Source organism: Trichogramma pretiosum, unplaced genomic scaffold, assembly GCF_000599845.2.
Source record: "Trichogramma pretiosum strain Unisexual culture from Peru unplaced genomic scaffold, Tpre_2.0 scaffold136, whole genome shotgun sequence".
NCBI classification, from domain to species: domain Eukaryota; kingdom Metazoa; phylum Arthropoda; class Insecta; order Hymenoptera; family Trichogrammatidae; genus Trichogramma; species Trichogramma pretiosum.
Window position 1 is genome coordinate 2,816 of NW_019640816.1, and position 60,948 is coordinate 63,763.

General features: G+C 34.3%; 7 protein-coding genes across 17 annotated transcripts; 4 read left to right on the forward strand and 3 right to left on the reverse strand.

Annotated features, from left to right (window-relative positions):
- Positions 1 to 1,627: 1,627 nt before the first annotated feature.
- LOC106660564 lies at positions 1,628 to 2,764 on the forward strand. The gene is made up of 2 exons (XM_014383585.2): positions 1,628 to 1,642; positions 1,724 to 2,764. Exon 2 carries the CDS (start codon positions 1,790 to 1,792, stop codon positions 2,633 to 2,635), a length of 846 nt encoding a protein of 281 aa, XP_014239071.1. The 5' UTR covers positions 1,628 to 1,642; positions 1,724 to 1,789; the 3' UTR covers positions 2,636 to 2,764.
- A 9,952-nt stretch (positions 2,765 to 12,716) lies between these two features.
- LOC106655706 (mitochondrial E3 ubiquitin protein ligase 1-like) lies at positions 12,717 to 14,584 on the forward strand. 3 transcript variants are annotated; one of them, XM_014376347.2, is made up of 6 exons: positions 12,717 to 12,921; positions 13,077 to 13,246; positions 13,333 to 13,538; positions 13,601 to 13,785; positions 13,882 to 14,086; positions 14,174 to 14,501. In XM_014376347.2, exons 2-6 carry the CDS (start codon positions 13,142 to 13,144, stop codon positions 14,499 to 14,501), a joined length of 1,029 nt encoding a protein of 342 aa, XP_014231833.1. In that variant the 5' UTR covers positions 12,717 to 12,921; positions 13,077 to 13,141. The 3 variants fall into 3 exon arrangements, with proteins under 3 accessions (XP_014231833.1, XP_014231754.1, XP_023318174.1); XM_014376268.2 differs by having other exon boundaries at positions 12,718 to 12,994; XM_023462406.1 differs by lacking the exon at positions 12,717 to 12,921 and having other exon boundaries at positions 13,142 to 13,246; positions 14,174 to 14,584.
- A 53-nt stretch (positions 14,585 to 14,637) lies between these two features.
- LOC106655627 lies at positions 14,638 to 17,422 on the reverse strand. The gene is made up of 4 exons (XM_014376153.2): positions 17,131 to 17,422; positions 16,504 to 17,043; positions 16,233 to 16,437; positions 14,638 to 16,169 (listed from the first exon to the last, which is right to left on the reverse strand). Exons 1-4 carry the CDS (start codon positions 17,179 to 17,181, stop codon positions 14,668 to 14,670), a joined length of 2,298 nt encoding a protein of 765 aa, XP_014231639.1. The 5' UTR covers positions 17,182 to 17,422; the 3' UTR covers positions 14,638 to 14,667.
- Positions 17,423 to 18,372: 950 nt separating this feature from the next.
- On the forward strand, positions 18,373 to 20,206 carry LOC106660591 (F-box only protein 39-like). The gene is made up of 7 exons (XM_014383652.2): positions 18,373 to 18,669; positions 18,768 to 19,003; positions 19,092 to 19,256; positions 19,317 to 19,543; positions 19,607 to 19,765; positions 19,838 to 20,002; positions 20,079 to 20,206. The coding sequence occupies exons 1-7, from the start codon at positions 18,478 to 18,480 to the stop codon at positions 20,204 to 20,206; spliced, it is 1,272 nt and encodes a 423-aa protein (XP_014239138.1). The 5' UTR covers positions 18,373 to 18,477.
- A 2,712-nt stretch (positions 20,207 to 22,918) lies between these two features.
- LOC106650331 lies at positions 22,919 to 42,446 on the forward strand. 2 transcript variants are annotated; one of them, XM_014368264.2, is made up of 17 exons: positions 22,919 to 23,285; positions 29,042 to 29,168; positions 33,787 to 33,843; positions 33,922 to 33,982; positions 34,235 to 34,366; positions 34,454 to 34,562; positions 35,110 to 35,353; positions 36,238 to 36,729; positions 38,048 to 38,197; positions 38,271 to 38,317; positions 38,395 to 38,577; positions 38,913 to 39,045; positions 39,124 to 39,191; positions 39,314 to 39,697; positions 39,787 to 40,008; positions 40,159 to 40,577; positions 40,654 to 42,446. In XM_014368264.2, the coding sequence occupies exons 2-17, from the start codon at positions 29,054 to 29,056 to the stop codon at positions 40,913 to 40,915; spliced, it is 3,078 nt and encodes a 1,025-aa protein (XP_014223750.1). In that variant the 5' UTR covers positions 22,919 to 23,285; positions 29,042 to 29,053; the 3' UTR covers positions 40,916 to 42,446. The 2 variants fall into 2 exon arrangements, with proteins under 2 accessions (XP_014223750.1, XP_014223757.1); XM_014368271.2 differs by having other exon boundaries at positions 38,913 to 39,039.
- A 676-nt stretch (positions 42,447 to 43,122) lies between these two features.
- On the reverse strand, positions 43,123 to 46,888 carry LOC106659452 (DNA endonuclease RBBP8-like). Its single transcript, XM_014382028.2, has 6 exons — positions 46,625 to 46,888; positions 45,977 to 46,067; positions 43,835 to 45,130; positions 43,651 to 43,762; positions 43,474 to 43,576; positions 43,123 to 43,383 (listed from the first exon to the last, which is right to left on the reverse strand). Exons 1-6 carry the CDS (start codon positions 46,779 to 46,781, stop codon positions 43,331 to 43,333), a joined length of 1,812 nt encoding a protein of 603 aa, XP_014237514.1. The 5' UTR covers positions 46,782 to 46,888; the 3' UTR covers positions 43,123 to 43,330.
- Positions 46,889 to 48,231: 1,343 nt separating this feature from the next.
- On the reverse strand, positions 48,232 to 59,142 carry LOC106650009 (cyclin-dependent kinase 12). 8 transcript variants are annotated; one of them, XM_014367805.2, is made up of 13 exons: positions 58,335 to 58,502; positions 55,275 to 56,688; positions 54,692 to 55,196; positions 54,240 to 54,621; positions 53,039 to 54,163; positions 52,536 to 52,957; positions 52,243 to 52,439; positions 51,957 to 52,161; positions 51,581 to 51,849; positions 51,306 to 51,479; positions 49,009 to 49,303; positions 48,752 to 48,872; positions 48,234 to 48,679 (listed from the first exon to the last, which is right to left on the reverse strand). In XM_014367805.2, the coding sequence occupies exons 2-13, from the start codon at positions 56,678 to 56,680 to the stop codon at positions 48,423 to 48,425; spliced, it is 5,358 nt and encodes a 1,785-aa protein (XP_014223291.1). In that variant the 5' UTR covers positions 56,681 to 56,688; positions 58,335 to 58,502; the 3' UTR covers positions 48,234 to 48,422. The 8 variants fall into 8 exon arrangements, 6 of the variants coding, with proteins under 6 accessions (XP_014223310.1, XP_014223291.1, XP_014223283.1 ...); XM_014367797.2 differs by lacking the exon at positions 58,335 to 58,502 and adding an exon at positions 57,558 to 58,272 and having other exon boundaries at positions 53,039 to 53,950; XM_014367788.2 differs by having other exon boundaries at positions 48,235 to 48,679; positions 58,344 to 59,142.
- Between the last annotated feature and the right edge of the window lie 1,806 nt (positions 59,143 to 60,948).

Genomic DNA, 60,948 nt, shown 5'->3' on the forward strand with positions numbered 1-60,948 from the left:
ATGTCAATGTTGCTGCGAGTCTGTCCTTGACTTTAAATCGCGAAATTTTCCTTGGCTACGTAATGTGCTACAGCTAGACTACAGCCAGGAGAAAAAAAAGTTCTAATCGACGTCTACCTTTTTATTTATCGAACGCGTCGAGTTTGACATTGGTAGTTCATTGAACTTGGATTTTTCCCCTTTCGGGCCACAAGCATAGACTGTCTTGCGTTATACATTATTAACTCTATGCACGTATAGCAATGTTCGCGCGGGAATCGGATATTTCTGCATTTTATAACTTGCGTGCCGAGGCTGTGAAATTCGAAGCTCATATCCTACACTTTTCTCTTTCTCTCTTTCTCTCTCTCCTGTACCCTCCACGTGTGCACGCATGCGGTGAGTGGAAATTTTTTTTTATTATCGAGCGTGAGTAGAAAACTCGCAGAGCAAGAGAAAAATGAATAACGCCGTAAATATAGCGTCCGTAGTAGCAACAGTCAGAATCAGAATGTATATAGATATCAAGGGAAAACAACTTTGTGCGCGAGATTTCGAAATTTATTGATGATTTATCGACGCAGCGTGTCTCGATTTTTTTCTTCGTTGCGTCGCCACGGGGCTAGGGGATTTTTTACGTGACTCTATGCAACGGCCCGAGACGAGATGCGCCTGCACCTCTCTATGCGGGGCTAAAGAAAAAAGCCACGCACAATTTCAATTTTCACGAATCGGACTGCAGCAACCAGAATCACGAGCTCATTTTCTCGTCGAATTGCTAAAAAAAGCCCATTGGATTTTTTTCTCATCAAGTCGGTCGCACAACTATATGGTTTATCCTAGAGAATTGTTACGTGAGCCTGCGCCAGGATGAGTAAGCGGATAGTCGCAATTAGATTCAATTGGATTATTATACGAATCGACGAGCGGCAGCAGAGCCACCGACAGCTGCGAATGTCGCGATTCTATTTCTATCGCGGATCGAAAGTATACCGTACGTTACGTGCTGTAGCACGTGCATATCCCGAACGGACGTGTGTAATGACACGAAGGCAGTCATCGAGGGCCGTCGTTATTTAAATCGAGCATTTTTGCCATACTGACCAACAACATTTTTACTATCTCGAAATATTATTGTCGATGCACACGCGGCCTCCGCGTTCTGACTGGCTAATAGAGCTTCCGTGCTTGTTCACATGGACCCTTATACAAAAATGCCATCGAGCTTCATCGTCACTTTTCTCTAAACTAATGTTGCTTTTCTTCATTAAATCGTTTCGTTTTTATAGTTTGCTCAGATGAGTTTTAATTTCATTATTATAGGTTAGTTTGAATAATTAAATCAATGTATTACTTCTATCTGAAGCTTGAGAGGAAGATCAAAGTTGGTGTGAAATAAAAGTTTTCACCAGATAACCAGAATACTCCAAATTTCTACTTGAGTTATTCAAGACTGTGCACCCTTTTTTCTTTTTGAATTATCATTGACACATATTACGTTCTTGATCAATATTTATTGACTATGTATAATAACAACAGTTGGTAATGGAGGAGATAGAATGTGAAATTCAATAGAAAAATTATCATGTAGTATTTAAATAAGTTACGGTAGGAAACAATCACCCATTGGACGAAATAAGTACAATTAATAATGGGTCATCTGGTATATTCACTTTTTTGAAAATGAGCAATTATTTCATATAAATTCGTAATTTATAGATATTATAATTGTCACAGAAATTAGCCGTGTGTGTTTACAAACTTTTGAGCAAGCCACAGTTACAATCACGAACTGCCAACGTGTGTCATCATGAGCCCTCAGAAAGATTACAATCAGACATTTCGAAGCAGCAAACGAATCAATTTTTCGTTCAACGAGACAAATCGAGGTAAATCCAAAAAAAAAATCAGCACATCGTCGACCTTTGTGGATTCCCGTGAAGAGGCGGTTCCAAGCAAAGAGCAAGCTTTGATTTTGCACTGTGTCGACGGCCTGTCATTTACCGATTACGTCACTGCCATAGGAGAGATGGTGGCACCTGCAAACGTTTTATTTTCCTCGCGAATCTCGAACAATCGGGTCTGCGTGTACCTGAGCAAGCCCGAACTGGTGGATGAAATTGTCGATAACCAAAAGTGTATTAGTATAGGCAAATCGATGGTTCCCATAGAAGCACTGGTCAAGAGAAAGCAACCAATTTTGATATCCAATGTAGCTCCTACAATTCCAAATTACGTCCTGGAAGCCTTGTTGGATAAACTCGGAACAAAGATTTGCGCTCCCATAAGCATCCTGCGAGCTCCCGTCGTCAATAAGGAATATTCGCACGTGCTGAGCTCCACGCGGAAGACTTACATCGATCGGAGGGATGCTAAAAAATTGCCTAGAAGTGTCAAGTTAGAATACGAGAATACGATTTACTACATCTACCCTAGCACCGTCGGTTTGGATGAAAGTTCTGTTGAGCAGACCGATCGTCTGTACAACATAGAATCTACCATAAATAACAATAATAACCATTTCGTATCCTACCACGACCAAAGAAACGAATCGAAAATAATAAGCGGTTCCATCGGAATGAAAAACGATGATACTTCGAGTCTGAGAGGTGGAGCGAAAAAATTTCTATCCGCTGGATTTTGTTCGTGTCTGTGAGCTTTTTTTTTGGTCTCTAACTCTGATTTTCCACTAGTTTTCATGTGCGAGTTATTAAGTTTTTGTTTACTTTTTTGTTGATTGTATGTTAATCTTGATCAATAAAGTTTTTTTTTTTGAAAAATTATACCGAGGAAAAATGAAATCTCTTTTTATGTGTTGACGATTTGTCTATTTGATCTGAAAAAAGTATAGATGCGGGTGAGCTCTCGGTGTCGATCCGAAATAAGCCGATGTTGACGAAGGGGAAGAATGGAAAGAGGTCACCATCGCTTAAATACATACTCACACATGCGGTTACATACACGCATACATATCTGTATTCATCGTCCTTTCATAGCCGCAAAGTTATCAGGGTCAAATTAGTTTATCGGCGTTTGCGATTATACCGCACTATACATGATGTTGAAGAGAAAAGTATGCAGAGAAAAATGTAGCTCGTTCGAACGCTTGCGAGCTTTATAAGTACAAGCCAAGACGAAGTGTTCAAAGAGGCTAAAGTAGCGGTAAACGAAGTTTATATCCTCCCACAAGTGGCAAAAAATACTCTACGTTCTTTTCCACTGTCAAGCTTTTGCTATTACATTTCGCATCAATTTTTCTTATCAATAATTTATTTGAACGATGGATCATAATTACGAGAGAAAATTTGCTCGGAAAATAATTTTCACTTAGACCTAAGTAAGTTAAGTATCGTACCGCAAGGCAACGACGAAATTATTATTTCCTTTTAGATAAAATCGAAGGAATTGAAAAGTATGCAACTTGTAATAGAGATATAATTTTTTTCCACTGGCTCGTTTAATCCATAAAACGTATTTCAACGAGCAGCTAACCTTCCTAGCGGCATCTCTATATATTGTACATGTGAAAATGTAATTATATCAAGCGACAAATCGTTCGTCAAAGGCATATAAACAAAATTAATGAAATCGTTAAATGGCCTTATATATTCGGCTGTGCTTCCCAGCCAGCCGAGGAAATTCCAAACGAACGCGAAGGGTATTATTTACAACCACACTGCGAGCCTAGATAAATCATTCGAAATACATCATTTTTTTGCGGAGCCGCGGCCTGGCATTTATTAGGGGCACTAGGGGTTTCTCTCCTGGGCGAGCTCGGTAAGAGCCGTAGCGATTCGCAAATTGCGCGTCACGCGTATTACACAAAAAAAAAATTACGAGGGTAAAATATTACACGCGCGCAGGGCAGGTGGAATTGCCGAGTAAAAGAGATTTTTTCTCGACGTCGCAAAGCTCGTCAGTTGCTCGCTCTCAACGCTTGAGCTCTATCAATCGTGCGTCTAAGCTAGAGCTTGCGATATCGAACCAGTATCAAACTATTAAAAATAGGCCAATTACATGGCCACGAGACAAGTTTTACGCATCAGTAATTATGCTGTGCCGCTTATACTGCACCAACGTTGTGTATAACGAGCCATGATATAAGCTGTCACAAGAAAGCCATCGTGAAACGAGGCGCGCAATATGTGAGCTGTTATAATGGCTTAGGTGAGAGAGATAGAGAGAGAGAGAGTAATATTATCGTATCTTAGATGGCTCGGTTCAGCGCAGCAAAGAACATTAGAGTAAGACGTTAATGCTACGTGGTTCTCAAATTAACGTTTTACGACGTTTTACGAAGAAGCCAGTATAACATTGATCATCGGTGGTATGAAAATGATCCTGGGAGAAAGCAGCTCAACACAAACCACTACTGAGCGAAATGTCTATTCTCTCGTTTTGATTTTACGAATTGATGAAAGCCTGGAAACACTGTGTGATATTGATAGCTGACGCGCTAACTGATATTTTGACTGAAAATCGTACGCTCGTTGCGCGTTGTTTTTCTATTCAGGCTCGCGAATACGCGCAGGCACGAACTACTGCAGCTCTTTACCCATGCGCCATAACGCGAGCTTTAACGAGCAAATTTTTTTTTACAACCCGATCATAAAAACTCATTTATGCCACAACAAAAACGACGACGATGAAGATGATGACGTTGGTACAGTGGATGTGCCGCTGCCTCGCTTACTGCTGTGATCGTGCCAAAGTTCTTAACCTATATAGATGCATCATACATGTTTAACATTACTCATTTATGAAATTTTTAGTAGTATAAGCAAGAAAAGTAAGAAAAATCGTTTGCAGGATGGAAAGTAACTAGAGAATTCAGAACCGATAAAACAAGCAGAAAAGCTTTCGTCGGTCAACGGAATCGCTTACCCGAGCTTACGAGCAAATCGTTTAATGTAAGCAATTATTAATAATACAACTACTGGCTGAAGATATTGCTGTAGAATTTTGAATTTTCAGCAGCCGAATGCGTAATTTTATCAAGTATCTTGTCGAGTTATTCGACCGAACATTTCTGCGCTGGTTGCGTTCGCCACACGAAATTGCTACTGTGCATGACCATCATCTATACAAAAAAGATCGAGAAAGGACAAATTGTCGCAAAGAATAAGAGCTGAATGGATAACTGTGCTGTATCCGACAGAAATGTCCATGTATCTATATTTCCGAGACGATTAAATTAAGAAGAAGCTTTTTTATTTTATTTTTATGCTCGAAATGTAACTTTTGCCTCGTCTACACTTTTTCTTGATTTATTCGAAGCGAAAGCTTGCAAATAAATGCACTGCAAGTTGATTGGCCCTTGAGCCGGGACATTTTTTCTTTTGTTCGGTTCGATCGAATGGCCACGAGCAAAGTCAAAAAACAGCGAGGTAAAGAAATGTGAAAAAAACTCGAAAAGTCTCTTTCTCTTTCTCTGTCGTTTTGCTCAAGTTGAGCGTGGCGAATTTTCGGTGCAGAACTTGGGTACGACATTGTCGGGGAACAGGCGCCAACGACAGTCGTGCAAGCCACGAATCATAAATATACACGCGTACTGCTGCTCACACATACATTTGGCCTGGCTACACATGTACACGGGCCAAGAGAGTCGCAGAGACTAGCGGCACGGTGGTGTACGCTGCACTGGCTGCAGACTGTACGTACGGCGCAGGAAAACTTAACTTCCAAAAGTACGGAAACAAAGTTACGGTTCGGCGCTCGGCAAGTGCATATATCCTCATCACCACAACTCGCATTTCGAAAAGTAAAAAAGAGCTAACGGCTGCACTGTGTGCTGCTGCACATACAATACACCGTACACGTGGAGCGCGCCTAGTATCGCGAGCTTGCAGGCGCAGCCGATGTCAACGCGATGCGCTGCTGCTGCTGCTGCTGCTCGTGTGAAACTGCGACTTACGCACCTTGTCCCTTCCACTATACCCAAGCTACTATATACAATACATACGGTCGAGTCTCTGCTAAATAGGCCCAACAAGTTATTTTGGTAAATTTTCAGAAGCCTAGTTAGTAGTTATTTTGTTAAAACGAAAAAAGGTTGCACCTAATAAGCTACAGGTGACTTTAAAAAAGGATTCAACACCTTTTCACGAAAATTGTTTTAATTTGCAACAAAAAAGTTGTTAAAACAAAGTGTCAGTACTTTGAGTCATTGTTACTATGCATGGGAACCTGAAACTTAAAATCCAGCTCCACCTCGATACAAATTTTAATGAAATATAAGGATGCTGGTGAAGTAAAAAAAATTTGTTCATTTCTGAAAAGTAATGTTTTGAATCAATCCATTTTTCGAAGAATTTACCATATATAAGAGCCACATGAATCTCGTCTCAGCTAGAACAAAAAACAAAAATAAACGATGCTGATGGCTTGGGTACACTAATGAAGAGGGATACTTATTCTCGAAGGCGGCCACGAAAAAAGCTCCGTCTCTGGCATCCTAGCGTATAATATACCTGCATGTTGAGAAGCAAACTCCAAGTATATGTACATGTGTGAACTTCTGGACTCGCTTCGCGCACAACTCTTCACCATATATATACATACCTATACAAACTAAAGTTTCTATTAATAAAATACGTTTTTACGATTATTTCCCCTTTACGAGCACCCATTCCTCGGACGTGCAGACTGATAAGAAAGTGAGCATTTCTCTCCTCTACTTTATACAGATAGAACGTCTAGCTTCCCTGACTTTCTGTTACCGATCGGATGAAAAAAGGGGTACATAAATGTACCTTGCAGTGCAGCAATAGCAGTAGTACGGTATTGCGGGAAAGCGCTCAGCTACTTTCCGTCTCCCTCACCTCTGCCTCCTTCTCGCGCTAACGCCCATAAAGCTCTACGCGCTACCCGTGGAATAAATAGAAACGCTATGCTGTTTTTCTCAGGGAATTTTTATGGGCTATACGCGCGCGCACCAGGCAGCAGAGCGCCAAGCTTTTTTTCGTAGAGAAAATTTGCTTTTTAACGCTTTTCACGGGTTTTATAGCCTGAATTCAAGTTTACGCTGCATCGCACTTTTTCTTCGGTGCTGCATGGACAGAATTAGAAAATTAACCCGAGCGAAAGTAATATTCCGGAATCGGCTCGTCGCTTACGCGATGCTTTTCCCATCTTGATTATCGCCAACTTCGGTTCGATTAGTACTTTCAAAATGCATCTTCTTTCGTAATGAAAAATAGTGCTTGTTGTCTCAATAGAATTATAACAATTTTAATTAATTTCTTCATTCCATTAAAAACAAGAACTCAAGAAAAAATCGTTTGAATTTTGTATAAAATTCATTATACCAATAACAAAAGTGAATTTTACTCACAAGAAGAGCCTTTCAACTCCGGGTCACCCAATGTTCTGAAAATTTTTGTGTCCCCCTATAGTTCGTTTGACCCAACGAGCTCTTTAACAACATTTTTAAGCATAATGAAGTTTTTAGTATTATTAAATGTTAATAAATACCATATAACAGTGTGTCATGGTATCAGGTTAACACAGTCAAGTCCAACTGACTCAAAAGTTTTGAATACTTGTTCAAAAAATAAACACTCTAGCCTAATTGGTTTACTGTGCAAGTCTATAAGAGCGAACCAATTTAAGCTAGAATTAACGTACTTTACTATGAATATTTATGCAAAAGATGGAATAAAAATGGTATTATTATGAAACTCACTGTTTTTTCTTTTTCACCCATTTCCGACACTCTTTTGAAATGCTTTCCATATGTGTTGAGTGTCTGATTATCTCATCAATGATGCTGCATCAAAGATTTTTTTTCCATCTTTGGCATTAATCTTCATAGTAAAATTCGTTAATTTTAGCTCGAGTTCGCTCTAAGGGGGGAGATAGAAGGCCAATTTTAAGTATTTTTTGCGATTTTTTAATAGAAAAAATGAAACAAGACGATTGAAAATAACAGTTCATTTTATTCATGTTTTTAACAATCTCTGTGAATTTTTCCGAGTCAATATCTCTTTAAATGGCGGAGTAATGAGCTTTTATTCACAGCATCTCAACGATAGAGGTGCATCTGGTGGGCCTTTTGGAGGCCGCAAATCTTATCAGAAACCAGTAGATAAGTTTTTTTATTGTTTACATGTTTACCTTCTCAATGAACTACTGCTATGAACCGCTAAGATCATGAAAAAGTTAAAAATTGAGGAAATGGGGACCATTTGAAAAAAAAATGATATTTTACGATTTTTTCGACTCTGTGACTGCACGAAAAAATATCTATTATCATTTTTTCATTTTCGTGGTTCATATTCAATGTTATTTCGTAACCAATCAGAAAAACTTTGGTTTTTGAAAATAGTTTGATTTTAAGCTGATTTATATGTACGCGAGTAAGGGTCGTGGGCTCGCGTGCTTCAGGGTTCTAAAAACAAAAAAAAAATGCGCAAACACGGAAAATTTTTATAGTGTTTTTGTTTATATGCATTTTTGTGACTTTGAATTTGACCTTAAACATAACGTTAAAGTTACAGCGAGCTAAACATCAATTTTTCAAAGGGGAACCCAACTTTTTATTGCAGATTTGATAAGAATATGCCTTTTGTTTTTTTTTCAAGGTCATTTGAAGGGTGTCATAGATACAAATAAAATGCTTATTCAACTAAAATCAAGTTAGAATAAGGGATTTATTTTTAATTCTAGCAACCTTAAAATGATTTTGAAAACAAGGAAAGACATATTCATTTAGAGTTTTGAAAAATGCATTTAAAAGAGTAAATAAATTTAATTTAAACTTGCCTATAAGCCATTAATATATAATTTTACAACACGTCGTTATTTTTTTATAAAAGTTTTAAAGAAACTAATCAGGAAAATAAAGATATACATATTTGGTTTTGTGTTCGTTCTTTCTGTTCAAATGCAGTTTGTCACTTGCATCGTGATTTGACAAACTTGAAAACACGAAATTGACATTGAGGTGACATCGATTTGTTCATAATTTAAAATACTCGACATGTACTCGATACGTGCGGACTTGGCACATGTGAATAGAAAAAGAATCGCGGATGCAGTAGAAAAGGGTGAAATTAGTTTTCAGTTCCCTCTCATGTAGAATCGATTTTTCTAGTTAGTGCACGACATGCGTCATAGTTTGTTAAAATAAGTAATACCCAGTGATGCGTGGCTCTTTACTAAAAAATAGTAGGAAACCTCGTGCTCGTCTTTTTTATCACGAAGTCGAAGTTAAACTCAAATTCAAAAGTACAAAGACAAAATCAAATCAGCGGACAGTTGGTAAGAGTACATAAATTGCATTCACCGAGTACAATATAATGAGTACTAAATACAGGCGAACCTCGTTTTACGCGGTAGATGCGTGCAGCAAAAATGCCGCGAAAAAAACCGCGTAAAAAATACATTATCCTTATGGAGATCAGGGGGATGCATATAAGAAAAATCGAGAAAATTATGAAAAACTGTCTCTGTGACATTATTTATGGTTTTTTTAAAGAAAAAATCAGTGACTCGTGATTGTTTAGCACTCTGTATTATAAAATAATTCAAGATTTAGTTCGAAAAATATGAAAGTATAGGTTTATAGAGTGTTCAAACCGCGTACAAGTGAGGGAAAGCCCGCGTAAATCGGAGGGTGGTGTCATTTGTCGAACCACATATAAGTGAAACCGTATAAAAAAAATCGCGTAAAACGAGGTTTTCTTGTACGTACGAAAGCGCAGCAGGACCTACATTAAGATTGCCTTGGCACAAATGGATCCATCTGTGGCCCGACGCTTGTACTTTCAGTGGGCGCTCAAGAAAAGCCGCCCGGTTGCAGCATAAGCAGAAAGATTTCCTCGAGTATAAGAAGAAAAGTGAAGTGAGCTGAATAATGTGTCAGGTGAAATGAAAGCTAGGAAAAGAATTTTTTACAGCTGCGAGCACGTATAGAGACGTCTTGGTTTTTAGCTCCCTCTATCTCTCACTCTCACTAAAAGTACGTAGTTTTACATGTATTTCTTATGCAACTAGTTGCGCGTCGCTCGATTTGAAATTTCAAGCTCTCGACGCGTGCAGCGTACGCTGAGCGATCAAATTCTAACAGAGCTTGCCACCGACTGATTTATTGCGTGGGCGCGAATTTAACTCGCGTCGAGGTAGTGGTGCCCATAAATACTCACGCGTTTTACCGTGTATGAGCAAGTGTTAGTAATGCCGCATACGAGTGCAAGGCGACCCGCTGTATTCGGTAGGGCTTTAAGTTGCGATCTTGGTCGGCCCGGATCGCGAGAAAGCTTTTCTTCAAGGCTCGAAACTTTTTTCATTTCGTCGGCGAGTTTTTTACCCGACGCAACTTGGCTCGTTCGTACGTGAACTCGGCTCATTCGGTCGGTCAGTCAGGAGCACAACGCTCCCTGCATTCGAACGATCGACCGCGACGCTTTCTTTACTCGTGGCTTTTGCATCTAAATTAGGTGACGCTTCATACTTGCCGAGGAATCGATTGACACTTCTGGGCCTCGTTACGCAACTCACGATGGGTCTGTCGTCGCCGAATCTCTTTCTCCATACTCGAGAACAGTCGTTGCACTTTTAGAGGGCAGATATTGCGGATTTGAGAGCAAGACGCTCGATAGGCGGCTCGAGTGTCGTTCTCGATAAAAGAATAACGACTTGGCGGCCGACTATATAGAGGATCCGCAGCTGCCTGCCACGAAAGACGTTGCGACACTTCGTTAAAAACTTGGACAAGCCGTCGAGCGTCGAGACGCGTCCACAGAACAGCGGGCCGCGTCTAATCGAATTACGTTATCGGCAACGGTCGCGCATAGCTGCGGCTCACCCTTATACATCTATCAACGTCTTATAAATATTAAACAAAGACGTGTCGCAGCTCGATGAGAGACGTACATAATATTTGATGCTTTGATCAAGTGCCAGGCGAGGCGTCTGTTCGGAAAGCTCAGCTGTAAGCTGCAGTGCCGCGCGCTGCAACACGCACTGCGCTCATTGTAGCAATCTCATTTGCATCGTATCTTGAAATCGATGCTTACATAATTACAGCGATTGCAACGGGAAGCAGTTTTTCTATGGTCGAGTTGGCCGATCGACTCCGTACGCTTTCCAGCTGCCTCAACTCGATCGAGCGACTTGCACACGACGCCTGATACACGATCGATCGGCAGAACATATTTTGACGGCTTTTCTTTTTAAATTGCGTGCCTCGGTCGCGAGCTCAATCCCCGACACTGAACGGCTAGTATGTGTCGAGACATTACCCGCATAATCAAACGAATCAACAAACTGCTTTTCTCGAAAAACGACACCCGCATCATAAGCTTCGGCGCGTCGCTATAGCTGCTCTCTTCGCTTGTTAATTAAAGGGCGTAATGCACGTACGTGTACCTCGCGATGCTCAAGTTTCACCGTTGCAAATTTAATTACTTAATGACAGATTAAATGTTTAAGTACGACAGACGTCTGAACGTTACGAAAAATCATTATATTAGGCGCCTTTGATTCCTCATTCACTCAAATGTAGCATGCGGAAATTCAAACAGAACAAATGACAAGTTCTCAGTTGTATTGTTTGCCAAAACCCCGCACTCGACTCATTTTAATTCTTTTAGAGAGATGCTTCAATATTTTTTTCTAAAAAATGTCACATCAAATTTACTAAAATCTCTAGCACTAGTAACCAACCTACGTAACATATTGTTTGAATAAACAGTCATTAAGGGGACACATTCACCATAAATCCTTTTTATTTCATTAAAAAAAAAAAAAATAGACCTATAATAAAAATTGTGATTGGTCAACTTGGAGGCTTCTTACTAAACCTTTAAACAAAATTGTTAACCTCTACATTCTGGAAAAGTGTCTCTAAATTTGCACGAGGTCCCTTTGACTAAGAAAACGTCAAATTAAATTGTATGTCTATGTATCGTAACATTCAAGTCGAACCAATAACCTGTTCAAGTTCCTGGAGAGCTCTATTTGTTTGTCGCAACAATGCCTATGGTCGCTACCTCTACCAAAACTTAAGCTAGAACTAAGTTAGCAAAAAGTAAGTTAGAACCATAATATTCGCATAAAACTAATATATTTTAAAATTTTGTTTCACTTCATTTGAATATTCTCACAATTCACACAGAGCCTTTTGATGGTGCTATCACTTTGTCACCTTAATAATGAAATTTTGACGCAATAAAATTTTCTTTTACCTTTATAAATATAATAATTTCAGAAAATTCATAGCTTCCTTTGAAAAGTATTAAAACCTCTTTTATTGGATCAATTATTAATTTTGATCTGGTCGAAAATTGACGATAAAATTTTTCATCCAGTTGTCGACCATTTGCAATAATCTTTGATAATTACCGGATTTTTTATCAAGTGTATGTATTTATTCAAAAGATTAATTTACGCTATCAAACATTTTTTGTTATTTTATCCGTAATTTGTATAAGTGAGCAAAGCGAGAATTTCTCTTAATTGCTTGGGGGCTATCGGGTACTATATTCATCCTATGTATTTCAGTACTCAAGAATGTCACCATTAATTCATTTTTTAAACTTTCCTTCCAACAGTTTTATAGTTATAATTGATTTTTCTTACTTTTATTTCTTGAACGTTTATTTTTTACCGTCGTGTCATTGAAATTTCAATAATAAAAATAACTGGCATCGTCATTCAAGGATAGTTTTCTGCATTGCCGACACGCTGCGAATTGCCGACATCGGTAACAATTTTTAGAACATTTAGCGAATTCTAGCGAAAGCTTTTCAGACTAAAGCTCAAAAATCAAAGTCGCTTATGAATTTGCAGTTGTGCCACAACAAAACTGACAGTATAGATATCTTTCATTCAATATCGAAATTGAACACAACACCCGTCGAGGCATAATCGTACCCGCATAATCAACAGATGCACCTAATAATATACATTTAAAACGGCGACTTCATCTGTTCACCCCCTGTAAGAAGCAGTTGCATATCTGGCATAGGCTGCCTGTCGCCTGTGTTGAGACTTTAGTTGTCAAAATTCTCAAGTAAATTACTAAGCTTTGTGAAAAAAAATTGAAACATGAAGAGTCTAAAATCAAGATGAGAGTAATTACTTTGCATTTTCAGACATTTCAATATGAAAATTAAACTCAAAGTAGCATAAGTAGTCTAACCTCGCAATTGTTATCAACATGGATTATTTGGGTGAATTCATTGCCTTGGGCATTGATAGTATAATATTTGGTATTTGTATGAAGCAATACTTTTACTGTAAAAATTCGATCAGCGCTGTAAAGGTGAGCTGACATTTTTTGAACATGCAAAAACTTAATCAACAATATTCAAATTTTCACTAAACACACATATAATTTTTTTTTCAAAGGGTGCTGAATTTTATGAAGTGGGTGATAATTTAAAAGAATTAGTCGAAAATAGTCCAGAAAACAAAATTGATTATGTAGCAATAAGAGGAGCGGTAAAGCCTCTTGGTGAACCACTTCGTAGCATCAACAACAAAGATATCTCTGGTGTCATTCAAAAACTCAGCGTTAAAGAACATGTTGTTGTTAGAACTACATCAGGCTATTGGTAGGTTTTAAACATTTTTTTGGAAATTGCTGTGAAGTATAAAGTTAACATTCAATTTCAAGGTCTGATCAAGAGCATACAATGCAAGAAATTTATAACACTGTACCATTCATACTTCAAAAAGGACGTGATCAAGTTGAAGTAGTAGATGCAATGGCTGCTGATATCTTAGACCTCGAAACTATTTCTGATTTTTTTGAACCATCTGCCCCTACTTTTGTAGATTATTTATGGGGATTTTTTACTGGTATATGAATTATTTTTCTAATCTACTAAGTAAATTAATTGAGTAGATTTAATAATTAAAATTATGAATACGTATTGAAAAATTACTGTCATGTAGGGCATAGACAACGAGGTTTACAATCAACAGAAGAAATGTTGAGAGAAGGATCAATTATTACTGGAATAGGTGAATTATCACAATCATCTTCGAAACCAGATTCATTAGTTTTACAACCTCCAATGAATGGAACACCATATTACCTAACAACTATGTCTATTAGTTCTTTACTCAGAAAATTAGATGATAGAAGAAAAATTTATAGGTATTTTATTCAAATAAATAATTAAATAAAAATAAATGTATCATCAATGAAAATTAAATTTTAAATTAACGAAAAATTCATTTTCAGATGGTTATGTTTTATGTTTGGTGCTATTGGGTTGTTCATTGGTGGTATGGTGTTGAGACGTTACTTAAAAGATAAAGAAGAACAAAGGTTGGCTAATGAATTGAAAAAATCACTAGAAGAATCACGAAAAGAAAGGAGACAAAGAGTACGAGATAAAGATCTTCGTGATGATCAAATATGCGTCGTTTGTCGCACAAATCCTCGTGAAATAATCTTATTACCTTGTGGGCATGTCTGTCTATGTGAAGACTGTTCTATTGATATAACTACAGACTGCCCATTATGTAGATCTAGTATCACTCATAAAAATGCTGCATACATAGCTTGAAAAAGTCATAGCTAACATTTTGATTTTATAAAAATTATAAAATATTTTTGTGATAAATGAGGAAAATTGATAAATAATTTGGAAAAGCCTAAAATTGTTTAAATACAACATGTATACACAATTTAATACAATCCAACCAATTAGCATTTATATTTACATAAAAACATCAAAAGTCCAATTTATTACTATTTTTATGAATCATTTCAGGTAACACTATTGATGGACCTTTCCTTGTAGGATTTGCTCTTACAATTAAAGATTCATTTTCTGATAATTTTGTATTTTGAAAACTTTCACGCAGATTTTCATTTACAAGTGAACTTGAATTTACACTTTTTATTGTTTCTGTATTATTTGACAAGCAAATAACATCTTTCTCATTCAAGGATATAAATGGTTCATGAGTTTCGTCAGATGGAGACATTGAATGAGATTCCTTAATTTGTGTAATAAATGCTAAAATATCTTGATTATTTCCAGAATAAAATACCTGATCTTCAGGTCCATCATGAATCAAGCACAGCATTATTTCATTCTCATCAATTGGATTTGGTTTTTTTATTTGATCCTTATGTGGAGTATTCATAGTTAGGTTCTTATTTGATGTAACCATAGTTTCAGTTTCTGCAATGGTTTTTTGAGGTTCTTTGTTTAACTGGTCCAATTTTTCAAATTCCTCTGAAGTTAAACCAAAGAATTCTTTAAATTTCAAAATATCAAACTCTCCATGCATAACTTGATACAAGCGATCTTCATCATCTGTTTCATAAGATGAAGAGTCACTTTCATCATCTTGTTCATTTTGTTTTTTAGCCCATCTGTGAGTACCAAGAGGGCAACAACAATTTTCTGAAGACTTCTCTTTTTTATCGTCAAATTCTGTTTCTGATATCTCATCATCAGAATCATCAAGAATGAGTTTTGTCAACTCTGACGTTAATTTTTTAAGTTCTTGTTTATCAGTAGTTTGTCCAACTTTTTCCATTATATATTTTCTCTTTTGTTCTTTTTTTTCAGAATCTTTCAACTTTTTATAAATAAGTTTTGGAGGTGTTTTTGTCATTGAACCCTTATGGCAGTTTGTGCAATCTAATGGAAAAGTAAAGTTATTCATTGATTTTTTCTTCTTATTTTCTTTTTTTTCTTCTTTTTCTAGTTCCGTTGATAATGCATGTTTAGGACACCTTATATTGTCAAATTTTTTTTTCTCTCTACTGGCTGGTTGTTTCTCAATAAAGTTTACATCACGTAGCTCTTCTTGAACTTCATTTGATGTTTCAGATTGACATCCTGATAAACAATCATTTGATTGATTTTTTTCTGTATTAAGGGTGTTTGAATTGCATTTTCCATTCTTATGTTCTGGCAATGTTTCAGATTGACATCCTGTTGAACAACTTCCGCAAGTGCCTCTACTTTTAGATTGTTGATTATGATTTAATCTTGAAGCTTTTTTGGATTCATTTTTGGAACCATCTTTGATTTCTAATCCCTGTAGTCTTTTAGCTTTATTTGATTTACCAACTCCCATCAATGGTATGCCTCTATTTAAACCTTCAAGTAAAGTACAAGCTTTGCATATTTCTTGACTAGCCACAAATCCACAACGAGTACATGTACGTCGTTCTGGAAGTTTAACTTTGGCTGCATGCTGAGATGCTAACTCTCCTAAAAAAATATACAAAATTAAACTTTAGATAATTGACAAAAGAAAGTAATTCCAGTGCATACCTGAATGAATTATGTCAAGAAAACAAGTTGGTCTAATTCTTTCTAAATCTTTGAGAAATTTTCTTGCATATCCTCTGTAAGCATCAGGTGCATATTTACATTCTGTAGAAAAATATACTAATTTTTTAAAATGAGCGTACATGACAATTTCTTTTTCATATGCAAATTTTAAAGGTTTGCATCTAGGAATGGTCCCTTCTCCTTGCTGTAAACATAAATATCATTAATAATTTTTTGATAACTACAAAATTTTATGTAATAAAGCACTTACAGTAACAATACTTGTACATCTTGTTAGACGCGCAAGATCACCTCTTAATACATTCATTATAACTGTTTCGGCCATATCATCTGCATTATGTCCAGTAACAATTACATTTGCTCCTATTAATTCTGCTCCTCTATCTAAAGCCTGTCTTCTAAAAACGCCACAGAAGGTACAATTATTTTTACGTCCAATCTGTTTAACAATATCATCCATTGTCCAACCATATAAATCTTTATAAGATAAAATTTTTAAAGGCAACTTGTAATCATCTCTGTTTTGTTTTACAGTTTCTAAACTGTCATCTCTATAACCGCTAATTCCTTCATCAATAGATAACAAAAACAGATCCAAACCATAATCATATTTATCATTTAGTACTTTCAGTACATGAGCGAGTACTGTGGAATCTTTCCCTCCTGATGCACCCACTGCGACACGTTCACCTCTTTTAAATAATTTACTCATAACTATGGTAGCATGTATTTCTGTTTCAAAAGCATCAAAAAAGCACTCCTTACACATGCTATGCCCTGTTTTTGGCCTCTGAAAAGAGATAAAGTAACATAAAAAAGTGCTTGAACAATACAACCTTTTCACAAATTATAAATAACTGGTTATAAATGTTCATACCTTAAGCGCGGCAGGCTTATTACAAGTATCTATGCTACAAGGGACCGGCATGTTGAAGTTATAAATTGATTTTCGGATGCACTTACTAATTCAATAATAGAAAATTATTTTAACTGAAAATTGATGGTTTCATCAAGCAATACTAGAGTATGGTAATACTTTTACGACACCTAATGTAAGAATGAACTTAAACATGTGGCTGTCAAACCACAAGCAGACGACTCATTTGAATCATAACCTTCTTTGACTTGCTAAGTGTGTAAACTGTAGTCTGTTACATTAGAGTCTACAGTCTACACTGGTCACTGAAGGACTGTTGTTTCAAACTGATTAAATTCTAAAAGCACTAGCACCTTTTGGTGTGCTGCGCGCGCATTAAACATACCAACACTCGGTCACTCAAGCAGAAATTTAAAAACTCGCGCCCCATTCCAAGAGTCCCAAGAGTACGTTTTTTCGACACTTTTTTCAGCTACAGTATTTTTGATAAATTTTGATAAAAATGGGATAAACAAAATATACAAGTAACCAATTCTAAAGTAAAATTTAATTAATGCCCTTTCAGAATCTGATTTAATTACAACTTTTCGAAAAAATGATTGAGTCAAAAGTTATACTTGATTTTATCCAAAAAACGTAATTTTTAAAAAAATGTTTATATTTTTCGGTTTTCCTAATGGAAACCATTTGAAATTTCATAGTTTTCGTTCAAATATCGCGTCATCGATACTTAAATTGAAGGTCATCGGGGTTTAGATTGGAAAAAATAGGGTTTAAACAAATAAAATAGCGGTTGGAACGCGAAAAAATGAAAAAAAATTTTAGAATTTTTAACTTGAAAACGAAGGACTCGATAAAAAATTTTACACGACAAAAATTGTTTAGAATTGACCAAAGAACACGTTTTTCCCTTCATTTTTGACATTTTGAGCGGAGATATAACTTGATATTTCCTCAATATATTCAATAGAATCTAAAAATGAAAGCTCTATTTAATACGATAAGGAGAAAAATGATAAATGTAATTTACTATGAAATCGAGATGCGAACTAATTGTTTTCCGAGAGTGGTTTATTTTTGTACCAGTCCGATAAGAAATAAAGGGTAAGAAAATAACCCCTTTTGAGGATGGTGTTATGACAGTAGAGGCAAGAAGGTATCAACAGACGAATGCTATAAAAATATTGCAAATAAAAAAAGACGTTACACATCAAAAACGGTCGCACGTGAACGAAACTAATACTCTCCAGTGACACATGAATTCGTGCAGCTATTACTCATTGAGTCGTAAGAAAAAGAAAAAATTGTCGCCAAGAGTTGGAAAGCGAGACTGACCCGACGCCGGCGATGTGGGCTCAGCTACCCGAGCTCGTACTGACACAAGTATTCAGTCAGCTGGGCCCCGTCGATCGCGCCAATTGCGCCGAGGTATGTAGGCACTGGGCGCTCTGCCTGTCCATACCGGGCCTGTGGAGACGCTGCGTTGTGCGCATAGATCGCGACCTCGGATCCGACTACTCCGTCATCAGCGAACAAGCGGTAAGCCCCCACCCATTGCCCTTAGGTTTTCTGTAGGTTATGTCTCCTCGAGGCAAACTTAATTCGATAATACCGGCTGCTTTAATGTGCGTAAGCAGGTCAAGTATGGTGAGCACATGCGTAGTCTGGAGCTGGTTTGGACTCGACCTTACACTGGTACCCGTCGTGAGCCAAGAATTACTCGCAGCACTCAAGCCGAGGCTGGTGCCAATTTTCTGGCTTTAGTCCAAACGAAGGATGTGAAACTGAGGGAAGTCATACTCACCAATTGGGTGCACTCGAGCAAGTGGGGAAACTGTGACAAGCTTTTGTACTCATTGGCCAATTTATTAGCGTAATTTTTTATTATATATGAATTTCATATCGAGTCTAAAGTGAGTCACATCTTAACGCATTAAATTTTGAATACCTTCACTTACTAGTACTCAGCAGTACATAGAAAAATTTAGTTTGGCGAATGCAAATTTGGGACTCGCGGACGCTCTACGCTTGTTGGCAATAGTTACGAAATTCAGTTCTGGACATCTTCGTTTTTTAAATCTTTGTGGAGCATTTCGCGAGTTACACGCGCCGCGTGACAATCCTAGGTATTTTAACAATCCTGCCAATTCTTTGCATTGACGCTAAAATATTTACTCTGCTTGCAGATACTTGCGACTACTGGGTCGAATGACGGGCTTAACACATTTGAGTCTGGATTATTCGGCTCTGTCGGTTGGTACACTAACAGCACTGGTCGTTGGAGCGCCGAATAATTTGACTACTTTACACGTCTTGATATGCGACTCCGATTCCCGTCAACATCGAATCGAGGATGCTGCTTGGAGTCAATTGGTCGAAGCTTGTCCTCGATTAACCGTCTCCTACACTATAAGTAAGGATAGAAACTTTATCCTCTATGCTTGCAGTAATTGTAGCGATTGTCGTTTATTTTTAGTAAATTTATCGCATTACGAGGACGTACGACACTTACTGATGCCGAGTGTGCCACTTGCCAAATTCCAAATATTTGGTGGACATCAATGGGATCAAAGTCGCACGCGAAATTTCCGGGCAACCCTTGCCTTGCTTATCACTCACTACACAAAGACCTTGGGTTTGTATTTTCGCGTCCTTTACATTTTGATGGAGAAATACTAGTAAGAAAAAAATTTACCGATTTATGCAGCGGAAGTCATGCTACAAGTGCGAAATAACCGAGAGATGTTGGATGATTTGATTTTGTCAATGCTGCTACAGTGCAAACATTTGCAAAAATTACAATACGACGGTATTTTACGGAATATGGAAACTTTTCGAGAGATTTGCGAATTTTTAGCTAAACATGAGACAGGTATGTACAAAACATTTCGGATAAAAACTTATATACTTGCATAAAATACCGGTAATCAGATACTTTTTGTCTTTAGCTTTCGATAAGGTACATTTAAAAACACGAAACATAAACGATCATAATTTAGCTGTATTGAGAGATATAAATGATGAATATGATCGCCAACTGGATATTAAAGGTATAGATATGCACATCGATAATTAAACGAGCTTGAATATAAAATGAACGTCTCAGTTCAGTACTCGTTTTTTAAAAACGAGTACTGAAATGTATTAAATAATTAATAATTAATATAATTTTCGAGTGGAAATCATTTATTAAATAGCAAATAATTATTTATGAACGTATATCTTTGAAAAAATTAAATAAACCTAGTTTCACAAAAATGAAACTGATGAATTTAACAACTTCGCATTTGAAAATTGACAAAAATTCAATGAAAATTGTTGTTGCAATAATTTTGTTGTAGAGTGTGTATGTTAAAAAACTTTAAAAGATGATCAGTTGAAGTGCGAGCTGTAATTAGTATCAGAAGTTCTGTAAACTGAAGCTGAACATTCATCTGAATCCTTTTAAGAACAATATAAATATGAAGAGTTTCATTTTGAAAGTTCTTGAAAAGAATAACTCGGATAAGTACAAATCATCATGATAACGACGGTCACCGCGAGGAATGGGCCTACAGAGAAAAAATTTTAGGGATTCATCATTTTCCATATTTAACATTCCTTTGATAAATACTGCTGAATATTCATATATTGCTTTCTCCCATTTGTCGTTTGCGTCATGAGCTTAGGAGGTCGGAAAAAAGCACCTTAAACTTTATCGCATAGAACTTCTGGTGCCATTCTTAAAAAATGGATTCTAGATAATTTAATCACCAGAAATGAAACTTCCGAGTCCTTTTCCTAGGTTGAATTTTTTTTTTGAATTTCATGCAACTTTTTTCGATTTCGAATGCCTGTTTTTTGTTTAAATTGTTCATTTGCATAAAAGTATGGAGATCTTTAGATAACTCGCAGAGTGAGCTCTATATGAATACAATCAAAAAACTTATATCCAACGTATTTTTTTACGGAGAATCCAATGGTGACCTTGAATTTGATCTTGAATACAACCTCAAAGCTACAGCGAACCAAAAATCGATTTTTCAAATAAGAACCCCGACTTTTTATTCCAGACTTGAAAAAAGCGAAAAATTTTGCAATGGAATATGTCTTTTGTTTTTTTTCAAGGTAATTTAAAGGGACAGACTCAAATAAAAGCCCTTTTTATGCTAACATTAAACTCAAGTAAAGGATTTCTTTTTCATCTGTAGTGATACGTAGTCGGCGTAGTCGATATTCGTTAACTGGATACAGAAGATTCCCGGTCATTTCCCCGAATCCATTTCCCCGAATACCATTTCCCCGAATGATAATTTCCCCGACGTCTTTTTCCCCGAAAGCACAACCCCCGAATTTTTTTTTTTTTAATTTTATTTTATTGTTTTATATTACAATACATAATTAATCTAGAGAAATGTTTTCGCGTATCAAGTGCAAGTAATCGAGCACACGTGGTAAACCATACGTCTTTGGGACTTTTTATAATGATCAGCTGGCCTTGATCATTATATGCAGTGATAGCTCTCGCTTTACATTCCTTGTCTCGTACCTTTTGGCAGTCCCAATACGTTATTTCCTTGCGATCGTACGATTTATAATAAAGATATCCGCTGATATCTAATCTTCTAAGACTGATTAATTTAAAGTCCATGTTTTAAAAGCGAAATTTAGAGGAAATTTGGAGGAACTAAATCTAGACTACGCATAGGCTACGAAATTTAGAGGCTAATTGTTCATTAACAATTGAGAAAAAAATTGCTCGATCGATATATCGATATATGCTACATGCAGGGTTGTATATTCGGGGAAATATATATTCGGGGAAATGTATATTCGGGGAAAGCGTCTTCGGGGATTTCTTTATTCGGGGGAATGGTATTCGGGGGAATGGATTCGGGGGAATGGGCGGTTACCGATACAGAATACTGTGGGCTCAAGTATTCTAGATGCCAAATCAACAACATATATTCCCAATTCCTCTCCTTGATTATACTGCATTAAATAGTATACTACTGATTATGTGTGCCAGACTCACGTAATATGTGAGTCAAAACATAAATTGTTTAACAGTTATTTAAAAATGTAAATATAATATGTATTTGATTCCGATAATGTCAAAGTTATAATAATTAGAGAATTTAAATAGACCTTGATTTTGAGCGAAAGGACTTTTATGGAGAGGAAACAGAGATTTAAAATGAAGGTGTATCAAACGATGCAATTAACAATTAGCGTGATCGTAGAAACCCATGCGTCGTGCATCGAAGCATGGCTCCAAAAAATGAGGTAAAAGTTAAATGTTTAAACTTTGAATGAAATTGTCAAGTTTCGGGAGGACAGGATGTGGCGTTGCAGTTCGTAAAATTTAATTGCTTCAATAATGGCCGATGTAAATCCTGTATTAAATGGGCGAGTGAAAACGTAGAGAGGAAGAGTAGTTGTGCTGGCGCCGGTAACCGACTGGCAGTTATCCAACAGCAGCCAGGCGTAAGTCCGCGCAGCTCTCTCCCCGTTCAAGTCTCGCGAACGTCCAACCAAACGGTTTCTCGGGTACATTTGTACTTTGGTATTTGCGCGCGGCTGTGCACGACGCATATATACATGTGCGTGTGCGTGTGCGCGAGTACGTAAATGCTGAGTAGGCAACGCACGCGATAGAAAGAGAGCGGGAGAGCGAAGGCGAAATATCGATCGAAAAGCTCGATGTTTGGAAGATGATAATGAGCGCAAGCGCGTAATGCCAGCCGATTGTCGAAAGCTCGGAAGAAGTCACGCGAAGAGAGCTAACTTCGCCACGGATAGAAAGCCGCCCTTCAGTCGCTGTTTGGCTGTTGCGCTCGACCGGAGCTCTTATTGCAGCGACATATACACGTTGTACGAACCGAGTAGGGGGGAGCTTGCGTCGTCCTTACGCCCGATACATATTGAAGTCGCAAATTTCCCATTGCATCGCGAGTGCGGCTATGGTAACTTGGGCGCTCCGAACTTTGCAACGTTCCAGTAGCCGGCTCGTACCTTAGAAATCCTGTCCGTTGCAGAGTGAATTCGGCGAGACAGCATCGAAGATAGCAGCAAATCGAGTCGCCGCCGCCGCTCTCGGTTCGGCCAAGCTGACATGCATCGTTAGCCCCTGAAACATACGTGTGCTGCTGCTTTTACAAAAACGACACGCCCAGGTAGGCGCAACAATTGCATGTACATAAGCGTTGCACAGCTGTGCTCATCGAATATAGTACTTGGTCCAACTATTGTGTGCTATTCCAAGTTCTCGTGCGAGTTCGGATCACTGACAATAATTGTGCCTACGTCGCTTGCTGGCGAGCTTGACGCGAGCGCGACTTTGCGTGGGCAGCCAGTGCACACGGAGGGTAGTGCTGCTGCCACGACCCGGTGCCCAACTCTATATTCATGCATGTTTGTGACGCGTGTATGTGTAGTGGAGTGGGTGGGTGGGTGGCTGTGTATACATATATACGCGTGCATCAATATTCTTTGCGTGCGTGCTTACTCGCGCCCCCACCCCCCAACTCGCCCGTCTGGCCGCTTGCCTGACTGCCATCTCACGATGACGAGGATTTTTCTATGTACAATCGCTGCTCGGACTTTCTTCGTCACTATCCTCTCCTTTTTCCCTCTCTTTTTTCCCTTATATTTCCCTACCTTCCACGATTACGTGACCTTCGTATCCCACTGACACTGAGCATATAAAAATAGTATTATAACGCCAAGTTGAGCATTCCAAAATATGTTTAAATCATTTTTAATTTGCAAACCAATTCATATATGCACGCTTAAAAAAGTACATAAGACGTTAAATGCGATTTATCAATGTAACAATGAAACGTTACAGTTATATTCCAATCTATCAAAGTAAGGGGAAATTGTATGTTTTTTTAATTTTTTCGTTAGAGGAAAATAATTGCAAACTAACGAAAACAACAGAGAAAAGCTGCCATATTGTTGGAAGCAGCAAAGCGCATAAGCAGCTCGTGCACGCGTCATACTTCGTTTTCCAGGAATTTTCCAGTAATATGAACACCATTCACCATTGATTCAATTGATTCAAGTCAGTTGATAATCAATATCGTTTACTTTTATGGTTCAAAACATTTTTTATTTTCTCCTGTGCATATGTGGAACACGCTTGACATAAACCTGTACAATCGAGAGAACATGCAATATGTTGCGGCGGAACAACCTGATGCGCTTTTTCGTTTTGAAATCGACGCCAGGCTCACTAAATTATACAATTCACTATCTGACTTTATTTCGATAGCTGATATTTATTATCAGCTTTTTATTTTGTGCAGGATATTTTTATTACGGTATTTTCATCAAGAAAATGTTTAGTAATCACCAAATTAAAAGTACATGAATATCGCATATCAATAGACCGTGGATATCACATTATTCGAAGTCCTGGGGACCACCATTCGATTTCGGATTATCCGATAAATCAAATTATTTAGCAGCCATATAATTCGAATTTTTTCGAATTGTGTGATAAAAATTTTGTTTGAATGCCAATATTTTATTAGGAACACCTTGATAAAATAAAGCGCTTTTATCGTTAAAAATATCTTTTGCTTCGCGGTCTTAAATCATATCCTTTAATAATATTTTTCAATTCTCAGCTTCTTTGAAATTGACAGAATTGCTCTCTTGATGTACGATTTTGGAAACCATGTTATTTTCTTTTTAAAATGTTCGAAGCCAGCCAGATGACGACTTAAAATCTATTATACGCAGACCAGTAGCAAATTCTTAAGCCTTTGCTTTTATTTAAGGTTCAGATAATAGCACACATTTATTTCTATATAGTTTAAATCATTTTATCAAACACTCATTGACTTGCGGATGTTTCGGTGGCTTCAATCTTTTACTCGAATTATTTTTCGACTGCTTTCCCAGCAGCTACCCCTTATACTGCTTTCATGAGCTAGCAGTATTGTGAAAAATTCAAAATTTGTCGAAAATCATTAACATCCTTAGCTTTAATTAATTGCGAAAAATAGATTATTGATAGGTAAAACAATAATTCGTGAAAAGATACAACAAATCTGTACATGTGAGATTAAAAACTTTTAATTTTAATAATTCAAAAGTATTAAGATTGTTTGAGCTGAAAAATATAGAATAAATAAATCCTTTTCAATTCTATTTATATCAAGTGCATCGTTCCAGAATAAAATTAATTGCAAACTGTAAAATAAACTCGTGAGTTATTGCAAGAATATTGTGCATAATTCTATACAACATATTTTTTTGACAAAAAAAGTTTATTCGTCATAACACTTTTACGTAAGTTTTGTTTAAATATTAAACGTTTGATTTCTTAATAGAATTACTATACAGAATTAAATAAAAAAAAACATATAAAGAGTTGAATTAATGTTGCTAGAGTTTTACCAAAAATGCTTAGCTGGTCATCAAGTAGAAAAATATTATAATGTTAACACTCTGTCACCAGCGCCCATAGTAGTTGCAAGGGCTCAAGATAAAAAACAAAGTAAAATGACGCTTGTAAGAATCATGCATTTTTACATTCCTTGTTTTTGTAGATATGTTTGATAAAAATTCATCTGTCGGTTGAATAAAACAATTTGTCTAAACTAAGTAAAAAATATCACAACAAATAAAGGGTGATTAAATGTTTTGGTCGAGATAAATGCCAATTTGGTATTCATATCTCTAGGCATGTGATTGGGCTGCATGAAAACGATCATCCACGCATTTTTATTGACAGATCAGACAGTTTCAATATTGGTTTAGAAATGAAAGCTTAAATGATACTTTTTTTAGTAATCTGCTAGTTAAAGAATTAAAGAAGAAAAAAGCTGAAATTTTTTGTTCAAATTTTGCGGTACCAAAATGTTTATCCCGATTCAAACCATAAGATGGAAATAATCATTGAATCTAAGACCTTTAGATTTCGCTCTTCGCAAAGTTCAGTTTTATAGCTAAAATTTACTGTTTTTTCTTACAGAAGTGATACTAATAAATGTGAATTTACAAACCAACACTGTAATTAATTACGTTTGAAAACTAAAAAATCCACATTTTTCGATAACCTTCGTTTTAACGAGACAGTCAACGGAGGTGATATTTTACTCATATATCTCAATTGCAAATGTAACTGGTACTAAAATTAATAAGCACTAACAAATTGAAAATTTTCTGTGCGATCAAGAGTAATAGTATACCATTATTTCACGAATGACCAACTTAGTTTTTATATAATTGCGCTATTTTAAGATGTTGCAAGAGGACACGTAACAAGCAGATTTCTGGAGAATGAACTATCCGATCGACTTGTATTTCTTTGTTATAATTTGTATTTTCGGATCGATCTAAAATATGTTCATAGTTTTTAGCTAGTAATAATTTAAGCAAATACAGCTGAGTAATTGATAAAAAAGAATTTTTTCTAATTTCATAATACTTTGATTTTTCAATGTTGAAAACGACTTTTAATCAAATAGCAATCAAAGTGCAAGCGTCATGACAAAATATAATTCTGTTTTTCTAATAAGTTTTACGTGACTTCTGGTGGTTGGTTAAGGAAATATGTTTACCTGACGAATTTATTCATGTACCACCCAAGTCTTGTACGGGCGATATTTTATTCTTTCTCGGGCTTGGATTTATTCGTGAATTTTACTGATGTCTATAAATTTTAAACTAGATTTGTCTGAAAGATACCATAAAATCGTTAGATAACGTTCCACGTGAAATATGAATCAAATAATAAGCTCAGTTCTTAGAGGACTTTTTAAATAATATATTATTTAAATATTTCATGTACGAATTTTATTTTAGTATTTAGTTTTTGAAAGAATCATTCAATTGCAGCACAAGTAAAGTTTAAAACAACCCAGCTTCAGTTATTTGCAGCTTTCATAATAATACTAATCAAATAAATTTTTAGAGAAATTTTGCCTAGACCACAAGGCAAACAAAGCATACAATTCATTACAAAAGTCTTTCAAAGATCAACCAATCAAAATATTAGAAAAAGTGTGTTACATGTAACATTACATGTAAAAAGAAAAAGTCATTGTCATTTCAAGATCATCTAAAAATTGTCCAATTGTATAAATGTTGTAATTTTCACGCCGTATTCATTGTTATATCAAAAAGTCATTAACAGTTTTCTCTGCACATTAATTCTTTGCGTCGCCACAACGGAGTGAAAAACAATAATAAGATTATTGCGTGCAGGTATCTATTAATACGTTATTAGAAAAGGGAAAATTAAAGTCAGCGTTGAGTCTCGTGATAGCTAATCTATTGCTATGTTCACCAATAGAAAGTGAAGTGTGAACGAGAAATAGCTGATATTGATTTTATCAGCTTGAAGCATGAATATCTACGCGATCGTGCGCAAAGCCATGAGCTTCTTACTTTTCTGTCTTTCTTCTCTGTGTAGCTGTATTTCTTTGTTATGTCTTAAACGAGAAAAACTTTTCAAGTTAAAAAAAGGGAGGGGGAGAGGTTCATTGATGTCGTTTCAAGTGTTTCTACATACTATTATTGGATTTTCCGATTGAAAATGGACAGCAGATTCTTGAAAATGAAATTGTAGAAGTAGAGATCAATATTATGAAACATCATCTTACTAAAGTTTGCTGTTATCATGCTTGATCATAGTACTTTACGCAACAAGTGTAGATATGCTATTTCTGCAAAACTACGGATTAAAGAACAGCATTCGGCTTGTGTTAATAAAAATACATATTCACACAAGTTGCATACAATATTTTATGCACAAGATCCTAACAATAGTGTCAAAGTTGAGATTTTTAGCCGGGAGTGCTATAAAATTTTTACATTACATTTTATATCAAAACCATCTCAACTATCTCTCATAAGCATTGAAATAAGAGAAGCATTGGGATTGTTGAAATTAATATTGCAAGCCCAAGCTTCCGAGAACATCATTCATGGCTCTTTCCTAGTTGCGGTTTTCATCAATTCACTCGTATTATCTTTCAAGGTGAATTTACTATTTGATTTTCTTCGCATTCTTAATTTTATATGTTTTCGCATTTATTAGCCCATATTATTAAATTAAAAATTTTTTTATTGTCGTTGCGTTTAGAATATTATCATATGCTTGTGGTTTTTAATTAAATGACAAATTTACGAGATCTTGAATGTTTTAATGAGTGTTGTTTTCGCAAGTTAATCGGGTAATGTAATTTTAGAAATTTATATTCTGCCAGAATAAAATACCAAGAAAGCTTACAGGATAATAATAACAATAAAAATACTAATCAAGACCAGAATAATGAATTTCGATATTTTAATCATATTTTTGAATAGATTTTATGATAGCTATTTAGCAGTGAATAATCAAAGTAACATTTTTTAATTAACTCTGCAAAAAACCGAGAAATATCTTTTTAAGTAAATAAAATTAAACTTTATTTGAGTAACTATCTTAAAAAAAAAATTAATTAGCATTTAAAGTAAAACCACATATTTACTGAGACTTCTACTGAATATTTTTCTATACAGCTCTGAGGTGTCAAAACTTGAACTCCCAATGTCTACAGAGTATATATAATTAAAAAAAATACTCAGTAGACAAGAATTAATTGAATTAAGCTGTAATGATTTTTTGCTTTAACAAAATATTTATTTCTTATACGAGCCTGTAAAACTTTAATGTTTAATCAACCAGACGAAGTACTATTCAAGTTTATTTTTTTGGCAAAACTCGAGTTATTTTATGTACAATTACTAAACAATCATAAAAAAACTTTATCTCTAGATTATCCAAGTGTATTAAAAAACCGCTTTCGTAAATAAAATAATATTCTTTATAAATACAGTAAGTTTGCAGGCCCGTTTTAGGCCTGAAAGTAAAAGAAAAAAGGTTAAAAATTACAAAATAATTGTAAGGATTGTTTATTTTTTTTTTTTGTAGGCAAATTATCCCATGGGCCTAAAGGGCTGGCGTGAAGGAGCGGAGGCGCGGCCGGCTGCAACTCACCTGCAGCTACTACTTTTGCTCGGCCTCTTCCTTCGCAGCGCTAGCTCCTACGGCGAAGTTGGTAAGTTGAGCGCAGTAATGTCATATTCACACATTTATGAAAAATATGAAATTCCTTATCAATTATACGTAATGCAAATTTTTATTTGTTAAAACTTCGATTAAATCGATTCGATATTATAAAAAAGTTATAAAACGTAACTCATTTTTTATACCAATTTTTTAAATATAAAAAAATCAACAAAAATTTAAATCTAATAGAGTTTTAAAAAAGTTTTATTTTTTTTTTCTTAACATTTAAAATATTATGTACTCAATTTTCTTTTTTTTTTCAAATGAATATTATGAGAAAGCAGCGGATGGTCTTAAATCTTAGTAAACAATTCTTGTGTAATACAAAGTATAAATAGTTGACAAGAAGTTTAATATGTCTATGAAATAGAAATGCATTTATTTCGTCCATGTTTCGATGAACGGAAATATCTTTACACTTACAAAGAGTAAATTTCATATAAATCTATTTTTTGAATGTATGATGTACGAAGGAGTTTAAAATATAGGACTTTATTTAAAAGCTGGCAGCAAATCGATCGTCAAAAAGTTGAATTAAATAAGCTATTATTTAAATTTGTGGCGCGAGGACTTGAAACAATATGCCTAGAGAGAATAAATACAGATATATTGTGAGCTCGTACACGGCACGTGCCCACGCAATGCCGCCATATAGAGCTGCTGGTATGGCTGCTTCTAGGGTGGGCTATCGAGCCGATCAACCCTCTATGTATACACGTAAGCAGCGGGTGCGCGCGCCCACGCATTAGATCCGGGAGCCACCTTCACAAGCCCATCTCCTCTATATATGTATAAAATATGTATGTATGCCGAGCTTTCACACTTCTCGCCCTGGTTGTGTATTTTATGTTTTCGTTTTTTTCCTATCAAACTTATTCCTCTCTTGTAGGGATTTTCTGACGTATTATTTCATTCAATAGCGATAATAGTCGTCGAAGCAGTATGCATTGGTCAAAAATCAAGTACTCGTTCGGTATATAAAACATTATAGTTTAGATAATACCTCGGTCCAATTGATGTATTTTAATTTGCGATTGATTTTATATGCAAACGATTTTAAGTTAACAAATACTATAGGTAATTAGTAATTGACGTTCTCATAAGGTGAGTGACGCAGTAAAGATTACATCAGCTCTACGTTTATCATCTCTTGTAATCCAAGCGCGTTTCAGTTAATTATTTTCTTCTTCTAATGCCTTTGGTTCAAATAAACTCGCTCTCATCCAGAGTTTACAGTCAAAGTTTACATTGTTGTCTTTTACACTTCCCCTAGGTTAGATGCTGAGATTAATGTTATCCATTTCACTGAATCTTTTCATGTAGTAATTCCAAATGCTTTATTAAGCACATTTTCAAAAGTGCCAGTACAACAATCTGTGATCGGGGTACGATCTCTGTTTCATCTATCGAGTCTGCCAACGTAAACTACCTGATACCTGCGCATCGAGTTTACACCAAACATTTAACATCTAAGGCATCGTGAATGGTACGGCTATGCGACACTTATGCACTATGAATTATTGTACATTTATGCAGAATACAGAATACAGTAAATCGACTTTACGCTAAATGTTCTGTGATGACTTTATAATTTATATAGTTAATTATATTTATATATGATCGTTCCATCAATGGGATGCTCCCGGACACAATCAAAAAACCGCTGACAATTAAAAATCCATTTTTCAAACTCAAACTCTGTAAAACAAATAAAATTTCCGAAAAATATAAATAATAGTTATTATGCAACAAGTGCCCTAAAGGCGTTTTTGGGCACGAGAGAAAAAGCTGGGCACGAGTTGTATACAAAATTTTATGCAATAGTAAGCGAAAAATACTTCAATTTTAAACCAGGCATTTTACCGCACACCAGTGTCCAAAATGATGCATTTTACCGCACGCCAGTGTCCCAATAGTTATTTATGTAACAAGTGCCCAAAAGGCGTTTTTGGGCACGAGTGTGTGGAAAAAGACACGAGGGCCGGCTATGTCGTCACGAGTGGGTGTTGCATACAAAATTTTATGCAATAGTAGGCGAAAAATACGTTCATTTAAATGAGGTGTTTTGCCGCACACCCGTGTCCAAAATGAGACATTTTACCGCACACCAGTGTCTAAACGAAGCATTTTACCGCACACAAGTGTCCAAAAACGCTTTTTGCGCACTAAAAAATGTGCGAAAAAAGACATTTTTCGTCATACTATTGCATAAAACGCTTTTATGCAATAGTATGACGAAAAATGTATTTTTTCGCACATTTTTTAGTGCGCAAAAAGCGTTTTTGGACACTTGTGTGCGGTAAAATGCCTCATTTTGGACACGGGTGTGCGGTAAAACGCCTCATTTAAATGAACGTATTTTTCGCCTACTATTGCATAAAATTTTGTATGCAACACGTGCCCAGCTTTTTGCGCACAGTGTGCGGAAAAAACACCCACTCGTGCCGGCATAGCCGGCACTCGTGTCTTTTTCCGCACACTCGTGCCCAAAAACGCCTTTTGGGCACTTGTTACATAAATAACTATTTTAATTGTTTTTCATATGATATTTTCCAAAATGGTCATTCACTGGTACCCGGTCATTGATTGGTCTGACTACCCTAAGTTCCCTTAAAAAAATTAGCAAGAACAATTGGAATGTTAAATAGCTTACGCCTTACCGTGGTTGCTGTTAGATATTCAAATGTCTTGAAAGAAATCGAAACGAAATTGTCATGAGCTTCTAACGTGAATGTTAATGGAAAATTCTTATAAAAAAAGAAAAATACGCTACACTCACATACGCTTATGCGTTATCCGCGTTACCAGACAGCGCAACTTATGCATTGAAAAAAGGGGCATAAATGTAAACTTAGCACAGTAAGGTAAAATTGAATACGATACTCGTGCCGAAGGGGGCACTTTTTGGCACTCGTAACAAATGTCATAATAAATATTGTGAAAAAGAAGTTCTATGAAAATATTCATAGAATTTCACTATAAAGCATTGTAAAAGTTAAAATTCTCACATTTCTCTTGCTCAATCAAGGTTCGCAGAGCCTACTAATTGATGCACCAACTTTATAATTCACTGCAGGTATATAACTACAGAGTCTGCATTTGACATAAGCCAGAATTCTCTCTGTGTTTCTATCCCAGTCTCTCTGCAATTTCGCATCAAATATCTGATAAAATGCGTTCTTCCCCGAGAAAAATAAAATGGGATTCTTATATGTGTACGAGAATATATCAATAAGTGTTTCGCTTATAACAAAATAAAATGTTTATTATACCGAAAAAAGTTATTTCTGACAATAATTAATAATATAGCAGTCAATTTTTGCAAGCGGTTTTTTTACAAGATGTACCAATTGAGATGGAGTAACTTTACAAAAACATTAACCAAATACAAGGATGAAAGTTATGCAAATTTATTGAAAATACTATTTTTGCTGTAATTAAAAAAATTTTTGTACTATCCCCACCTACGGAGCGAAAAACGGGAAAGTCTCAGCCTTGGCTTCGCTTCGGCCGATAATAAATAAAGTGATTTTTCGAGAACCCGAAGTCGAATTACTGAATTTTCAGCTACAAAAACGCATCCCATAAAAACAGCTGTATCTCAGCGAAATTGAGGCCGTTTTAAAATCTGAATACGGCGTTGGAAAGGTGAAAAAAACTTATCAAACAATGCATTGACATTTTCTCAATAGGTGATGGTGCTGAGCCATTTTTTTGAAGAAACAAATGCACTTTTCTCGACTTACACAAAAACCACGTTTTTCGGCACCAAATTGCTCATAACATCTGAAATAATACACCAATCTCAATTTTTACGCCGGATTCTGAAAGGTGATAAAATTTTGCATCGAAATACGTGTCGTTCATAGTTGTCAACTTTTTTTGGAGTTGGCTCAGACATTCAAAAAGAAAAAATAAATTGTCAAATCCTATTTAAATCGGAAATCTAAATGCTCGTTGAGCGACCAGTTAAAATTATTTAAACGGGCTAAAAATTTTTTGGGATTCATTTTTAGGCATATAGAAGGCATAATAAGATTGTAAAATCGAGATTTTGAAAAACTTCGATGTTTTGAATCAGTCTAATACATATATCTCTTTGTTTTCCTGGTATCTAGACATTCACGCAATATTTGAAAAATATCTAGTAGAAATATTAAAAAAAGTTTTTCAAAGTTATCTTAAATTTGGAATCTTCCAAAATAAAATAGAATCAAAAACTATTACAGTAATATTGCAAGAATATCGACATCATAAATTGTGCAAAAGCAAAGTTTACATCGAGAAATGTGCCTGTTGCCAGGATTTATTTTTTAATTTCATTCGTTCAGAACCAATAGGGTCTCGTCGGTACATTAAATTCAATCTAATAACTGAAAAAAATTTTAAAATATACTTCCGCTAGAATTAAATTTCAAGTGTCGATTGACTTTTTTAATTTAGAGTTTATATTTTCGAAAAAACACAATTGAAAAATTAATATATTATTATTACCCAGCGAATAAATAAGCATCGGAGGTTTATTGATTTTTGTTTTTATTTTAATAACATACTAACACCAAAAGCCGACGTACAATCGGTTATTCATGATTTTTTTGTCTCGACAGGTTGTTTGTTCAGTAAAAACTTGTGTAAGCCAGAAATTGAAAGCTTTTGTTACAATGGTGAGAACATGAGTTATTTATTTGTAATTTCCATTCAATAATATTTCACATAATAAAATTACTTTGTTTTATAAATAGATCTGGCTTTTGGGAGGTGTATACAATTATCCAATGGAATCACGGAAGCGTATTTATATAAGTGAGTATTCGTTCCAATTGTCATGAATAATCATTATTTTTACACAAATAGTCGGTAGCCAATGTAAGGTGACATTTTATATTATTTTTTCGGATACGTGTCCACATCTATCCACAACTTTCTGAAAAGCCCTTTAAAGACATATGCAACTAAAAACTTATTATTAATTCAATTTAATCCCTGTGTGGCACGATGAGCAAAATTTCAATATTGAGGATTATATATGTAATGGGAACTTGTGTGACATTTCAGATACGATCTGGCACTGGAGGAGCTGGAACTTTTGCGTGCACAACTTGAACGACTCGAATACGAAGGTTACAAATGGTCACACTACTACACTCAGTGCGTCATGCAAATATTACTCGACAACCTCCGTGACAGGTGAGATCAGCCAATCATATTGCACCAATGCATTTTATCATCTTATTTTTGCCTGCAGCCCATAACAATTAATTGAATTTGTTACAGGTTAAACAACGACGCCGAAAGTATGTGCAAGCATCTAAAATATTACAAAACCAAGGATGACGAAAGCGAGGATGGGATTGTCGATGGGGATGCTTTTGTCCAATCCAGGGTCAGTTAAAATATACACAGACAAAAATAAAAATCACATATGATAAAAGAATCAAAATCTCTTAGTTTTTTTTCGCGTATGCTGTATCTTAATATTTGTGACGTTGTTTGCAATGCTTAACATGAATAATGCAGATTTTGGTAAAAAAAAAATAATAATAATAATAAAAATAAATTTGAAAAGTTTATACCAATGCGCGCAGAGATGCATTTGTTCTTTTTTTTAGTGAAAGGATAAATACGCAGTGACCTTCAAAATATATCGAAAGAGAAATCCAATAGATTGGATGCGTATTTCGTATCTATTATTTAACAGCTTTAAGCTTACAGAAAGGTATATTCGAAATGAATGAAGAGATCTTTAAAAGAACCCAATATTTATCTGTCGTGGAGATGTAATTTACTTAACTAAACGTAATATAGTTGAAAATTACCAAACTCGTTCAAACTACGTGCGTGCACATTTCTACAGAATAACGATCAAACGTTTAAGTGGCAAGGCGCGCGATCATGCACTAAAACTTTGATGTATCATGTATTTCCCACAGGTGAAAGATCCCATAGAAGCTGTGGTGAAATTTGCTCCGAGTCAGATCACTCCGCAAGACTATGCCGACGAAGTTTATTATACATCAGACAGCAAGCAAAAATTTAATGACAATGCCCAACTTCATGAATTGCAACAGTTGCAACATCATCTGCAACAGCAACAACAACATCAACAACAAGACTCGTCGAACTTCGATGATTATGGTGATAGATTTATAGAAAAGCTCGGCCGGTCCGAAAATGGTAATCAAACATTTCATATTGAGCTGTTAAAAATTTGAAAAAATAGTAAATGTGAACTGTCCGATGAAAAAACGTTTGTATTTACTCTTATAAAAATCGGTATTTTATAGAGTGCACGGATAATGTTTATATTAGTCGTTGTTCGGTCTAAAAGGAGATAACTAATTCGCACATTAAGTTGTTAATTTATACTTCTATGCTTTGAAAGTTCTCGAAGTACAACTCCTTTTGTGAGTTTTTTCTTTGATTCATTCCATTCAGATTATATTCTCATCAATACAAAGATGAGCTTCAGAAGTTAAACTATTAGGTTTTATTGTTTAATTATTTTCACTCGCATATCAGTTCGTGATATAGAATAGCAAGAGTTTTCGTTCAGGCTATTGAGATTACTTACTCCGAAACCCGATTCGATTTCTGTCTTAAATTTGTTATAATTTTAAGTTAGTTAGTTTTCATCAGCGTTAATACATAAGAATGAAAAGTAGAATATTTGTTTTTTCATGCAGCGTTTTTTACTCAACAATCGTTAAGTTTATTCTGAAACATTTTTTAATAAAGTTAACAGTTGTTGAGTAAAATAACCGTTGCCAATGCATATTTAATAAAATTTTCCAATAAAGATTTTTTCTGTTAGCGTTTTTCCTCAAAAGTCGTTTTTTTTCGAAATAGCCTAAAAGCTCATCTGATCGAAGAAAAAATAGTTAGTTTATTTATTAAGAAGCTTCCGAAAAAAATTACAGGCAATCAGGTGTTCCGAAAATCATGTGGTCGCCTTTTTTGGAAACGTGCATGGAAATTGCTAAAATTGTTTTAATCGTGTATGAATGTGCCCGCGATAATAATGTTCTTTTTATGCGTTAAATTTTTTCCGAATTCCACAGAGTATCATCGAGGTTCGCGCTCTCTGAATTCAAAGCCAAATCTACAAGCGAAGGCCGCACTGACGTACGAGCAAGTGGCGGATTACCCCGTTTCTCCCGAGTACGTCGAGGCTTTGCGTCGATTTTTAGACAACGAGGTGAATCTGTTCCAGCAGCAAGCTAAAGACGAGAATTTAGAATTTTTGCCGAGAGATGCCATTGTCACGGATGAGCAATCATTTTCCTCAAAGTACAAATACCCTAAGGAATTTTTCGAGCAACAATTTTCCGATTACGAAGACATTAGCGATGAAGATGCCGAGCTCGAGTCGGACGATGAGGACAACGAAGAAGACAATCAGCAGGAGCATCAGCGCCAAAAGCTCGTGAAAAATGCTCTGAAACCTGTGATCGACGCTTTGGCTCAGCATCAGGGTAGCGGCAGTGGCCTCATCGACGACGATGATGACATAACAATATTACCTGCTTTCAGAGGCAACGCCGATCCTACAGGTAAAATTGCCACGAATATCTATTTTCATTTTTACTGATTTACTTTTTTCACGACAATTACTTATACTTGAGAGATATTTTCTCCTGGGTTTCACACATAATTTTTCCATTTTACTTCTACTGTCAAATTGAGATTGCCCCTTCTTTTGTAAACTAGTGAGATACGTTCACTTTGAACTGAAATTTGATTTGTGCCCGTTTAATATTTTTTAACGAGCTCCTCTTTTTAAATCAAGACACTTTCAAGATGTGATTCCATGTATGGTGGCATGTATTTACCAAGTTGCATTGAATCTCACTCTGAAGATTATTTAGTTTGCTTAAACCTAAAAATGAAAAACCCCACCCCCCCCTTTTTTGTGGTCTGCTGGTACCTAATAATGGAGCTCCCTATGCTTAGTTTGATCCAATGGGCCTTAGGGCCCAGTTTAAAAATTTTTACGTTTTTCTTAAGAATTTCAGAGACCTCTGAAAATAGGTGATAGCGAGTCTCAAAAATTCTGAAAAAATTCAAATGTATTCTTTGACTAATTCTAAAACTTGTACATTATGCAATTTTTCGTTTAGTATGTCTTGTTACGAGTCAGAAAAGCACAAAGATTTTTCAATAAATAAGAGAATGATTTTTAAAATGGGCCCTAAGACCCATTGGATCAAACTAAGCATAGGGGGCTTCATTATTAGGTACCAGCAGACCAGAAAAAAACTTTCACGATATTTGGTAACCCGCACCTCATGTGGTCTCCTTGTAAGTAATTTTGTCTACTGGATCACGAAACGCAACGTGTATCTACAATTAACCCACATCGATTCTATAGTTTTGGTTGTGATCTTGGTAACTTATATCATGTTTTACCTTCCAATAATAATTTTTGATTTATTATAAAGTATCAAAGTAGATGTTAGTGCATTAAATATTACTTTAGCAAGATAAAAAATAATTAAGAACTACCGAGATTTTTACCTAAGCTATTATAGATCTTATTATATAGATCTTATAATAGATTCAGGTCACAGTGGACAAAATCATCTTCCAAATAGTCTTCCTAAAATCTTGCGCTAACCGAGAACGTCATTTTTGACTGACAAGATTAAAAATGCGCTGCGGTGTCAGTCACTCTTTTTTATTAGCGAAGAGAGACATATTTGGAAAACGTACTTCTATGGCTTATGCTGTACCAAATTTTTGCGTTAAATTGTTAAATTTTTATATCAAAATTAAATGTGTATGAATTTTCAATTGCTGCAATAATTAAAAAAATAAACGTAAAAAAATTCATGAAACTACAGCAACATGTTAATTCCCTCGTTGTAACAGATGATGAAATGCACCTGAACGATGATTTGAATGGACTTTTATGGCGCCGTGAATTGGCAGGATTCAAACGAAGAGAACGCTTAGATGTAAAGAAACCAGGTCCTCAGTACGCTACGAATAATTTTGCCTTCAAAATTCAGTCCACATACAGTTAGTTACCGTTATTATTTTTGAAATGTTTCTTGCCAAGTACATTTTTCATTCGTTTTCTTTTCAATTTTAGGCCCTGATGAAGATGAAAATTACCAGGATGGTAGCAAGCTCCTTGATGTGAGTATAATTAGAATTAATCCGTATACAGAATAAAAAAATATGATAGTAATATGACTAATCCAATTCAATTACAGAATGGTCAGAACGTACTTCTTGAAAAGAAAGAAATTCTTACGGTTCCAAATGCACAAAAAGATTTTTACAATCTGAAATTAAATTTATCAAAGACTTACGAAAACGTCGATTTGGATTACGTTTATATACAATTTAATCAAGAATTTCATTCTTGGTCTGAAGGCGAACGCATTGTTAATATGGTATGAATCTATAACTTATATAACAATTTTTTATTTTCTTATTATTTTATTTATTTATTTTTAATTATTATGTATTATTTTTATTTTATCATTATTTTTTTTACTTATATAAAAGTGATGGGCCAACAAGTAAAGCCGCTTTAAATTCTTAGTATTTTATAGCTTCTATTGGTCGCGTTACTTTAGAGTCGATTTGAAAATTATAATGACATCTACAGTAGAAATAGTAATCTTTTCAGAGTATGAAAAATCACGAAGCACATGTAAAAGTTACCGGTTTATTGAAAATGGTCAAATTTTATATTGCATTATTTTGTTCTGAATTTTTTTCATAGGTTGGCTCTTTATTGGGATTAAGACCCGGAGAACTAAAAGACATAAGAGTTGGTCGAGCTGAAATTACTTTCAAAGTACCTAGAAACAGTAAAGACTATAACGCAACCGATATCGTTAGTAAAATCGGTGAGGGTAATAATCAATCTGCTTTATTTTTTGCACTGTTTTGTCGATAGTAATATTAATAAATGGCTAATTTAATTTTAACAGATGACATACGCAAGGATTTGCATTCCCAACTTAATATTGAAGTTATTCGAGCTGGAATAGGAGATAAGGTATCAAATTTAAAACAAAAATGCTTGCATTACTACACTTTCTTTCACTTTGTTTTATTTATTGATCAAATGATTTTTTTTCACATAACTTAATAATTACCAATTAATGAAATTTTTTATAGACCAAATTACCAGCAATATTGGAAGTGTCAAAACGTGAAGAAATGAACCCTGGTTTATTCAGTGCTCTTGTGGTGACGGGTGTGGCCGGCGTTACCGCAGCATCTATCGTTGTACTAATAATAGCTCGACGTCACGCAAAAGCACGAGCCAAATTGGCTGGTCTTCGAACACCGGATCCAGAAGCCTCAAAGGATTATCAGGAATTATGTCGCGCTCGAATGCAGGCCAAACAGGTGGACAAATTGTCCGAATCGCCCAGAGGTTTTGACTTTGGACGGCTCATTGAATCTGGTAGAAATGAATCAATCCGATCTAGTACGTCCTCGTGGAACGAAGAGCCACCTGTCAGCAATATGGATGTTGCTACTGGGCATATTGTTTTGGTAATTCATTTTTTTCAAATTTATGACTCGTTGTTATTTTATTTTTTAATAAAATAATGAATGATATCTTTTTTCCTGTACCAATCCAGTCATACATGGAAGAACATTTAAAAAATCAAACTAAACTGGACGAGGAATGGGCTGCTTTGAGTTCCTACGAAGCTGAGCCTTGCTCAACTGCAATCGCAACTGCAGAGGGAAATGCAGAATTAAACAGACCTGGGGCAGCACTACCTTATGATCATTCTCGAGTTATTTTAAATGATTTGGCAAATGTCAACAATTCAGACTACATAAATGCTTCAACTATTGTAAGTTAATTGATTATTTATCCATTTGAAGTTGGAATTGCAAATTTGAAAAACTACTCGTAATGAAAATATTTGAGGGGATAGAGAAAGGAAGAATGATTGTGAAAAATGTCGAAAAAAAACTCTCGATCGTTGACGTTGACTTTACAGACGGATCACGACCCGCGAAATCCAGCATACATCGCTACGCAGGGCCCTTTGCCAAAGACTGCGGCAGACTTTTGGCAGCTGGTCTGGGAGCAGGGCAGCGTGGTGATCGTCATGCTGACTCGACTCGTCGAGGACGGCAAGGCCATGTGCTTCCGCTATTGGCCCGACGAGGGCTCCGACCAGTACAACCTGTTCGAAGTGCACATGGTTTCGGAGCACATCTGGTGCGACGACTACCTCGTGCGCTCATTTTACCTGAAGAACCTGCGGAGCGGAGAGACGCGCACCGTCACGCAGTTCCACTTTCTTACCTGGTCGCAGGACTCCCTGCCCAAGAGTACCAAGTCTCTGCTTGAATTCCGCCGGAAAGTCAACAAGGCGTACCGTGGCCGATCTTGTCCCATTATAGTGCACTGCAGGTAAGCGGCTCATTTGTTATCTTTGCGCTTACAAACTCGCGCTGTCGAACTATGTTTCATCGATCCGTGTGCTTAGCGATGGTGCCGGTCGAACGGGTACTTACTGTCTCATCGATATGGTACTGAATCGCATGTCCAAGGGAGCCAAGGAAATCGACATCGCGACCACCCTGGAGCACATCAGAGATCAACGCTCGGGTATGGTCGCCAACAAGCAGCAGTTCGAGTTTGCCCTCATGGCTGTTGCCGAAGAGGTGCACGCTATTCTCAAATCCTTGCCTATCGTCGCCGCTGAAAAGGCTAACAATAGCAAGTCTACGGCAAAGTCTGATAAATAAAGCATAGAGCCACCGATATTACATAGCATCCAAAATTATATACAGACATGTCTATGTACGTTCCATCCTGCTCATATAGCTCAACCTCAATTTTTTCCATCAATTTGCTTTCTTTGATTTAAGTTGCATATATTTTTTTCTTCGTATCTTCGATTATGGTATTATAATTGCTAAACTAATTTTAAACGTCTGGATTTGTATGAATAATGATAGCTCCTAATTGTATACCATTTTTAATATTTTCTTTATAATCAATAATCGAAATCATACGTACGAGTCTTTTGACAAATCTTTTATATAGGCAAACAATGTTACCTATTTTCACGTACCCACATATACTTGATTCGCCTTGAATTTCATTGTACTTCGAGCCGTAATCTCAATATGCTGCAGTATATTAACACAATAAAATCATTTCTCATATGAGTGTTTTTCGCTGTGCGATCGACCGGCCTATGAAAATAAGCCGATAAGATTAAGTTCAGATGAGAGAATAGTAGACTATGAAGGCAAATGATGGGCTAACTTTCATCGTGCAAAATATAAGGAATATGAAGTGGGATCGGGTAGTCAATGATGTATCTTACAACTCGTGCATGTATTGTTATGAATATTTTACGCATGTACACGTTTTTGAGCTGAATGTTTATTACATGCATACTACTCGATGCAATTATTATAAAGGTGTTTAACAAAGTGACTACGGTGATGTGGTTTCCATTGAGTCCCCTTCACGTTATACTATCGTACAATATAAGCATAATTTTAATTTACATGAAATTTCAACTATAAGAATAATTCATCGAGTATATATAGATATTGAATGTCATGAAAATTAAATGTATTATGTACCATTACCACATTATTATTAATTATATATTATCTGAAAGTAAGTCAAACGTTAAAGTCACCGAAAAATATTTTACTATACTACGTACAATGGTGTAAAAGATAATTATACATTACAGTTATTAACAATAATATGGAATGATAAAAATGTGTCCAAGCATTAATGTATATATATATATTTATATATCCCGAAGGACCATGATACAACTACTGTAACTAATGAAATTTAAATTAATTTTCATTAATTCATTTTAAATTATTTTGTTCGTGGTTTATACTCGATGGACGTACCATTAATATTTTAATTATAATAAAATAACAAAATACCCTACTTATATATATATTACATCGTGGTTCGCAATGTTCGATAAAATGTATGACGAAAGAATAGATTTGTACTAGCTGAAAATATTAACTAAAATTGATTCGAGATATATATTGTATTCGTCTTTGTATTTATGTACTGGAAGAATTTTTGAGAAAAAAAACTATATAAGGCAGTACGTAAGGATAGCGAGAAATAACATTATAGTACAATTATAAAGAAACCAATAATCACACAGAAAGAACTTTTCGTGGTAGTTTTAATATCATGGTCCCCAAATCCTAATAGAAATTATATAAACTAAAAACTTGACTGATCATTTGACTCTATGAGATAAAAATCGGTAGAAAAATTATCGATGTAAGAAAAGAGTATTCATGAAAATTTTTCAAATTTCAATTATTTATGTGCAAAATTTTAAAAGATTGTTCACCATAAGCCCTTGTCTATACCACCTTCTCAGTCGATTTAGTTTAATGAATTACCTTCCACTAAATATAAGTTTTGAATATTTTAATTTACAATTATTCTCAAATTTTTGGTAAAAAGCAACTGATTAATTGGTAATCATTAACTACTACATATATTACAAATTGTATTTATGAATTGTTATTTATTTAATTGTCAGGTGAATAAGAGCGGTTTTGGAGTATACTCATTAGTATGTTTCCAGATTTATTTTGTAGCATTTAAAACGTATGACTTTTCAGAAATGACTTTTAATTTCATTTTGAAAAAATTGCATCAACAAAAAATAATTATGCTCATTTAAAGTCAATGGTATTATTAGTAGTAATACAGTGTTTCACTCATTATAATGATTGGACATTTGAGTAGCGAAAAACAGCTAGACGAAAGCGAACGAATTTAATTTAATCTTTTTAGAAGTCAGCTTGAAGATTAAATATATTTATATATATTTTTGTGTGAGTCTAAAACGATATATTTAGAAATAAAAAATCTATATGCTATGTTATAGGAGAGTATTATATATATAAATATATTGTGGGAGAATAAATCAATCTATGTTCAAAAAATTAAGTCTTTTAATTTGAATACTTTTAATTTATAAAAATATAGTATAATTCTTATGTAAAAAACTAAATTACACTTTGTATAGAATTATCAAACATTACTTACTTGCTTTTAAAGCATAAACAATCTTACAAAAATATATAATATTTTCATGACACTGCATGAATTATATTTACATTGAATTGATATTTAATATTTAACGAAAATCAGTTATCACATGAAGATGTATTTGTTTCCTTGAAATTGACATCCCAAAAACCTTAAAGTAGTTAATCAAATTGAGTTATATTTCATTCTAATTTTATAAAATAATTTAGAATAAAGTAAGATTCCTTTTATTAACACTTACTTTCTGGAGTACTAATAAGTGGCTTAAACTTTCCTCTGTGTCTAGAACATTCATTTTTACGTTGTTCTTTTTCTTCCTCAGTTAAATCCAATTTTTCATAATACTAAAACAAAATTTTAAAAAATTAATGTACGCATTAATATTTTTATCTAAATAAATAGATTTTTCAAATATTACATTAGCACACTGCAGACAGCACCATCCTAACAACTTATCTCTATCAGCTTTCTTCCTAACAGGAGGTTCGATGTAAGCATAGCTCAAACTTTCCTTTACTTCATTAGATACTCTAAAACAGCAAGATTTTTAAAAATTATTTTTTATAAAACAATTTCCAAAAATTTAATTTAAAATTACTTACACATCAAAATTGTTGAGTAAAATTTTTTTGGATGGAGGTGCATTACATTTCATTTCTTTTTCCAAATCAACTATCTCAACTTCATGGTCGCTTTTATTTTGTACAGAATATTTTTCTTCAAACTTAATCTTTGATAAAATAGAATTTTGATTTTCGAGTGAGTGAAAACTTCCTTTTCTTTTATTATTATTAAAACCAGAAGTCGATGAGACAATTATTTTGTTCATTGAAATACTTTTTAAGATTGGTCTTTCAGTCATCAAATCCTTTTTTGATTGTTCATTTAATCTAGATGATATTTTTTGACTATCTGATTTCGTTAATTGAAAAAGTTTATTTCGTAATTTTGATTCAGTATTTACAATTGGACTTGTTTTTATCAAATCATCCTCTTTATCCAATACTTTGCTCTGATATTTTTCAATTTCTTGAGTTAGTTTGGAGTCAAGAGCTTGAATTTGTTGATAGTTTAGAGAAGGACCTGCAGAATTTGCTTCATGATCAAAAATCATTGAAGTTTTTTCACATATATTTTCATCAGCATGTTTTGTAACATCTGTTAGTGGCAAATTTTTTTTACCAAAAAATCCCAAAGTAGCCTGTTTCAATTTTTTTCCATCGTTTGTATAATCTGATTTACCACAGGAAATTTTTGATATACCTAACACTAAATTTTTGTTTTTTTCATTTTCAATATAAGAAGTTGAACTTACAGATCTATTGTTGACTACTTTCAGTACTTCCTTATTTGTTTCATCCTTTAATTCAGAGGATACTTCTGTCAACAAGCTTTGTTCATTTTCAGTAGAATTATTCTGATTCATATTATGGAGTAATTGATCTACATTTGCATCCAAATCATCAAAAAATGCATCTGAAATACTTTCACTGAAACTAATTTTACTATCCCAACTTGAATTTGATACAAAAGAAGAATTTTTTTTTGATCCAGTTTTTTTTTTCTTACTGAAAATAGGACTATTTTTTATTTTAACTGGTGTATTGGTTTTTGAAACAGGAGGTGTCACATCATCATTTTTGACATTTTCTTCTATATCAGAATTGAAATCTGTAGAACATATATCCATAACATCAAAATTATTTTCTTCATTCATTGGCTCAGCATCTTCATAAATTTTTTCTATATTTTGATCTCTTATAATTTGTTCATTATACTTGTCATTATTATTACCATTTACTTTTTCATTAGAACTTTGAATTTCAGTTGAAAGTAGCTTTTTATAGTCTGGTGCTCTGCAATTATCTTCTAAAGATGACTCATGCAACTTTTCCAAACTAAAAGTAGAATTGATTATTTTTATGGTCATTAAAATTATAATATATACTACTTAACAAAATTATCGCAACAAAAAATTTCATCGAAATTTTATCAATTTTCAAATGCTTGTCTTGGTCTATATTCATCTTATCGAAACGAACTTTTTTTAATTTCTTGAAAATTTTATCCTCTTAAAAAATCCATATATATTATGTACGGTTTCAAGTCAATATCGAGTTACCAGAAGTATTTGAGCGTAACACAAAAAATTACTGAAAGATATCGATCGTTTAAACGTGTTCATGGACTACAGTGTTTTGTTTATCAAAACCATTTAAAGTACGTAAAATCCCTCGTTTAGCTTAGATCGACGCGATTTTTGACACGTTTGAAAAATCGATATTTTTCAGTAATTTTTAGTGTTGCGCTCAAATACTACTGGTAACTATATATTTACTTTAACATAATATAAATTGATTTAAAGAGGACAAAATTTTCAAGAAATTAAAAAAAGTTCGTCTCGATAAGATGAATATAGACCAAGACAGAAGCATTTGAAAATTGACAAAATTTCGATGAAATTTTTTGTTGTGATAATTTTGTTAAGTACACTGAGAAAAAAAATTCATTGATTCAATAAAAATTTAATTAAATACAATCTATGAAATAATTTCATTGAAATAATCTTTTTTTCTTTAGTTTCATGAAATTTTGGTAAAAACAACTAAATATTTTGTTGGATGAAATAAAAAAAGATTATTTCAGTGAAATTATTTCATAGAATGTATTTAATTAAATTTTCATTGAATCAATGAATTTTTTTTCTCAGTGTAGTGTATATAAAAAAATTGATTTAAACTTACATTTTTTTTTCATTGCAAGCTTCATTTTCTTCAATGAGTTTCCTTAATTTTTCATTGATTATACGTAGCTCCAAATTATCTGTTAATATTTCTATAAAAATATAAATTACTTGATAAATAACGTTGTATGAATTATGTATCGCCGCTGCATAAAAAATGACGCTTGAAAATGCAGGCGAGACTAAAACTTTTTATTTTTGCCTTCAAAAAAAAAAAATCGTTATAATTGTTTTAGCAAAAAAATTACTATTCAAATTGTGCCAACAAAATCTATTGGCAATACTATATAAAAATATATAAATATAAATATAAAAGCGCAACAATAATTCAAGAATTATTGTTTTCGTTGTCAGAAATCTCGAGTTAATTTTATTCCAAGGAAAATTCGTTAGCAATCATAGATAAGTTACTCTACTTTTTTTGCCTAAATTAATTGTAGCGTTGATGTTTTTGTAGAGAGTGTTGATATGAATGATTATAACAATTACTGATTAGCATAAAAATTTACAAAAATTACTTTATGAAAGATATTTTATGATTGTACAAAAATTTATTCTTAATAGAATAATTCTTAATGTACTACATTATGTTTAAAACTAAAAAAAGTATACATGTATCAATTTAATGAAAAACAAAGAATTCACTCACTTTGATGTTCTTGATAAAGTTTTTGCAAAGAAGATAAAAAAGATGATAAGTAGTTTTTAGTTATTCCATATTGCTCCAAATATTTTTCTTTTAAATCTGATTTTAATTCTGATACGAATTTGAGGTTGGGTTGGAGCTCAAATTGAAGCGCATCCATTGTTCTTAAATCCTAATCGAACTTGTCACAGCATATTTTTACATGAAAGTTTATTCATAATTTATAAAAAATATTGGTAAAAAATAAAAGCTATTCATCATACAAAAAATTAATCTATCAAATAACACTGAGCTGTCAAAATATTTTGTTCACAATATAAATAGAATCATATTCAAAATTTATTTTTTTCTCCTCATTGCTCTCCTCTCCTCTAACGCTAGCACAGTGTCATGCAGATCTGCTTTTTGGCAAATTTATTAACAAATATACGCGCAATTCATTATCAGAATGAATAAGTTTATGCGCTGTTGCCGAAAAATTTAAACTTATCACGAAGACTGCCGAGTGTCGACTGTCCACTCACGTTGTGTAACATTGCAAACTATAGATATATACACTCATATTACAAGAACTCCGAACTATAAATTCATTTGATTGTCCCAATAATTTAGCGGTATTGTAAAAATACCCCTCGGGCTGCGCGCTCTGGCACAAACTGTTAATACTCTCGCGCTTTCTTAATCTGAAAATATGATTTATTTTCTTATAAATTAATTTATTTAAATTTATTTTTGTTTTATAAATGAAAATTGAAACATAATTTTTCCCTGTTATTATAAACATTTGTAATTATATTGTTGAGAAAGATTTTAATTAAAATTGATGTTAAAACGACTTGATAAAAAAGTTATAAAATCAAGATAAAAATTATACAGTTTTAAGAAACTATTGCGTTAAGACTTCTAAACATCATTGCAGTAAACTAAACAATTTTTTTTCTTTTTTCTTTGTTACCAATGAAAACAAAAAAGAATTAAATAGTTCAATGCTGAATGTAATCACAAGTTTTAATTTTAATCTTAGATTTAATTTTTAAAGGTTTTTCTTAAAAAAATTTGTTCATTTATTGTCAAGTATTTTATTAAGCAATATAGATATGTACATCACATAATGGAATTCATCCGAATACTTAAGGCTCAATAGTAATTTTTTAAAGCAATCTTTTTTATAGACGTGAAGATTGTAAGAAAAATTTACAGTATCTTTAAAAATTATAATTTAGCCCAATTGAAAAAGATTGATAAGTTCTGATAAATACATGATAACTTATTGATCTTTTTCTATTGAGAGGCTATGCTCTCATTAACACTGGAAAATTCAATATTTACATAGTTCATTTACTATATAATTTACATCAAAATGAAAAGTCCTTTGAGAAGATTCATATGTTAGTCTTAAAATTTTATTTTTTTGTTTTCCGTATTTTTCACAGACACACTATATTCAAAACAGTTAATGAATCACATATTCATAAATGTATGACTTGATATTTTTTAACTTTATTCATTTTCAATTCAATTCAAAATATGAAAAAATTGAGATTATTGACAACACATTGAAATTAAAATACATTAATAATTGATGATAATTATAATAAAAAAGAAAGTTTTTTATACAAGTGAAAATATTTTACAAACTAATGAATCTTATATTTATGTACATGTGCTTACACTATTTTGAATCCAAAATCATAACTCCCATAAAAATCTTAACATTGTGGGTAATTTGTTTTACAATCATGTACATCAAAATACATATCATCAGTAATTATAAATGGACTCATGTACAATAACCTGACAATTAAGATGTAAACACAGATTGCGAGGATGTAGAAGGTAAGAAAGCATTATTTGGTAAACTAGTAATCAGTTTACCTGTTGGCTTATTTGTTGTAATTGGTAAAGTATGTTGCTCTAAACCATAGCGAGACATCAATGCAGACAAAGCACTTCTTACACCAGCGGTAGCAAATTGTGACCACCTTCCTGAACTTACTGCATCATCACCTGCATAGACTGCATGAGCATCAAAACTATTTTTTTGACCAACATTGGAGGCTGCAATAAGTTGTTATATAGTGTTATATAACTATGTTGTGATTATAGATAAAAAAGGTTTTTCTTTCATACCCATTGATGGTGGATTCAAAATTGGTTGATGAGGGTTGAGCAATCCAGTTTGTCTTGAGCTTGCAATTAGACGTAATTCTGTTTGCAATTCAGCAAGTAGTTGCGCAGCTTTTGGATCAGTCTTTTTTCATTAAAATAATATATGAGATTTAATATCACAAAATCCATTAAAAATAGTTGATTTTTAAAAATTATTGTTCAAAATTACATTATTATAATTTAATAAAATATTTGAATGGTATTGTAAAGTTTTGTACCTCATTATCAATTTTAAGAGACATAAGGTCTTCCACACTTATAGGTTTTCCTTGGTTTAAAGAACTTGCCAAGATGCTTAAATTACGGGCTAAGCTATCTTCATTTGTAAACTCAGGAAAATGACTGCCATCCCTAGGATTGCTTCTAGTTTTCACAGGTGGAGGACTGTTGTAAGAATATGGAGAAGTTGCATATTGACCAGCTTGACCTAACATACTTTCACCAACTACTTGAGATTCCGAAATGTATCGCAAAGAATTATAGCCTGCTTCCATTTTTAGTCTTTTTGATGATCTGAAATTTATTGTTAGGAAAAATTAATATGGAAAATTTTTCAATACCTATCAATTCAAAATAATTCTTAAGTTAACTATACATTTAAAAATTCATTCATTTGTGAACATACGAGTTGAAAAATAAATTCATTACAATATTATCATAAATAACAAACAAAATTTCAAAAATGATTGATTTTGATACCCCTACAATATTAATGAGTCGTTTATAAAATTCTTCCTGCAATAATTATCTTAAAATGTAAAAATGTACACACAGGGAACCACAGAGACATACGATTATGCTCAATGTTTTGATTGTTAATATATGATACATGAATTTTAGAACAATGTTAATTTTTTTGATTAGTAGGAAATTTGATGTCTGGTTATTTCACTTAAAAGCATGAACACTAGAATATTTTTATTACCTACATACACTTTTATAAGTGTTAAAAAAAGTATTCCTTTATCACAACTGTCCATACAATTTATTTCCTGAAACATAATATTTAAGTTCTTTAATTTAAATAAAATTTTTTAGTTTTTCTTGGATCATTTAAATCACTCTTGTTGAATTTCACAAATATACATACATTATAATATAGCTCAGTCATTGCATGTGTAATCAATTATAATGCAACATTTACCGTTTGAAATTAATAAATATATATTAGTTTTATATTCAGCATTAATACACAACTAATCCATATTAGTATCTTCTAATCTCATAATCTATGCATTAGTTTAATATTTAAATATAAATTATAATAAATTTAAAAAATTTGAAAGTGAAATTGGTATACATTTATTCATATCTTGTGTAAGCAAATTTACATGGAAATTGAAAGCAATAGACTGTATAATTGACAAAATAATAGTATAATTGTGAAATTCAGTTCTATGATAAAGAAAATGATAGAATGAATTTTTCATTCTAAAAAAACTTATAAATTTAACAATTTTGTAAAGGATTTAAAAATTAAATGTTCTTTATAATAATCAAAAAGGTTCCCAGTGTGTTTTTTATATAAATAAAAAATAAGCAACTATGTTTTGGCGAGAAATCAGTAACTGGCTTCTAGTAAATGAATAATTGTAAAGTCAACGTTATTTTGAAAAGAGTTGACAGATATTTATACAAATTGTTATATATATATGCATAAAATATTTATATGTATGTATGTATATATAAACATTTGATTTAATTAATGTAAAAGTCAATAATATATCAATGATTTGAATAATTTATGCTAACGACTAAGGTATGATATAATTTTTAGATTTATTAATTTCTTTCTGAAATTAGAAATATCATTTATTTTACAAAATAATAAGTTGAAACAGCCAGTTATTAAAAAATAATTGAGCCACAACTCCATTAAAACACATAATCAATCGTATATTTCCGATTGAAACATATCATGCTTTACAGCATTCATAACCGTAGATCTTATGAAGCTTATTTGCTTCCCTCTTTAAATTAAGATTCTTTTTATATCCATGATGATGATTTTTTTATCCTCTCTCTTTATTTACACGTTTTTTCACTTAAAACAAGTGTTTTTTTCGCAAACTGTTGGCGACCTGTACATTCATAGTATTACATAGTTATTAAAAATATTTACGAGATTTTTTTCATTTTCCATAACTATGTACTGAAATTTTTCGAATTGGTCAACAAAGATATTAGTCTAAAAAGGATGAATAATAAATTGATTGAATATCCAGAATTACTAACACTTTATACGAATTTAATGTAACAAATTAAATTTTATCGTAATTTTTGATTCATAAAAATAGTGTAGATATAAATGTATCATATATGTACTCTAAACTTCGTAATTGTTGAAACTATTATCATGCACAGGAACAATGAGCAATTATTTTACATTTATAAACATTTATAAACTATAATAGATTCCATATTCTTATTTACAAGCACGCTTGAGCGTGAATGTAGTTTCTCTAATAGGACCCACTGGAATTATAACTGTAAGCAGCCATCTACTATTACTCACCCCCCAATATCAGTCAGGTCCTCAATGGCTTTTAGCATGCCACCTCTATTTGGTACTGACATCAGAGGCATTCTACCTTGTGAACTTTCTTGTTGTTCTCGCAATTGGCGTCTTCTTTTCTTACTCCATAGTTCATGGCAATCTTGATTTGTAGGTAATTTTGGTAAAGGCATTCTGTGAATAAAAATATATGGTTAAAATAAAAGTTAATAAAATTGTCTTCAAAGTCGAAGATATCTTTAGTTCACAATTTAATTAACAATGAAAGAGCTTACAATTCTGGTTGTACGTTTTTAAGCCATGGACTTTTTAAAGCATCAGCAGCCGTAATGCGTTTTTCTGGGTCAAGTTCTAACATTCTGTCCAAAAGATCTAAAGCTGTAGATGGCATAAACGAAAACTCGTCCCTGAGTCTTCTCCTATAAATTTTTTTTGGTTTTAAAGTATGCCACAAAGGTAATTTTATCACAGACGGCCATACTGCTGGTACAGGAGTGCCACATACTTTAGAAATAATATCTAACTGCATCATTTCTACATTAGCCTAAAATAAATTGTATGATAATTATTCAACAAAGGTCAACATAATTACCAAAAACTTAATAAATGAAATGAGGGGTTATAAAATTTGAGACAATTAAAAAACATTACCTGAAACAGTGGTTTTTTAAGAAATAATTCTCCTAATATGCATCCACAGCTCCAAACATCAATAGCTGGTCCATATCGTTCTTCCCCTAATAAAAGTTCTGGTGGTCTATACCACAAAGTAATAACTTTATTAGTGTATGGACGCTGTCTATCTTCAGCGTTATAAAGTCTAGCTAAACCAAAATCAGCTAATTTGACTTCACCCCTAAAATTATTTTGAAGATTATTAATACAATTTATTATATTGTATTAATAAAATTATTAATAAGAAATCAATTTTTCTCACTTGTTATTCATAAGAATATTTGAACATTTGATGTCACGATGCAAAAAATTCTTACTGTGACAATAATTAAGGCCATCTAATAATTGCTTCATAATGCTAGAGTTATTCATTTCATTAAAATCAACCATTCCTGATTCAAGAAGACCCATCAAATCGTGATCCATATATTCAAATACTAGGTAAAAAGAACCTTTGTCCTAAGAAATTTATCAAAAACATTATGAAGATCGAATAGATATTGCTTAAAGATGAATCATGTTATTTAGATTTACTAAAAATATTACAAATTTTACCTTTCGAAAATCAAGAGCATCTTGTTTATCAGTAACAATTTCTCGGAGATTGACAATATTCTTATGATTCAGCTGTCTTAATATTTTAATTTCTCTAACAGCAGTAATAGGAAACCCATCTTTTTCATTTTCAAGCCGTACTTTTTTGAGAGCAACGATAACTCCAGCTCTTTTGTCTTGAGCTTTATATACTTGACCATAAGTACCCTCACCAATTTGATCAATAACTTCAAAAACATCAACGCAACGTTCACCCCAATCTTTATTACCAGATATAGAAGTTACTTGACTGCTTCGAGAACTACGACGTTTCAAAATCTTTGGTCGTTTTAATTTTGGTTTTGGTACAGAACGTTCTGGTCTACTAAGAGGTGGCGTTGAAACATCATCTTCACCTGATTCTGGACTAACAGTAGCTGGACCTGTTCATAAAAAAAATACGGTTTCATAATTCAAATTTTATTAAATGTGTTAAAAATCACGAGTAATATGCATGAACTGACCAGGTGGCATAGGTAAATCTTTAATGCTTTTTCTGGCTTTTACACCAACCGCAGGTTTAGGAGTTACTAAAGTTGGTTTGTGAGAGGGTAAGTGTGGTTTTGGTGTAAGTGGAGCTATTTTTGGAGTTTTAGGTTTCAACACTGGTGTTGAAGATGTTGGGCTAGGTGAGCGACTTGGAGGAGAATCAATACTCTCAAGATCATTCTGATTAATTCCTGGTGGTAAAGGCAACTTTGAAAGGCTTTTTGTTTTGAAAACCATTTGAGGTTTGGGTGCATCTGACTTGATTGGTACGGTAACAAGATTGTTGGGTGTACTATATTTTGCAATTGCTGTCGAGAGTGCAAAAGATGGAGTAGATGAAGAGCCAGCAACCTGGGGTATGTTTTGGGAAAAATTAGAGGGGAAATTGGATTGTGGAGGTGCTGATATAGCTGTTGTAGGAGGTACGTGTACAGGCACTTGCGGATGATGAGTAACACGTGAAGGATGTTGAACTTGCGGTGACTGTTTACATGAATAATTCAGTTGTTGATGTTGAATCGGTTGCTGAGAAACGAGTGAGTGTACAGGCTGGTTCGTGTGACCAGATTGTTGACTAATAGGTGAATGTACAAATTGCGGTGGAAGAGATGTTGGTAGAGCTTGAGGTTTTGATGATATATTAGAGGACAGCTGGGATTGCGGTAAATACTGGGCTCGCGAAGGTGATGTCAGCTGTTGTACTTGAGCCTGCTGGATTGGTACCAAATTTTCTGAAGGTGAAGCGCGTTGTTGCTGTGTTTCAAATTTCGATGTAACTGAGTTCTTTTGAGGTGATTCATTTCGGGGCGAGTTTACTGGTATATTATGTTTAACTTCTAAATCCATTGGTGATGGTTCACGAATATTCGCAGACGCTGTTTTTAAATCTGTTGGTGATAGTCGATCAGTTTTTAAAGGCTCAGTTGATGAATTTACATGGGTAATTTGTGATGGAATTGGGGGAGAAATTTGCGAGGATGGAGGAGTATAAGCTGATTCTTGGGACTGATTAGGAATTGCCAACTGCTGTTGCAATTTTTGTTGTAACTGTTCCAACTGTTCTTGCTGTGGCATAGGTGGCACCAGCGATTGAGATACAGCTGCTTAAATTTAAGGAATTTCATAAAAATAATGAAGAAAAAAATCAGCTTCCATATGAAAACTGGTATACATTACCTGAAACTAATATCGCAGACGAGTTGCCAGCAATATCAATACCCAAAGCTGTTGGAGAACCGTAGACATTTACTCCTTGATTAAGTACAGTAGCAGTAATCAAAGAATCATTCTTTTGTTGCTGTAATGCTAATGCAGCCGGTCCTGTTGAAGGCAAAGGTGGTGTACTTGTTGCTGATCCTGTTCTTTCTTCTAAAGATTGTAAAGTTGTTACTCCTGTAGAAGTGAGACTTGTATTTCCAGATACAGTTGTAGCTGTGGTTGAAACGATGTTAGCAGAATAATTTAATGTATTGGCTAACAAATTTGGAGCCACAGATGAGGTAGGTACCCCTGGTATAGGTATTTGTAACAATATTTGGTTCTGCATCGGCGGTTCAGTCTGTTAAATAATTATCAAAACTTAGAAAATCAAAAAAAATTCTAATTGCTTATTAAATACCAATCCTTACCATTGGTGTTCCCATTGCAGGCACAGGAATATCAGTAACGTCGAGGGTCAAATCAACGTTTGTACAAGGAGTCGTACCAGATGTGCTTGACTTGTCTCCCCCTTTATCAGTTGTCGTTGAAGAATTGCTATTTTCTTTTTCATCAGAACCATCAATAATTTGCACTTCGTCTTGATTAGCCTTTTCTTTGGCAGCTTGGAACTTTTTCAAAGCTAATTCGCGCATATTTCGATCTTTAACCAACTCGGCGAACAAACTCGTTTCGCTGATTTTTGCTGCAACTTTAAGTTTGCGTTCTAAAATGCTATTAGGAGAGCGCCGAGTTGAACGATGTACAGGTGAAGGAATACGTGATGGCCTCGGACTCTTTGAGCGGTGTTTACGAATAATTTTGTGTGATTTTGGTGATTTCTTTGGAGAGCGACTGCGTCGACGGGAACGCGAACGAGATCTTGACGATTTACGCCGTCGATGTGGGCTACGTGATCGCGATCGAGATACGAGCCTAAAACGATGGAAACAAAAGATGAATTAATTTCATTCATAATTTAAAATTTAGTTAAGCTAAAAATAATGTAAAAACCTTGAAGTTCTTTTGTCTCTTCTGTCTTTTTCTTTAACTCTTCGTGACGAGTCATCTCTTCGGCGTCTTTTACTCGGAGGAGATCTAGGCATCAAATCTTCAACCCTCTTTCGATGTGGACTGTGACTATAATCTCGTCTTGATCGCGAAGGACTCTGACTGTGTCTGGAGCTCATTCGGTGAACAGAACTTGATTGATGAGTCGAAGGACTATAATCTCTTCGCCTTGTCGGACTATGTTCTCTTCTTCCCCTGTTAGGAGGGCTTGGACTATGTGGTCTCCTGCTTCTATGATTTGGGCTAGTGTGCTTATACCTCGAATCTGGACTATGATGCTTTGATTTACCCGAATGATGATGGTGACCATCCGGCGTGTGAGCTCTTGGTGGTTGCAATGGAGTGTGGGGGGATTCAGCAAGACGGTGTGGAGGAGTCAAGTGTCGAGCTGGTGGTGGCGGTGATTCCAAATCCATATCACTCGGTGATCTACCATGATGGCGTTGGTCTGGTGGTGTAGCTGGCGAAATTGGAGAAGTACTATCTTTGAGAGCCATTATTGGCGAAGTAGCTTCGGACTGCCTCATACGTAGTTCGACTAGAGCCCGAGAATGTATCAGCATTTCGGGCATTGCGCTCGGACTAAGGCTTCTTGAAGACTTTTTTGATTTTCTTTTTTTCTTCTTACCCACCGCTGAGCCAGGACTGCCTTTGACCTTTTTTTTGTCACGCTTGTGTTTTTTTTCCTTTCTCCTACGACTACCCGCAACTTCACCAAAGTGCTCAACCATGTCGTCGGTTACTTCAACACTGGACGAGTAATTGTGCAATTTTTTTGAATGATGCCCCGACGGCGGCGTTGGGGTCAAACTTATTGGCGAAGCATCTCGAAGCGACGAAGCAGCATGACCTGGTCCTGTCTCGTAATACCGAGTGTGCTGCAAAAGAGGATCAGGGGCTTCACCGTCAGTGTAACTGTTGCCGCCGCGACTATCCTCCGATTGTATCTCTCCGGCCTCAGGCTCGGACAGATCTTCGCTACTAACGTCTGAGTACTCAACCAAAGGTTTCGGCTTGTCATCCGCTCGCGAACGTTTCTTCTTTTTTTTCCCTGAACTTCGGCGAAATTTTTCGTGCTTACGATGACGTTTGTTCAGTGAGCCACCAAGACCACCACCGCCTCCACTGCTATTTTCTGAATTGAGCCCCGTGGCCGCGGCTGCTGCAGCTACTGCCGCGGCCGTGAGAGCGTTGTATATTCGCGGAATACTGCCGCTGGTACTCGCAGAATCCTTCGTTAAGCTCACGCGCCTTGGGTGCGTGATGCTAACGTTTCTGCTCCACTGACCGTTGCTGTTAATGGTGCTCTTTTCTGTTACGCCTTCAGGGTTCTGTGCACCACTTGTCATATCACCACCTAAAAACATAGAAAAAATATCAATGATTGTCTAAGTATCTTTTAAATTTATTTTTTTTCTTTTTAAATTATTAACTATTTGAAATTTTAATTTTATCATGAATATAAAATATAATGGCAATAGTAGGCAACAAATTCAAACATTAATATATCTCAATAGTATTGCGGAGCCAGCCTAAAAATCAAATTTTCTGAATATTTTTTTAATGACTATGGTACCACTAAGAACATCAAAATAAAGTTCACAAATAAAGCCTTTTGGAAAAATATTTACTAAGAGTTTCATAAACAAGATTGAAATTTTGGGCTAATTTTGTGATCCTTTTAATTGCAAGTACATCATCTTCGTGCATTATAAAGTAAATTTATCAAGATATTTGAATCACAGTGGATGTCATACAAGTCGTAGATCATAATTTGATATTTTCAAAAACATTCTTAAAAAGCTGTGCATAAATGTAAAATAATAAAATGCAAAAGAAAAGTTATTCTTGTAACACCTGTATTTAATCTCAATAATCACCTCAATATTCTTATTAATAATTTTACTATTATTGATTTTGATTTGAAATATGATTTATACTTATAGTTTGATAGTTTGATAATTTGATACCTCAAAGAAATGATAAGGATTCCAATAAATATATGTCTTCAAGTTTGAAAAATAGATAAGTAAATTGTTTAAATTAACTTAATCCAATACATAAATTAGAACTTTATAATAAGTAAGCAATATTGTTGAACACATATCACTACACACTATACCAGAAATTAACTTGATCAGGTTAATGGTTTTCATTTATGTTAGTCACATTTAAACTTTAATGAAAAAATAAAAAATTGTATGTAAGTAGATATCAAAAATATACCTTTAACTCATAGTTTACTTGTTTAATCACATTTAATCACGATAATTTTAACTATTCACAACTTTAACTCCAAAGCCTGTTTTTTGGTGCATGAAATATGCAGGCAGAATGCGAGAATCTTGGTTATGCACGTTCGCACACAACTAATGCTTTAGAAGTTTGCAAGGCGACCCTACACACGAAGTTAAATGACAGTGCTCCAGGTATCATTACAGGCAAAGTGAACGACTTTACAGCGCAGAATAATGACAAAAATAAGCTTTAATACTGCACTGTGTCAAAAAGAACACGAAACACAGTAGGTCGAAAAAACCATCGGAATGATCACTAGTCGAATAGAAACACAATCGACGTAAGTCAGAGTAGTAACGGCAGCAGTAGAATAGCGAATTGGTAACACGAAGATGTAGCGTTTTATCGCGTGGCGCCCCTTGCTTCCTTCGGTCTGTTGATCATGTTCCATTACATTCGTGAGTGGCGGTGCATATATACCGAGTCATATACTCGTGTCGTCATTCGTCAGCAGCACAATGTGGCACAGCTCATGCAGAGCCGCCATTTGCGCTTCTTACACATAAATCACACATATTTCACTAGACTAAAAATGCTTTTCACAGTCACTTTAAACAAATTTTTTCGGAGTCTTGGGAAAGCAAGACCAAGCAGTATTTCACTAGGACACAAGCACAAAAGCAAAAAAGCAACGAGACAGTAAGAGACGGGATGCAGGCAAATAAGAACGTAGGAATATTTATAAAAACAAAATTCAACACTTACGATGAGTACCTTGGACGAGAGGTAAGGATGGAGGCGGTACTGATAACGAGATCTTCTCAACGTCAAAGTCCGCATCGAAAATGTTGACACGCTGGAGGCACGTCGGTTTTTTCGTTGAGTTGTTGATTTCTTGAAAAATTGACCTTGGTTGACTGCTTCTATATACGGCGTATCAATGAGCTCTAATTTCTTTTTGTTCAATATGCTGCGGACATCGCAGGGCACAGGAATCAAGATTCCGGCCGTCGCTGATTCTAAACCTAACTTCAATGAAAACCGATGCTCTAGCTCCAAATGCAAATACTCAATGTGACTTGAGCTACTTGAAGTCGAAAAATAATCAGAGAAGTTATGATTCCAGCGACACGCGAACAGCCATGTTACTATTACGTTGCAAGGCTTTCATTCATTTATGCTTTTTATCATTAAAAATTATTTTTAATCCGCTCGTCTGTCAATCCTCTATGGAATATTTTTCCCAAATATGTGTGCATCTAATGTAAGAATTTGACTCGAGCAACAATGTCGATGTTTTTTATTAATACTGATGCAAAAGATATGTTTAAGAGCGAGACTCGGATGATATAGAGGTAGCTCAGCGATGGACGGCCATTGAGCTATTGAGCTTGTTAGCCGAGCTATATCGCTACGAGAGCAGGTTAGGTACGTTCAGCATGCGCGAGAGCCGCGAGTGGCTGTCGAGTTATTCGGACGAGGCAACTTGACAAGTGCTGGCGCTCGCGGCCAGTGGAGCAAACAACTCACCTAACTTTTTCATTGTCTATCGTGTAGAACGCCCATAGCTGAATGAAAAAAGTCGCCAGTAATTGTTGACCGCGTATTAATAAATTTACCATTTACGCATGTCATATATTTACTTACAATATGCAATCGTGTCTTTATTGGATCGTTCAATGTACAATACACACTTAATAACAGTTGGTCATCATTAATAACTAAAATAAAGATCTTACGGAATAAATTATAGTGTATCTCATGTATTTATCAATTTTATTTAATTTCTAATACTTCATGCCATAAGTACGTTCCCCGATGATATATTATACTATTCATAGTTTAGAAATATAATCAAAGAACCCGGCAATGAATATTCTACAATTGTAAGTTCTATTGCATCAATAATTGGCTTCTTTATAATTCAAATTTGAATCATAAAGAAAAATTATGAACAATTTTTTTCAATACTTCCTAATCATTTTTTCATTTATTTGATAATGACCTCTATAGTAAGAAAAATATTTACTCAGATCCTCGCAGATATGAATGACAACTATTGAAATACATACGAAATTCATAGTACGCAATAATTCTGACGGCTAGAACAGAGTAGTGTTCGGCGATACTATTCGATATAATAGTATTATGAAGGCTCGATACTTTTTTTAGCCAAACATTGCTTGATACTTTTTTTAGCCTTTAGTCTCGATTTATCGAATACCGCAATTTTTTTTCAACAAGTATCGAGGAAATTTTTATTTTGCGTTGCGCTTACGCAAAGCTTGTCCAATTCTATAAATTGATGAAGATCCCATAAAATTGTGGGAAAAAAAGAGAGAAGCTTTTCCAAATCTAGCCCCTTTGGCCGTCAAATATGTTGCTGGGTTAGCAAATCGGTCTCATCAGAACGTTTATTTTCTCAAGCAGGATTGCAAAAAAGTAAAATTCGAAATCGCTGGAATCCAGAAACTTTGAACATGATCGTTTTTTTACATTCCTGTGAGTTGGAAGATTGGGTGACATTTTAACTCGGTAAAAAAACCTTTTTTCCTATCTAAATAAATGATTTATGTTGTTTAATTTAAATATTTCATACATTTATTTAATTTTTTCTACATTAAATGTAAATGCATACATTAAAATAAATGTAAAAAATTGGAAATGTTCAATTTACTTTTTAATAAAGTATTCAATAAAGCACTTTTAAAAAATGATTAATAAAAATTGATAAATTATTTAATAAAGCATATCATTTCACCTAAAATTTTATGGAGTGATAAAAAAAAATTATTTAAAAAAAATATTCGATTAATCGATACCACACGATACTTTTGAAAAATAATTGATTATTCGATGTCGATGTTTTTGAATTACCGATTATTCGATACTCATCGATATCGATACTTTTTTTAGTATCGCCGAACACTAGAACAGAGTGATGGAAGTTCAGAACGTGTACATATGAGCATAGGAAATTCCGGCGTTCCACCCGACAGAATTGAAGGCCACTATGTGTTTATCAAATGGCGAGCATGAATCACTTTCGATTTAATGTAGTTTGAATGGCTACCAATCCCCAATAGGGTACTTCATATGTAAACAATATTTGAACTCATATGTGAACAATTTTGTTGTAATATTTTTCTAATCTTATGATTTAATTCAATTTAAATAGTAATAATAATAATGGCTTTAAATTATAAATAATTTTAAAAATGATAAAAAATTTAGGAATATGCAAAACGAAATAAAATATAACTACTGAAATACATTGATTATTATTTATAAAAAATATTTACGAGCTGCTATTTTATGAATGATTTGAATTACCGTCATTACGCTTGCGTCATGTGTCATGTCACAACGTATAGTTCAG

Coding starts and splice junctions, on each gene's coding strand:
- LOC106660564 (XM_014383585.2), top strand. CDS start 1,790: ATGAGCCCTCAGAAAGATTACAATCAGACATTTCGAAGCAGCAAACGA.
- LOC106655706 (XM_014376347.2), top strand. CDS start 13,142: ATGGATTATTTGGGTGAATTCATTGCCTTGGGCATTGATAGTATAATA. Junction 13,247..13,332: donor ATTCGATCAGCGCTGTAAAG/GTGAGCTGACAT, acceptor TTTTTTTCAAAG/GGTGCTGAATTTTATGAAGT. Junction 13,786..13,881: donor TTTATGGGGATTTTTTACTG/GTATATGAATTA, acceptor ACTGTCATGTAG/GGCATAGACAACGAGGTTTA.
- LOC106655627 (XM_014376153.2), bottom strand. CDS start 17,181: ATGCCGGTCCCTTGTAGCATAGATACTTGTAATAAGCCTGCCGCGCTT. Junction 17,044..17,130: donor ATAAGCCTGCCGCGCTTAAG/GTATGAACATTT, acceptor ATCTCTTTTCAG/AGGCCAAAAACAGGGCATAG. Junction 16,170..16,232: donor TCTTGACATAATTCATTCAG/GTATGCACTGGA, acceptor ATATTTTTTTAG/GAGAGTTAGCATCTCAGCAT.
- LOC106660591 (XM_014383652.2), top strand. CDS start 18,478: ATGTGGGCTCAGCTACCCGAGCTCGTACTGACACAAGTATTCAGTCAG. Junction 19,004..19,091: donor TCATTGGCCAATTTATTAGC/GTAATTTTTTAT, acceptor TTCACTTACTAG/TACTCAGCAGTACATAGAAA. Junction 19,766..19,837: donor TCACTACACAAAGACCTTGG/GTTTGTATTTTC, acceptor CGATTTATGCAG/CGGAAGTCATGCTACAAGTG.
- LOC106650331 (XM_014368264.2), top strand. CDS start 29,054: ATGGGCCTAAAGGGCTGGCGTGAAGGAGCGGAGGCGCGGCCGGCTGCA. Junction 38,318..38,394: donor ATGGTAGCAAGCTCCTTGAT/GTGAGTATAATT, acceptor ATTCAATTACAG/AATGGTCAGAACGTACTTCT. Junction 40,578..40,653: donor CCCATTATAGTGCACTGCAG/GTAAGCGGCTCA, acceptor CCGTGTGCTTAG/CGATGGTGCCGGTCGAACGG.
- LOC106659452 (XM_014382028.2), bottom strand. CDS start 46,781: ATGGATGCGCTTCAATTTGAGCTCCAACCCAACCTCAAATTCGTATCA. Junction 43,763..43,834: donor TTACTCAACAATTTTGATGT/GTAAGTAATTTT, acceptor TTGCTGTTTTAG/AGTATCTAATGAAGTAAAGG. Junction 43,577..43,650: donor GCTGTCTGCAGTGTGCTAAT/GTAATATTTGAA, acceptor ATTTTGTTTTAG/TATTATGAAAAATTGGATTT.
- LOC106650009 (XM_014367805.2), bottom strand. CDS start 56,680: ATGACAAGTGGTGCACAGAACCCTGAAGGCGTAACAGAAAAGAGCACC. Junction 55,197..55,274: donor AGAGACAAAAGAACTTCAAG/GTTTTTACATTA, acceptor CCATCGTTTTAG/GCTCGTATCTCGATCGCGAT. Junction 48,873..49,008: donor CTCTTAAAATTGATAATGAG/GTACAAAACTTT, acceptor TAATGAAAAAAG/ACTGATCCAAAAGCTGCGCA.